The sequence below is a fragment of the Haemaphysalis longicornis genome, unplaced genomic scaffold (assembly GCF_048455015.1).
Source record: "Haemaphysalis longicornis isolate Haplotype H1 unplaced genomic scaffold, Haemaphysalis longicornis Haplotype H1 scaffold_5, whole genome shotgun sequence".
NCBI classification, from domain to species: Eukaryota; Metazoa; Arthropoda; class Arachnida; order Ixodida; family Ixodidae; genus Haemaphysalis; species Haemaphysalis longicornis.
This window is the reverse complement of record NW_027526385.1, coordinates 4,050,742-4,122,830: the sequence shown is the minus strand read 5'-3', so window position 1 is coordinate 4,122,830 and position 72,089 is coordinate 4,050,742. Positions and strand designations below refer to the sequence as shown.

At 47.6% G+C, this 72,089-nt stretch overlaps 1 protein-coding gene across 1 annotated transcript; it reads left to right on the top strand.

Annotated features, from left to right (window-relative positions):
- The first annotated feature begins 11,732 nt into the window (after nucleotides 1-11,732).
- Nucleotides 11,733-45,755, top strand: LOC144137825 (cytochrome P450 3A13-like). The gene is made up of 14 exons (XM_077669831.1): nucleotides 11,733-11,846; nucleotides 15,272-15,377; nucleotides 16,848-16,900; nucleotides 21,580-21,676; nucleotides 24,194-24,319; nucleotides 24,517-24,775; nucleotides 27,699-27,829; nucleotides 28,504-28,583; nucleotides 32,904-32,981; nucleotides 34,004-34,112; nucleotides 34,915-35,003; nucleotides 35,814-35,954; nucleotides 44,244-44,409; nucleotides 45,414-45,755. Exons 1-14 carry the CDS (start codon nucleotides 11,800-11,802, stop codon nucleotides 45,489-45,491), a joined length of 1,560 nt encoding a protein of 519 aa, XP_077525957.1. The 5' UTR covers nucleotides 11,733-11,799; the 3' UTR covers nucleotides 45,492-45,755.
- Nucleotides 45,756-72,089: the final 26,334 nt, after the last annotated feature.

Here is a 72,089-nt window from a genome sequence, read left to right as displayed (position 1 = left end):
GTGAGAGATATGATGGGGAGAGAGGAGGGACGTGGGAGATGCGAGTGAGGACATAAGGGTGAGGGAAGAGGCGCAGAGGGCCTCATCAGCGCAAAGGCAGAAGGTAGGAGTGAGAGATGTTTGGGGAAAGGAAAGGGACAGAGGGAAGGGTATGCGAGAGGAAAAGGTGTGTGGAGCGAGTGGGTAGGGGGAGGTTAGAAAAGAGTGAGGCAATGAGAAAGGAGTGGTGACAGGAGCATGGGAGATGGAAAGGGGGGAAGCGAATTGAAAGGAGAGGATTTATGCGGGCCGGAATGTATGATAAGGTAACTTCAAATTAAACACGTCAATGCAAGCCGTTTCTCTTCAAGATATGTTTCAAACAACGAACACCTTGTATCATGATATGCTTTAAACTACCACATAAAGTAAAGGGAACAGGCTGGGTTCAGAAAAGGATACTCTACAATGAATCACATTCATGTATCAGCCAAGTAATAGAAAAATGCGCGGAATATAATAAGCCGCTTACGTGACATTTATAGACTATGAAAAATCGTTTGATTCCCTTAACACAGCCGCAGTTATGGACGCCTTAATATACCAAGGAACACGAGAGGCCTACCTAAGACTCTTAGACGACATATACGAGGAATGCACGGGCATAATTACACTTCACAAGCAAAGTGATAAATTCCCATTCCGAAAGGGAGTGCGGCGAGGAGATACCATCTCACCAAAATTGTTCACAGCATTTCTGGACGGCGTATTCAGGAAACTGGACTGGGAAAACTGAGGCTTGCGGATAAACTGGGAATACTTGAGCCATTTGAGGTTTTCAGAAGACAGTCTTGCGCAGTTGATCTGCAGAACAGCTGATGATGATGATGATGATGATGATGTCCTCAAATTTTTTGGCAGTACCCACAAGGGGGGATTGGCCAGGGCTAAATCGGTTAAAAACGTGGGGACTTCAATATAATTATTTCCGGAAAGAGGCTGTAAAAGGAAACTTAGTTGTTAATGAAACCCGAATTACCCATTAATCAGCACCGCCTAGCAATTCAAACGATCTGAGGCAGAAAGAAAATTTTGAATGCAATTATATATATCCCTTCTTGCAAACCCCAGCTTTGATGCGCCAATAGATAATATAAGTGGTATCGATAAAGTCAACCCCAACCTCTCAATCGGCTCCTTCAAAAACAGTTGTCTAGCTGTTGAGAAACGGCGACAGTCGAGGAAAAAATGGTCGATTGTTTCGGGGACCTGGCACCGCACACATAGTTCTGTAGGTGAAAGTTCTGATCTGAACAGATAGAAATTAAGCCTCGGTACCCTGTAGCGCAGCTCGGTGAAGGTCACCTCGCATTGCCGAGAGCTACAAAAATGAACATTCCACCCGTACTTTAAATGTTGGAACTCTTCAAATGATAAGAGTGAATCGGAACGGGTGGCGTCTAAATGCCAATATCGTCTTAGTCTCGCAGATGCAAATAGAGCCAGATTAGGAATTCCGAATTGAATGGGAGCTGTGACGGCGAGATTAGCTAAATGGTCCGCTTGCTCGTTGCCCCTGATGTCCGTATGGCCAGGGACCCAAGACAAGCGTACCTCCTTCACGTGCCTGGGAACAAAAAATAATAGTGTGCGGTACAATGGAGAGTCCGAAGAGGAAGTTAACGCCGATACAACTGCCATCGAATCAGATAATATGATGATTTTTGAAACATGCTGCGGTACTTTGCATAGAGCTAGAGCTATTGCTAAAAATTCGGCCATAAAAATGGGTGTGTAATCCGGGATTCGCAGCGAATAACTCAAGTCTAAAGATTGTGAAAAAATACCAATTCCAGCTTTCTCGCCATTTTGAGATGCATCAGTATAAATCACAGAAGAAGCAGGATAATTGGATAAATATTCATTTAAAATAGCGGCTAATAGCGAGCGTGGTAGAAGTTTTGCAGCGGAAGGGAAGGGGTTTTGAAAGTAAAACTCAGTTTCTCGCTCGATTGTGGATACCGGAATGACCTCATATAGCTTAACAGAAATACAATCCAGGCATGATTGAACGAATAGCACTCGGGCGGAGATACGTTTAGGCCACGAAGATGTAAAAAATATACTCGGCTCACAAATAAATACAGGCTTGGCAGCCCCAGAGGGGGCTTCGTACATGCGGAGGTAAGTTTGCACCGTCAGCAAGAGAAAACGGACCCTAAGTTCAGGAACGCGTGCCTCTAAGTACATAACTCGGTTCGAAACGAACCGGGGAAGGCCAAGACAAAATCGAAGAATGCGCCTCTCCAACAGGTATAACGGACGCAGTTTGTAGATAGGACAACTGCAAAATAAGACGCACCCAAACTCCATGACTGGCCGGACGTACAACTGCAAAATAAGACGCACCCAAACTCCATGACTGGCCGGACGTAGGCTCGGCACAACAGCAAAAGTGTGTCCCGGCGCATTCCTGCTCGTTTCCCACATAGTCTTTTCATGCGACCAAATGCTCTCTCCGCTTTTGAGACCGATGTGTTAATATGTGCCTTCCAATCAAGAGCAGACGTGTATGTAACACCAAGATATTTCAGCGAATCCACCTGCGGAATGAGTTGATTTTTGTAAGCGAGAGAAATTGAGATTGTTCCTGCAACCGGGAAGACAAGTAAAGCACTCTTCGACACATTTAACGTTAAATAAATGCTGTCAAGCCATGTCTCCAAGACAGATAAATAGGCCTGCAAACGGTCATATAGCGAATGAATGTCGACTGCGGCCGCAAAAAACGCTATATCATCCGCATAAACGTAGGTTGTTACATCTGGGAATATAGGAATGTCACTCATAAGGATGTTAAAAAGTAAAGGCGATAAAACCGATCCTTGAGGCACTCCTCTAGTTTGAGGAAAACTTCCTGAAGATAGCCTTCCGTTTGTACAAAAGAATTCCCGATCAGCCAAAAACTCCCTAATCCAAGCAAAAAGATATGTAGGCAAGTTTATACGCGCTAGTTTGTCAAGTAAGATACCATGCTCGACACTGTCATAAGCTTTAGCTGCATCTAAGGTCACTAGTGCCGACACCAGTTTCCCTTTTTGTGCTAAGCGGATCCTCGCCTCTAAGTCCACATGAGCGTTCCAAATAGAACATCCCCGCCTAAAGCCAATCTGAGCAGGACTGAGTACTTGCCTGTCCTGCATGAAAGAAGTCATCCGTTTAAAAAGTATTCGCTCTATTAATTTTATCATGTTGGAGGTCAGAGCAATCGGCCTTAAGTTGTCTAAATCGAAACCCTGACCTGGCTTTTTTTGGATCAAAATTATCTTGGACACCTTCCAGTTGAGTGGAATCCAACAAAACCTGAGGGATGAATTTATCACATTCAATAGAACCGGTTGGAATTCCTCAGCCAAAAATTTAATAGCACCAACAGTCACGCCATCAAGCCCCGGCGCCGCAGAACGTGTGATGGACAAGGCCTCCGTCAGATCACAAGATGAGACTGGCATAAAATCATCCGTTTCTGGAGGACCGATAAGACGGAAGTTATTACAACGAGAAGAAAAGCGAACCGCAAGACCTCTAGCAGAGCGCTCAAGAATCCGGGCCTCTTCAGCAGAAGTCAAGACCTCTGATGACTGTAACTTCTTGATAGAAACCGCCCGATTGCTTGCCATGAACTTATAGAGCGCTGCTTTATTTTTCGGATTCGAAAGAGAGTCATTGAGATTTATAATGTAATCCATTTTAGCTTTCGCAACTGTACGTTTGAACACTGCTGCCATGTACTTATAGTTTATCCAATTTACAGGACAGTGATTGTGCAGAAGAGTCCTCAGAGCTGCTTTTCTACGGCGATAATCTCGGCTGCAATCAGAGTTCCACCAGTTAAAGACCTTTTGCTGTGCGGTACAATTGACTGTGAACTCAGCGTTTTTTGCTGCTGCCTGCAAAGACTCCATCGTTCGCTGAGCATCTACAATGGACTCAGTGGTCTGCATTGATGTAAAGCAATCCCGCAGTGCCCCTTGGTAAACTCGCGCGTTAATAAATTTTTGCTTTCTGACCTCAATTCTAATTAGAGGGACACCTACCGTAAACTCAATAGGGAAATGATCACTGCTTGAGCCGCAGGGTAATGTACCCCAGGACGCGACTTGTACATTGCCTGAGGAGAAGGTCAAGTCCAAGGCCGATCGAGATCCACCACACAAAAATGTAACAGCCCGGGAATTATGACAGGAAAGGTCATTCTCCTGAAGCCAGTGCCAGAGCTCTAGACCACGAGAGTCCGTTCTGTATCCCCAAGAAACGTGGTGAGCATTGAAGTCACCGGCAACAATAATTGTCGATTTACTGGCTATAAACCTGTCCAGTTTCTCTACTCCACGGAAGCCTACCGGAAAATAAACATTGACGATGGAGATCGGATTACTCCCAGGAAGAAGCAAATCTACCGCGAGAACTTCGCCACTGGGTGACATCAGTTCCAACGACGAAAATGCTCTATGACAAAGTTTTGAAGAAACTAAGGTTAGTAACCCGCCCCCTCTACTATTGCGGTCTAATCTAAAGGCCCGATAATTTCCCAAAGCAAAAAAATTGTCCTTAGAAAGCCATGACTCTTGAAGGAGGACAACATCAGGACAGTAATTTGCAACTAGACACTTGAGATCAACAAAAGAAGAATTCACGGAGCGGCAGTTCCACTGTACAATCTTCAGAGATGCTATACTGCCTCGTGTACTGTGGACGCAACAATGGCCCCCAGTATATCAGTGCCATTAGTTGAAGACGTAGGGGACGCCTTTTTGCTTGCTGGTTTTCCACGTGCAGCCTTAGCTTCATCTATAGGGGAGATACGCCTCTTCTGTTTTGTGGGGAGAATTTTATTTGTGGAAACGTCATTCACTTCCATGACGTAGGAGTCGTCGATGTCTACAGCCGGGGCGGCTTTTCCTACCTCGTCATTACTAACATCCTGAACTCCCTTTGGACCGACTGTCTTATCGCTACCCCAGTCTGGAACTGATTCTGCTGTATGCCGTGAGGAGCAGCCTGCAATAGCCTGGGCATCATCTGTTTCAGAGTGTGTTACAAGCTGAGGTTCAGAAGTAGAACATGTGGCCTGGTGGTTAGTGGGAACATCCGGTATTGAGCAACCTAACTTTGCCGCCAAAAGGTTTGTGACATGTGTCAGCGTGACAAGAGTCTCAGTAAGCGGAGCGATCACTTGCTGCATTACCTGCGTGATGGACTTTTCAATTACTGGAGTAATGGTCGCTAGAAACGCGGCATCAGCAGCGGAACTTGTTTTGTGAATTGCTGCCGCATAACCCTGGGTACGACTTTTCAACAGAGCCGAAGCCTCAAATCTAGAGCAGCGGTTTTTTCCCATTATCTCTAAGAGGGAACATTCATGAGACCTGGCCGGGCAGTTGGAATACGTCGCTTCGTAGGCTCCCTTGCAGAGACAGCAGAGTTCGATGTCTGATCGACAGGATTGCGCATCATGACTGTCTCCACACTTTTTGCACCTAAGATTGGACTTGCATCCCCGAAATGTGTGGCCAAATCTCCAACACTTCCGGCACTGCAGTGGCCTAGGCTCCAAAGGGTCTACCCTATGCACCAGCGGCCATGCCATCACCTCAGAGGGACATTTTAGTCCTGCAAAAGTCACGATAACAGACGCGGTTGGGATCCGCCGTCCATTCTCCACTCTGCTACAACGGTAGACTGCCGTCACACCTGCCATTTTGAACTCATCTAGTACTTCTTCGGGAGACTGGGTGGGATCAACGTCCCGAACAATGCCTTTCACACAAGCGAGGTGCGCCGGAATGAAGGCGTTCACGGGAACCGAGGCAAACGATGTGCACCGCAGCAGGTCCGCGACACAATCTAGGTCTTTAGATCGGCACAAAAGGCCTGCCCTGCCGAATTGCCTTACTTCCGAGATGGCCATGTAATGTTGGCTCACTAGTTTCAACTGCTCTTGAAGGAGTTTTGAATTTTTTGCTCGAATCACCCCGTCCCCGGCGGGGACAAGTGCTACCGGAATGCTCTCTACGCCGTGCCGCTTGAATGCCTCTAAGGGTACGCTGCTTGCAGCCAAGCTGGCGGACCACGACGCCATGCTGGTCCCCGGGGACCCTAGGGCCATAGCCCTAATATCCCCCACCGCTACAGGTTTGCAACAATTTGGCCCAACTTTAAGAACTTTAGCCCTGGCCAAAACACCCACTCACGGTACCGATGTGCAGACGTAACAGCCTCAGAAGACACAGCGAGGAGTCGAAGCAGAACGGAACAGGCTTGCGTGTCACTGCCACGCGTCGTTAGTTCACGCAGCGCTTACAGCTGGTGTAAAAGAAGTATCTCTATCTCCCTCTTGCCCCGCAGTCATCATCACGAGTTCACAGGATAAAGAGATCATCGAGAGGGGTCCCGGCGGTTCGGCCCTTTCTCAACATATTTTCGGTGCCGAAGCACGGGACAAAACACCTCGAGAGGTGAGCCACACTGAGGAGATTTTGCTTGTCTTCGGCCGCCCTCTGACCTCTTGGGAACAAGAATGAAGCCGCAAAAAGAAGCCGAATCAAGCAACATTGGATCAGGTTAAGAAGAAGATGGAACAATCTGAGCTCATGGAGACATCTGCCCGATACAGTACATGATGATTCCATGCGGAGCCGATACTGCTGGTGAGGAGACGACGCCAACTTCTGCCCTCATTGCGCGGGCGTCAGCCCTTACGAGATTTGCGACACTGCACCGGACTACCCTTGGCGAATTGGAAGCCGTTATTAACAGCTACATCGAAAACAACCCCGAAGAAGGAGTACCGCTTACGCCCTCCCACTTCTTGATAGGCAAGCGCGCGCTTTCCATGCCGCAAGAGTTGACGGTTACCAAGACGTCTACAACTGCAGCCGGACGAGCACGCTACCATCAAAGGCTGACGGCAGAGTTGTGAAGAAGGGGGAGAAAGGCGTACTTGCTGCTCCTACGTTCAGCTCACGGTCGTCCCCCTGCTGCTGTACCGCAACTGAAGGTGGACGACTTCGTGATCGTGCATGCCGGCAAAGCTCCGCCAATGAAGTGGAAACTGAGACGAGTTACGGCGTTGCACCACGGCGCTGACGGCATCGCTAGAGCTTCCGCGGAGCGACTAGCAACAGGTCACGTGAAAAATCGTCCAATCCAAAAACTGTACCTGCTGAAATCAGCCACCTGATTTTGGGGGCGCGGGAAGCTGTAGGAAGGAAGAAGAGGAGTCGTTGGCCGGAATCACGCGGTGCGAGGGCGTGGGCATTAATGGTTCGATTCCTGGCCAATCCCCCGCGTGGGTATAAGACGTGGAACAACAACAACAACAATTCGATCACATCGAATTAAGAAGCACGGATCACTCCGTCTAGGGCTCTGGGTCTTGACTCGCGGTAGCTTCCGCGACAACAGCTCCAAAAATGATTGAAGAACTGCAATCAGAGGGCTTCACTGTGGGACTAAAGATAAATATGAATAAAACGAAAGTAACGCTAAATAAACATGCTGAACGCGTCCTTTTTAATATACGCGACGAAGCACTGGAACAAGTAGAAGAATATAACTACCTTGGTCAGATGGTCAGTGCTGACCCCAACCACGAGAAAGAAATCCGACGCAGAATAGGATTTGGTTGGGGTGCATTCCGCAAGCACTCGAGACTAATGAAAAGTAGGATACCTCTATCTCTGAAAAGAAAGGTATTCGACCAATGCGTCCTGTCGGTGATGACATACGGAGCGGAAACTTGGAGCCTTACTAAACACTTAGAAAGAAAACTCAGGTCCGCCCAACGTGCCTTAGAGCGAATAATGTTAGGAGTAACGCTTAAGGACCGAAAACGAGCAGCTTGTTAAAGGGAGCAAACTTGGATAGAGGATATTGCCGCGAATCATAAACTGGGTTTGGTTTTTTTTATGTTTTCTTTTTTCCGACCGGCTGCGCCGGCCTCTGTTATCTGTCTTAAAGGGACCCTGCAGCACTTGCCATCGACTACTAGTAATGTATTTTGGGATAAAGTCTATTGCCCCAGAAATCTCCTCCCGCAAGAATTATGAAAATCCGTTCACAATTAACGAAACTACGCGCGATGAGAAATCGCGCATAATCGTTCCCTCTCAACTCGACCGCGCACAACGCGACGAAAGCTGCGCGCTCTCTCCCGGAGAGGGGGGCGGCTCGCGGCGTTCTCTTCGGCGGCCTTCGATATATCACATGCCGGGTAGTTTTCTCCTTTCCTCCGCAACACGGAGGGGCCTATTTCCGGTCTGGTGTCATAAAAAAGCAGGCATGGGTGCCTGCTCGCAAGTACGCGCTCGGGCTGGTGGGGCGTTTTTGAAGCAATAAACGTTTGTAGTCGAGTGGTCCCGTTGAAAGGGAAGTATTGAGCTCATAACTCAAACTCCGCGCGCACTCAAAACACAAAAGAAACGGCAAAACTGTGCCTACAGGTTCAGACATAGAAGAGGTTCGTACACAGCGATGACGACGACGGAAATGGGAGAATCTAGCCGCGAAGTTGACCAGTGACAGCCGATCGGGCAGCCATGGCCTATGTGACGTCCCTTAGGCCATGCCAGGGGTTGCATAATGAGGACAACTGAAGAGAGAGCGGTTGGTTTTTCCGCGTATTTCACAGCGATTTGCGCGCTCACCGCTTCACGTGCACGTTTCATATCTGGCTCGGGTATTTCTGGCAGTGTAATATAAACGTCGCGGAGGTTTACTTGCACTGCTCAAAGAGTGTTGCAGGGTCCCTTTAACTGTGTGCCAAGAAAAGCGCGTGTTCCATTCTTTATTTCTATGCCACACGTGTTATCTCTTTTGATAGGGAGAGCGTTTAGAACTAACGTCAACAGCCTAGAATAATTATCTTTGATCTACAGTTGTTCGACGGTTCGAGAAACACTCGCGCCCAGAGATAAATGCCCGCGGAGTAGATGCCGCGGCATTCGACTCACCGACGCTCGCCTGCACATATCACTTTCTTGACAGCTGTTTCGCCGCCTGTGTATTCTTTGAGTTGTTAGGGGAGCACAAATTCGCTCCAATAACCTTGTTTTCCTTGAAGACAACTGCGTCGTCTTTGGCTTCGTGACAATATCATAGTTCAAGTAAAGAAAAAGAAATGGACTTGGGCCGGCCATGTAGTGAGACAAAATGACAACCGGCGGACAATTAGGGTAACAGAGTGGACACCGAGAGACGGGACTAGGAGAAGGGGAAGACCATTACCCCGATGGAGAGATGAAATAAGAAAATTCGGAGGCAAAGAATGGACCCTGGTGGCACAGGACAGAAGCAGGTGGAGGTCAATGGGGGGCCTTCGCCCTGCAGTGGACCTAAATAGGCTGTTGATGATGATGATAATAACCATGGTGAAAGTAAATGAAAGACACGGAAAAGGCCGAGATGTTGTTGCACGCAGCCTATTGTTCCAGACGGACATCACATGTCAAAGAAACTTAAATTTCATGTGAATTACCGCTGAAAACTGGTTATTACCGTTTGAATCAGCTGTTACACACATTAGGCGCTCCATACAATGTGCGGCATTAGCTAGAACGCCAATGTGTTTGCAGAGACCCACCGCGGTGTCTCAGTGGCTAAGGCGTTGTGCTTCTGAGCACGAGGACGCGGGTTCGATTCCCGGCAGCAGCGGCCGCTTTTCTGATAGAGGCGAAAGGCAAAAATACCCGTGTGTACGAGATTTCCGAGCACGTTAAAGATCCCCAAGTGGTCAAAATAAATCCGGAGCAGTCCACTACGGCGGGCCTCATTGCCTCCGTTGCGTCGGGGCGTTAAACCCCACGATCAATCAATCAATGTGTTTGCAGAGAAATGTTTGTAACTCCAAGCAAGGTGCGGTAGTTTCATTTACTACGTGCCTTCGTTTTCGTAACATCAACATGGGTTTAATGCCAATACCTGATAACTTCATGTATGCATCTCGGATAATTGTCTATAAGGTGCGTACCCTCGCACGAACAATCCCTTCTAATTGGAGTTGAGCGCAGCCACCTAAATTTCGGCTAAGAGAGCTTACGGGCCATCATCTAAGGGAATCCCTCATATGCCAATCTGCTTTCCTCGGCTTCACAATTGTTTTTGTTTCCTTAGTATAGTTCAACGTTGCTTCCTTGACCGCGCCGATTTTCTATCGCACAATTTTTTCAGGAATACACGGCATCAAGTCGTTCTAACAGCCCACAACGTGTTTTACAACATGCTTGTAAAAGTCGTAAAACACAACAAGGCGTGTAAAGAGCTCACAAGGCACTTAGCAACATGCCTTGTTTTAACACTTATTTAGAACAAGACTGATGAACGATCATTTATGGTAAATACTGCTTCAGCGCGCCAGCGTATGCCTCACGTTACTTTGTCAGCCGTGAAAAGATTCACTTCCCTTTTTCACCTCCTTGCGTAGAATCAAATGCCCTCCACGAATCTCCAGATCACAGGGAAAGAAAGAGAGAAATAGAGAAGTATGTATTTATTGTAGAGGTGAGCTCGAAACAAGAGAAAAGCTGGCTACTCCGAACTTTGGAGTAAGGGAAAGGTACAGTGGCTTTAAGTATGCACAGGGTAATAAAATTGACATTAGACAGAATCACCAGAAGGACATCCGTGCGCTCAGCGAACAACATGCTATATACAGTACGTATATACACTAACATACAACAATAGTATATCATCAGAATGCATGCACCTGCATGCAGTGGGAATATGCACGCTCTCTTACAACATCAGAATGCAACGTGGAGAGAGAGAGAGAGAGAGAACTCTTTTATATGGGCTGGAGAGGTCATCTCTGCTAGCGGCAGTGCGTGCTTCGCCAGATGGGGATGATCACAATGCAGTGAGGTGAATGTGAGAGATTGTGAAGCCAACGTTTACAGAGAAAACAAATAAAAAAGTGACACGCAATGAAATTCAGGACAGAAAGCTCTAAATAAAGGTGAGTAAAAACGTTCAGCGAATGGCGCCGAGGAAGCACAAAGCGCCTAGTAACAAAAAGAAAGAAAGTACATGACGCCGCAAACGCATACAGATGTAGCCGCGCGCACATTGCAAGAATTACAAAATGTTCTCTAGTCCAGAATCCAGTAAAAAACGCAGCAGAATTTTTGTTCCTAAATATGAGTCATTGTTGTTGGCCCAGGGTTCAAGAAAGTGACACAACTGAAGCCTTGCTTCCCGTCGTACATGAGACAGGCAGCTAGCCGCTGTTGCTCGCGCAGCGCCATATCGCGGGCAGATACACAAGTTCTGGGTGGTCTCGCGCACAGCGCACGTGCGGCAATGTGGAAGTCCTGTATACATCTATATGCGAATAATACAAAATGACATAATTCAACACACATACGATGACGTATATGAAGTGCAAGGCATAACTCACAAAAAATTGCTTGTGCGCCAATTCTCATAAGCCCGCCAATGGGGAAGTCGGACTTAAGAATTCCGAGTTTCAGGGGTGAAAAATTCTAGTACGCAGCAAACAGGCACTGCCCGGTCATTGCTGCGCGTGCTGTGGGTTATCATCGCTTCCGGCAGGAAACGGAGCAGGTGCGGGACCTCGAATTGGGGCCCTTCACACGATTAGTGTATCGGGCCCCGAGGTAACGTAACCGGATGCTTTCGGGTCGCCAACATCAGTTCACGACCATCTGGGCGCTGCATGTTCGCATCGGGGAGTATAATAACCGCACTGCCAGCAACTGAGCTTTACTTCGCACAGTGGGCCTCAGCTCCCGCTTGGAAGAAATGTTCGCCGCTGCTTGCTTGGCGCTGTGCGCTGCTGCTTTGTACAGGTATTTCTTCTTCTGCCTTTTTCTGGCCCTACTTCATCGAGTTGCGAAAAGTACAGGTGAAGTCTAGGTAAGCGTCGTAAAATTAGTACAGGGAATTTTAAATGTAAACCTTTTAAAGCCAAGAAACAAGTTGGCGTCAGTTTTCTGCGGACAACACTAGTTGTAAAATAAAGAACTGGCTGTTGTCATTGCTACCCAATTTCAATTCAAGAGAGGGAATTTCTGGGCAACTTGGTTCGTAATGTATCAAAAACTTTCAGTGTACGTATACTATTCTTACTATCAATGCACATGTTTTAGAATGTATCCTTCGGCTGTGATCTTTAAGAAGGTTTTATTAGGGAAACTAGATGAAGCTTTATTCATTCGCCTCCTTAGCCTGGTTAGTGTAATAACCCGCCAATGGAGTGCCTGTCTCAAAATGACCTGTGGCCCCACTGCACTCCGTCAGCCCGCCTCTCCAAAAAGTATGCCGGGGCACGCCAGCGGGCCAATACTATGCTCTATGCTCGTCTGCGCGATCCCGCATGGACACTTCGTCTGCGGTTACCCGATTTTCTACTTACGCCATTTCACACGAAACCTTCTTCACACAATCAGTGTTCTCACCAAAGTACCCGTTGTCGACAGCCTTCTGCAACATGTACCGCTCTCTCCTCCCGAGGCATTTTCCGAAAAGGCAATGTTGCCATTTGCACATCATCTGCCCATACAAACCATAACCACAGTGCCGCCCGGTGTTACAACAAAGGAGCACATTCCAGCCACCGCCCTAAAGCTCTTCGAACCTTGACAATATTGCGCAAAAATGCAGAACGGACACTTCCACATCACTGACTGCTGTGTTGTGGCTACCTTCATCACGCACAACCTTTAGGGCCATGCTAAGCCGCGCACCATCATCCATGGCTACAGAATTTGCGACTCTGCGGGTGGCTTTCGCTTACATCATCGAGAAGCCCACCGAGAGTGGCCTATCTTCACGGAGGGAGAGAGAGAGAGAAAGAGAATAAACTTTGTTAAGAGCATCGTAATGTGGTGTGGGTTCCTCAGTCCAGGACTCCATGGGAGACCCCTGCCGGCATGGCCCTTTCCACCAGCGTAAGCTGGGAATCGAGATCGGAGCTGGACAGCTCCTTCCCCACTGCTCACGGGAAGAGTGCGCGATTCTTTGAATTTTGGGGTTTGCCGAACACTCTCATACCATGTGGTTCAGGGTATCCGGGGCAGCGCAAAACTTGCACACCGGGAAGTACTGCGTTGGATAAAGCAAGTGGAGGTTGGTTGGCTGAGGAAAGGAGGAGGAGGAGGAGGAGGTAGCCTTTATTGTGGCAGGAAGACTCTACGTCAAGTGAAGGAAGGGGAAGTAGAAGGGGGGGGGGTTGAAACTTGGGACATTTTAATGCGTATAGTTCGACCCAAAACAGGTGGGCTCCTTAAGAATGCTGAAGAGGCCGCGTGGGGTGAGGAGAGCAGGCTCACGACTCTAGACTGCTCGCACTAGACCGCTTTTTAGGGAAAAGTGTGCAATTAAAGCCATCATGGAGGGTCCCAGTGTACGAGGGTCGATGGAAAGGTATTTGTTTGGAACTTCACGGACTCTGCGGCTGCACTCCGCTGTTTAGCGTTTTTACCGAAAAAGCAGATTGTGCTTGATATAGATGCTCGGCATCTCCAAGCTCTGCAGGCGCACCGTAATGTAGCACTCCCGCGAATCGTGCCCGTTGCGGAATAGCAGATAGCGTGAAGGCGCTCATTGCAGCATCAATCCCGCATGACCAACGTGCACCAAAGATAGGGACACCATCCTCCAGGAAAGATACTTAATTTTTTTGCATTTAGTGTCGCATGGAGGCTGCAGCGATCAACCTGGGCTGACGATCCCGTCATTGCGTGCCCCTGCATTCTATGGAGCCATAATGCAAATCGAAGATGCCATCTGGACTATACAAGCTACAAAAAGGATCTTATTGCTAAGCACGCATATTTGATTTGAACATGTCCTCTGCTGTGAACACCTCTGTTGTGAACTCCAGAGGGTCAGGAGCCCTCGTCAGGCACTCAATGCCTTTAGCTCCTGCCCCTTCAGCAGGAATTGTAACAACGACTGCTGAAAAATAAAGTCTTCTTCTTCTTCTACATCTTGCGCGGCTGAATGTCGCCGATTTACTGCGCAAAGAGTGTGCCTCGCAGCACATTTTAATCGGCCACTTTTGGTGATTATTCAACTGATCTTCTGCAATAGACAAATGAAACGCGAACTCGAAAATATGAAGCAGAACGCACACACATCGCGATTTCTTTTCATGCAAGTTAACTGTACGCTTGGCTTAATTACGAAAACAAAGTTGAGAAATGTGGCTTCCAAATATACCAATAGCGCGCTATTATTACACTTCCACGAACAGGATTTTCAAATTTTGTGTGTTCTGGTTTATATTTTCGTGTTTTCTTTCTTTATCTTCATTCAGAGATTACCCAGCATTTCATTTCATTTCGCATCTCATTTGTCTGTGAATGTACATGGTCATGTCCCGAACGTTACCTCCTGCACGACAAAATTTCTGTGTGCCTGCGAAACACAGGTCTGACGATACTCTGTACATAACTGACGTATATGTGGGCATCAACATCGTCAACATCATCATAATTTTCATCATCGTCGTCCCCACACTCATCTGTCGCAGCAAGCTTAGCATTTTTACTCGGCTGACATCACCAGACAGGTTAAGAATTGTTCGTTCTCTCCGAACAACCTCCCCGACACTTCTACACAGGAAAATGTGGTATACGCCCGCTTCCTACGCACCGTACTCACTGCGGTGTTTTCGCTAAAAGTACTGATCCCATGGGGTGTATTCGGTTTCAAAATACCGGCTGCGAAAATCCCTGCCCATAACGCGGCCGGAACTAGCCCAGATACGTTGCGCGTATAACAATAAATTATGCTAACTAACGCACATATGTAAGCTGTACAGTCAGCAATAGCAAAAACCTACAGGTTGCAAGCATTGCCGTCGTAACGTTCGCCGACGAAGGACCGGTGATGACCCTGCTCAACGCTGTAACAGCTGTTCGATACCTTTAAATACGACAATTGATTGATTGAAATTTGCAATTGATTGCAATTTATTAAAACCTTAATTTCGACAATAATAACTTGATATGTCGGCACATGAGATTTCTCGTTTTCAATGTAACTAAAAGAACAAAGCGGATGGGTAAACGGAAATGACACACCTTTGCAGCACGACAGGCTGAAACGGATGTAGCCAGCAGTACGGTTGTGCCGGCAATAAAATATCTCCGGGCATTCTGTTTTCTTTTTGCAATGTTCAGTTGAGTTCTCTTCTTCTATATTTGATGTTCTACGTCACACCCGACGTGACCATAAACACTAATAAGCACTTTCCGGTGACGTTCAGCCTTTACAGATGGCGCAAGCGAACGTTCTCCCATTTCAAGGACCTCGGCATACCTGGTCCCGAACCAAGCCTTCTATTTGGCAACCTGCTGGAAATCTGGCAAAAGGTAACGCTAATCCTTTTTTTTTTCAGTAAAAACCCGCTTTGCGGAGTGGGTTTGTTTCATCACACTAGCTTTGCAAAGAATTTACACACGCACTGAATACTTACTATACCCAATGGGCCGCAAGACGTACCAGCTCCTGCCCGAAAAACGCTCTCACCTTTTTCCCCACCCATTGTTTCCAGCGTTGGTTTTTTACAGCGGAGCTGTCATGGGCTAAAATCCTTCTTTTTGCGTCCGTAGGGCGAAAAAAAAATTGAACGAAGCTTACACTAACGCCTAAGACGAAGGTAGCGAAGCTGCACGCAACCTTGACGACCATCACGATGGTTTAACTCCACGTTTGCAGCCAAATTGCTTTTTCTTGGTGGCCGCGACGACCTTTACTCCATCTTTGTTGCTATAACGGCGAAAAAGAAGGAAATCGAAGAAGCAGAATGAGCGAACGGAACGCGCACACTTAAACTAGGTGCCCGCAGGAGCAACGTGTACCCTTCACGTGTTCTGTGTGGAGTAGGGGGCGTGATCCCTGTCCCCACAGCCACAGCCGACTGAGCAAGCCGTTTGACTCTCGGGTACTGACTCGCGTTCGTAGCCGAGAGGGTAAGACGGTTGACTGCAACTCCGTTGATCTCCGTTGACCAGACACAAGTTCGAATCCCGCCGGTGCCGGTTATTTCTTTATACTGTTATGGTGAGTTTTATGAGACGCCGGATTTGACGAATTGCTGAACAGATTCACTGTTAAAAGGCACTCCTTGTGCACTTGGGGACAACCTCTAGCTTCGGCTACACGTTCGCGTACACTGCCCCGAAAAATCTCTTTCCAGCAATGAGTCTGTGTTTAAAGTGAAGCCTACTTGTAAGATTGTTGTAAGCTTGGTCTTTGTAAGTTGGCTTTTCCTACAAGAGGTTGCCACACAGTGAAGCCTACTCACTCATCTTTTCACCCTCTTTGTACGACTACCTGTTCTTCTCCGGCGCTACATATTTCGATATAAGATGGCATTTACCGCCCCTGAAAGATGTTATTTTTCAGCAATGCATTTGTGTTTCGAACTGAAGCCGTCTTTACAGAAATCCGGGTATGTTTGGTCTTTGTGAGCTGGCATTACCACATTGTGTGTTCCTCAGTGAAGCCCACGACCGTCTATACAGCAGGTCGTGGTGAAGCCTAGTCAAAATCCGCGCGGGTTGAGCGGGACTTTTCGGTCACCCCATAACGCACAAACAGCTCCGCTGGTTATCCGCCTTCCCAGAAAGGAATGAAACCTAACATGTTGTTTAATGGCTAATCAGATGACCAAAGATATCGATAACTCGATGGTTTCCGGTTCTCCTATCGCATCCTCATTTTTTCTGCCACCCTTTAATGCCTGTTAGCGTCGGGCTTGCGTCGTGTGTATGTTTCCAAATGTAAAGAATGTTACAAGCGAGCCTGTGAGGCGGCCCTGATCGCATCGCTCATTGCAGGGCATGGCTCGTGCATCGAGCGAGTGGGTGAAGCAGTACGGAGACATCGTCGGGTAAGCCGCACGTACTTTGTAAAGACTTCTGCAAAAAAAGAATGCATGTTGATAATTAACAGGAAATTATTCCTGTGAAGGCTATACATGCGCCGAAACAACGTTTGCTTGGATAGAGTACGGTTTCATTTTTTCTGTTTCTTGCAGTCGGCGTGCGCTTTTGCAATTGTGCGCAGGTACAATAAGAATTTGCGATTAACATGTATAACCGCCACTAGCCTAAATTCATGCAAATATTCGATTTATCTGTTGCTTACGCGCTATACCCTAAATTTAGGCAATAAAAATACCATAAACGTTACCGCCGCTGCTGTATAAATACTAATTTCTTTGCGTTGATACATTTGCTAATGTGGGATAATTAGAGCCGCCATTTCTTCTTCCCCTCAATAAAATCGTGGTTGACCTAATTCGAAACCACCTTAAGACCCTAAACTAGCATCTAAAGATAAGTTCGTGGGGGGAGGGGGGTGAGCATGCTGAAAAAATGTGTGCGTGTGAACCAAGCACACCAGCCAGAAAGTACAAGATGTAGAAGCGAAGCTCTAAATTTTCACGTGAATTCTGCATTTCATGAAGGCTGGCTACTTTGTATGTATGTATGTATGTATGTATGTATGTATGTATGTATGTATGTAAGTTTGTATGTATGCATGTATGTGCGTATGCATGTATGTATGTATGTATGTATGTGCGTGCGTGCGTGCGTGTGCGTTTGTGCATCCACCCTCTTTTGCGCTTGTCTGCGCACGGTTGTAAAGTCGAAGCGTTGTCGTGAATTGATTTTCCCACTCAGCTGAATCACCTATTCATTTTAACTGCGGAGCTGTTCTAGCGCAGGCTTGACGACAGCCTCTGCTTGTATCGTGTCACACTGTCTGTCGAGAAGGTTTCCCCGCCGCGCAAAAACCGGTTCCCAGTATAAAAATATCATTAAAAAAGCGCCGTATGGTCTTCAATTTTGATCCAGAATTGCTTATAATGCCCCCAAAAAATGTCTTCCTAGCAATGCATTTGTGCTAACAGGCAAAACTGACTTTAATCTTTGTAGGCTTGTAATAGTAAACACGTAAAGCAAGTGTGGCGGACAAATGACGTGGGAAAGCGGTAACAGACAGTCCAGCATAGACTATAGTTTAGTATCCGAGACAGCATACGAAGGGTTGCGGGAAATAAGGATAGATGAAAATGGAACAGACAGCTTAGGAAGCGACCACAAGCGGCTTAGCTTTCACTTTGGAGGTGCAACCCGGACAAATTTAGAAATAGGTAAAATAGGAGGAACTAATTTGTACAATGAGCAGTTACAGATCATCGCTGATAGATAGGAAAATAAAATCAATAAATACCCAGATCAAAATTGGTATTACTACGAAATGATTGCGTTCATAAAGGGTAAGATGAATGAAGCAAAGCAATGAAACCGATGGAAAGGGAATAAAAAGCCGAGAAGCTGGTGGAATAAGGAAATAAAAGAGGCTATTTACCAGCGAAGAAAGGCGTCGAGAGAACACAGAGAAGCAAAAAGAACTGGTATGGAACCGGAGGTAGTGAAGGAAAAATGGGATATCTACCGTGGGAAAAAACTAGAAGTGCAGAAAATGGTGCAAGCAAAGATCAAGCAGAAAAGCGAACAATGGATGACAGAAATACGGATAAAGAGCAAAAGCGCATCCAAGAATTTTTAGGACCATGTAAAATTATTAAGCTCAAAAAACGATATCCATCAAAAATTACTGATTGATGGTGAGGAGAAACATTTATAAGGAAGCACGCGTTGGCGCATGTTCATCGAGTGATTTGTGAGAAGTTTAGGGCAATAGTGGTAGGGAAGCCTGAACCGAAAACATCAGCGCCACAGAAGACTGCGGAAAGGGAAATAAGTTGGAACAACCTTGACTGGAAAAAAGGAGAACAAAAGGTTTCCCCCCAGGACGGAATACCAATGCAACTGATAAACCTGCTTGGACCTAAAAGTAAGGAATCGTTTATGAGGGAAATAGATAAGGTGATACAAACCAAGCAAATATTAGAGGACTGGCTAGAAAGTAGGATGAATTTAAATACAAAGGCAGAGGCGACAAAGCCAGTATTGATTCATACAGACCACTCACAGTAACGTCAGTGGTGTATAGATTCGTTGATTGATTCAAGGGTTTAACGCGCCGACGCAACGCAGGCGATGAGGCGCGCCGTAGTGAAGGGCTGCGGATTAATTTTGACCACCTGGGGATCTTTAACGTGCGCCGAAATCTCGTACACACGGGCGTTTTTGCTTTTCGCCTCCATCAGAAAAGCGGCCGCCGCGGCCGGGAATCGAACCCGCGACCTCGTGCTCAGCAGCGCAACGCCTTAGCCACTGAGCCACCGCGGCGGGTTGTATAGATTCGTAATTCAGGCGATAAAATCAGAAATTCAAGCATGGATGGAAGAAAATGGAATACTTGGGGAACTGCAGAATGGATTTAAACAAGACAGGCGATTGGATGATAATTTTTTCGTGATAACGCAATGCATTGAAATTGCGAAAGCGCAGAATAGACCATTATGGATTGCGTTCTTGGACCTTAAAGGGGTAAATGACAACATAAACAGAGAACTGCTGTGGAGAATGTTGAAACTCCAGGGATTAGATGATGAATTAATACAGTTCCCTATAACAATCTATAAAGACAATAGAGTGCACCTTACATGGGAAGGACAGAAATGCTCCCAGCAGGTCAATATCCATCGGAGACTGAAACAGGGATGCCGTTTGAGCCCAATACTGTTCATGCTTTACATGGCAGGGTTAGAAAAGAAACTGGAAGAAAGTCAAGTAGGGTTTAGCCTAACCCATATGCTGCAAGGCGAAGTGGTACAACAGAGTACTCCGGGAATGTTATACCCAGACAACGTTGTTCTTTTAGTTGATAACAAGACCTATATGCAACGGATAATAAATATCAGCGGCCAGGAAGCCACCGACCCCGGGTTAAATTTTAGTGCAGAAAAATCAGGAATAATGGCATTCAATGACGCTACCACTGACTCAGTGTCTATGCAGCAAGGCGAATTACCCCGAGTGAAGGAATACAAATATTTGGGAGTGTGGATAAACGAAGGGGATAACTAATTAAGGACTAACAAGGAGCAACTTAAGGGTAAGGGAAAGCGAAACACAGCTATAATGAAGTATAGAGCTCTGTGAGGGTATAACAAATATGAAGTAGTGAGAGGAATGTGGAAAGGAATAATGGTTCCGGGTCTCACATTTGCGAATGCTGTACTCTGCTTAAAATCAGACGTTCTATCAGGCCTTGGAGTGAACCAGAGAATGGTAGGAGGTTTGGCCTTAGGCGCGCATGGAAAAACAACTAACGAAGCAGTACAGGGAGATATGGGCTGGGCGTCGTTTGAAGTTCGAGAAGCACAGAGTAAAATATGTTTTGAGATGAGGTTGAGAGCAATGGATCAACGAAGGTGGGCAGCTAAGGTTTTTAGGTACCTATACTTGAAAATCGCGGGCACGCAATGATTAAGGAAGACTAGAAGGCTAACAATGAAATACGGAAAGAACAGTGGAGAATCCAAAACAGCCAAGTTAGCCAAAAAAGAGGCAAGGCAGATTGAAATGAATAAATGGAGAGAAAAAATGGAAGCTAAAACGTCGTTAGAGATGTACAGGGCTAAGAAATTGAACATCAGAAAGGAACATTTCTGCGATAATTCCCAGGGCACTGATTTGCTTTTTGAGTCAGAGCAGGGGTCTTGAGAACTAAGAGCTTTGTGGGGAAGTATTCACAAAATGATCGGGTATGCGTAGTCTGTGGCAAAGGAACAGAAACTATGCGGTACATAGTGTTAGAATGTGAAGGTATCCATCAAAATCTGCATGAGGGAAATATTCGGCTTCCAGAAGACCTAGGATTTAAGGGTAGCACAGAGGAAGTTAACTTCAAGGCTGTCGAGGGGACGAAAAGAAGATTAGAATGCTGGTGAAAGAAAAGCAGAAAGGGGAATATTGCCTAGTACAGTTACCACCTGTAACAGAAAAAAAAAAGTATTTTGTGCCTAATAAGCTTTTTGTGCCTGCCCAAAGCAGCGTTAGTGTTAAACCAAGAGTATAAAACATAGATATATTAGTCCTTTTTGGTAAGATGACATGTCGTCACCCGCTACAAAGCGGAAACCAATAGCAATCGTCATCATCGCCGTCAAGCTGGCTTTTCCATTTTGCCCGTTGCGCTGTGAACCATCTACGGAGGGAGCATTATTATAGAAAACGGCTCTAACTGTTGTGTTATCAGAAGTACCCCGAAAAAAATTGTAGGACAATTCGCCGCTAAAGAAACTCTAACATTGCGCCGAGATTAATTTACGTGCCTTAATTGTTATTTCACAGTGAAATCTTAAACGTTACTTTCTGCTGTCGATACATGGCTATTTACGGAGGGAGCAGGGTTAAAACAAACTGCCGTATCACCGGACGTATGCAGAAACAAACTACAAGAGAATTTTCCGCTAAAACGACTTTAACCTTACGCACCACCGCTTCGCTGGTCAAGCTTCTTCACGGAGTGGAAGGGCGCTGAATCTGGTTTACCTCATAATTCCCGAAAAGTACTTCCAGCAATTGTTGCACCACGTTTCTTAGTACGGCAGCCATTAATTTCATGTTATCATTGTTGATTCTTCAGTTACTACAATGGCATCATGCCAGGCATTGTACTTCGGGACCCTGAACTGATCAAACGCATCTTCATTAACGACTTCCACTACTTCACTGGAAGACAGGTAAAGTGTCGTCAACAGTCATAATTACGAGATCAGTTTAGCGTTAAATCAGTACTATTTATGCTGTGTTGTAATAGACGTTACTCGACGTTTAAATTCAGAGTACAGGAAGTATTATCATGAAACAAAAACTACCAACATCGGACGACGCTGCATTCGAGTCCACCCTGTTTAGGTGAAAAGAAAGGCATACACCGCGCGCTTGGTTGCAGCTGAGTGGCCGCTTGGCAGGGCGTGATGGTCGGTGCTGTCTTTTTATACTAGGATATCATATCATTCTTGATACTTGAAACTTGAAACTTGAAACTTGCAGATTGCATTCCCGGCCGATAGTGCCGACATGCTTGTGAACCGCCTGCCGCAAAAGCGTTTGTTAGAGCAGCTTACACGTGTTTGCACTATTGTAAAGTACAGTGTGGAGCTTTCTTTCGTTCCCTTGCGTATGGAAGTGCTCTTCAAGCTTTGTCGTCACCAGCTATGCACCGTACTCCATAACTGACTCAGCACCGAGCGCAATTCGCCCAGATATCTTTCAAATGCCTTCTCAGCTTCTAACGCACTCTGTTTAAAAGCAGGTATTAATGTTTTGTATATCACGGCAATGAAATAGCCAGGGTGGACGCCCAGAACCACGAAGAATTCCCAGACACAGCCGCTTGGTAAACATGCGAGTGTTGGTCTTCTTTCGGAGGAATTAGTTAAAACACACAATGTGGTGGAACACACGCACACACGCAAGCACGCACGAACGCGAAGAGGTGAGGAGGTCCTATTCTCTTCTGCTTTACACTCATCCCTCACTGATTGTCATTGGGAGCGGGATCCGGCATGTGCCGTAGTTTCTTCCATACGCTAGACGGGAACTTGGCAAGCGAGCTGAATAAGAAATGATCTAGCTTAACGCTTCAACAGTCTTTAATGCGTTTATCCCGTAGTGGCACGAACCCATGGATTTTGTAAGCATAAAGATAGCGTTGGCGTGGACACACTTCGTTGTGAACGTGCGTGCGCATGGAACGTTTTTTGCCCTCGAGCGAGCACTCTTAAGAAAAGTGCGTGGCACTTACTAAGAGAACACTAACCAGTTACTTGTCACAATATACACAAGGTACTTAGTTCTTTACTAAGTGGTCATGCGTAACCTGGTGAAAAAACTACGTGTGACAATATGGATCGGCTGAGTGCGCAGCACGACATACACACATTCAACACGCACATATCTGACTTAGACAACAAATAAAGTGAGCAAGAAAACCAACGGGTTGCAAGAGGAAAGCGAGTATACCTTTTTTACCTTAGAAATACATCTGTTCTTCATGCTTTTATAGCCAGCGGCGGAAAGTCCTCTGATAGACCCAGTGGGCTTGTCGCGAAAATTAGATATTTTAGCGAATACTTTTAGAATTTGGCATTTTAATGGGAGAATATACAAGTCAGCATGTGGATTTTCAAAAACTTTGTCATCGTGATTTGGGGTGAGAAAACCGCTGTGGTTATAATGTTGAATAATTCAAAGAATTTTGTTACTATTAGTGACTGTCAGTATCAAACAAGCAGCTGTTACTAAGTGCATGGTCTGGAGTGGTAACGATAGCATTTAGATTCCATACTTAGTGGCAGGACCTACGTACCGTTCTCGGGGAAGTAAAGTTCGTAAGGAGTTAGTAAATACAGCCCGTTACTACATTTTCCCTAGAATTTTTGTTTAGAGTGAGGAGCATATGGCATAATGTGATGAAGGCACGCCGCGTCCTGCCGCATCGCGCATCATCCCATGAACGGCGGTGATAAGGTGAAATTTGCCTTCCTCCATTTTGACACCCGTTTCCAGGTACAGTTCACCGACAAGCACGCCGCTGGCATGCTGACAAGCACCACTTGTAGAGCCAAAATATTCAGCACCGATCTTTCGTTATCACCTCACTCAAGCGCGTTTAGACACTACTCTGTATGAAAAGAGTTCTAGTGAATTTTCTGTGGAAGCATGAGGCGAGGCGGAGCTGCCCCACTTAAGATTTCCGCACCGACTTTAAGCAAGGCACGTGGAGACCCTGCCGCCCCGTGGTGCCACATTTCATCCAAGAGTGCGCCCGATACAGCTTGAGTCATACCTCAACGTGACTGTTCACTGTGTTCATGCCCTGTGTACTTCTTCCGTTATATTCTCTCGTGTGTTTCTAAGCTGTAAAAACCTAGCACACATCGGCGCTACTCTAAAATCACTCTAAGATGAAATCGCTGCATCCACAAAAAAACTGTTTTTGTTGCTTTTTCTTCTCTCGCAACTAAACGCAAAGCTACTGTCTGTCTTGTCTTGTGCTGTGAGCCCCACAAGAAGGTATGCATGCCCTTCACAAATTGTTGGAAAATTTTGGTGAGAAAATTGTGGGCTCTACGCAGTAAATACGTAACGCGGGTGCTTCTTATAACTGCTCGTGCAATTTCCATCAGGTGCACCAGTTTACACCAACTATATTTTTTTCAAACCGCCCAATGTGTAATCTCCCGTGAAACCAGATTATGACCATCGTGTCCAAGAACCTTCCCATCAACGAAGTAAAGCTGACCAGGTTGGCTGGCGACGACTGGCGTTATCTCAAGAACATCGTCCTTCCCGCCTTCAAAACAAGCAACATTAAGAAGGCAAGACCACCTTTCTTTGCAACGACTTCAAGCGATAGAGGTGCAAGAGGATTTAAACTGATGTTCACTTTAAGTAAACATTTTTTTCCATCTTCAAAAGTACTCTGGTTATTTTGAGAACGTAAATGTAATGTGTTGCGCGAATACGGAAGTCAACCCTGCTTCTCCTTCTTATCCTTTTCTTGGGGGGAACGCAGGCTTTCCCGCTCATGAAGGAGTGCATTGAAGAGTGCTTCAGCGTGATCGATTCCAAGCTACCCACCTCAACCAGCGAACTCGGCGACGGCTGCGTGGAGCTGTTCGAGCTCTTCTGCAAGATGGCGATAGACGTCGGCTTGCAGATGTTCGCCGGCGCCCGCACGCAAATACAGCGCAAGAACGGCGCCGCAATGGCCATTGTCCACGCGTCACGCCAGAGCGTCGGACAGTTCGGCGGCGTAGCACTTTTCCTGCTCAGTGAGTGAACGCGCCTTCCCACCCACAGGCTTGAGGAATACTTCGCAGAGAGAGAGAGAGAGAGAGAGAGAGAGAGCGAGAGAGAGAGAGAGCGAGAGAGAGAGAGAGAGAGAGAGAGAGAGAGAGAGAGAGAGAGAGAGAGAGAGAGAGAGAGAGAGAGAGAGAGAGAGAGAGAGAGAACAACATATATATCTGCATTTGTGAGACAACTAGGGCTTCGCACACACCATGCTCCGTTCGGGCCGCAAAGAGAAAAAAAATTAAACCGCGAGAATTCCCAACAGAGGTCGACGACACACCTCCAATCGTCATGGCCAGCCACTCAGTTCCAAAAAAAATACACGGAGATCGTATGCCATCATCGCAGACAACGCCTCATTTACCCTCCTCCTCACCCATCACTCAATACACAAGACTCACGAATCTGGCGCCGAATCCAAACACAGACTTACTACAACATAACAATTTTACATACATTTCACCAACTGTTTTTCCTACAACTGCACAACATGCAATACACCAAAAAACTCCCCCCACCTCCCCGAAGGGGATCGTGCGGAAATGCAAATGCATTGGGTGCACCGATGACTGCGCTGCGGCAAGCAGTCACGGAGAGAGGCGCGCGCTCCACTGCATTTATATATATTTTTCCGAGCGCAGCGAGCGGAGAGAGGGTACGCGGAGAGGAGAGAGAGAGACCCGCGCAACACGCCCGCCCCGCGCGCGAGCTCTCTCCGCCGAGCTCCGCGATGCGAGCGCCCTCACACGCCCGAGCGCGCTCCTCCTCTCCACTCACTCTCCGCTACTCCGCCCGAGCTCCGCGATGCGAGCGCCGTCACACGCCGAGCGCGCTCCTCCTCTCCCATTGCCCTCCGCTACTCCCGCCCGAGTTACCACGTGCTCCGGTTGCTAGGCGCGCCACAGCTGTTGCTAGGTGCACGCCGGGCAACGCACGACAACCCCCGACTAAGAAATGCATTCGCATTTAAAACCTCCTATCGCCTCGTGTGGGAGTATGTCAAACAACCCAACCCAATGCCACCCCCTAATCTGGAGCCGTGAGAGCATAGGCTGGCCAGCTTCCAGCTCGAGGATCAGGAGTAGCTGATCTTCCGGGCGCGGGCTGCTGCAGGGCCTGAAGGCGGCCTGAACTAAGGCCACCACCCACTCACCTTCCCCCTCCCCTTTCCCTCGAAAAAAAAAAACTTTATTCCTCCACCTACTCCCGTAAAAATCGTTTCACTGCAAGAAGGTGAGCAATGAACGAAAGCCAACTTCATGAATAATATGCTACGGCTTAAAAGCAAGTTAGTTTTGTTCTTAAGCTACTCCTATGCACGTACCCTCCCAGTCGATTTTGCAGGGAGCCTGATAACTGCGGCCAAAAAGCAAATCTGGTTTGAAAATTTTCAAATTCAACCGCTTGTATGTGCCAAGACGTTGACGCTGAGAGGCTGCGGTCTGTGCATATCTTGACCGGTTATAGGGTTACGTTCCTTCCTCTGTTAAAACTTAGGTGTGGTTCACGAAGTGACAGTGAATAGGGATACCACGGCGTCGCTTTGCGATAATTCGTCTGATTATCCATGGTAAACAATTCGCTTTTTGTCAAATTGACGCCGTTCGGTGCCTCCATATTGACGCTGTATTGACGCTATTGCCTTCAAATGCATGTTCATCAACGAATTTATGTATCCTTTGTTCGTCCGATATATTACCAAGGTTTAACTGAAACTTCCTGTCCGCTGTTTTTTTTTCGGCGCTTCAACTAGGCATCCGAACCAGCTGACGAAAATCTCAATTTAGTTAGTTCGATATTACGAGCATGTTACTGCGTGGGGGTTGAAGGCAGATCGCCTGGTGACATTGAAGCTGTCCTAATACTCATGTTGCCGTGACAACTTCTGTTTTCTGAGCGGGATGAATGCTCGGCCTTAGCCCAGCCCCTATGGGCTCGCCGTTTCTCCGAGTGCAGTGGCAATGACAACACCAACAGGTAGGCTGTTTCTCACAGCCCACCTGTGAGAAACAGAAAACCATTGCTGCACTCGCAGAAACAAAAGTGCTGCGAGAAGTTTCTCTTTATCAGTCGCAGAATATAATATTACATTCGCTATGTTTAACCACATACTTGAGAATGTGCTCTCGTCGAATGAAAACGGCTTGGGCTGGTTAGATAGCAGCATTTGATGCCATGTCGAGTGCCATAATCAGATCGCTGTGCGTAGGTGCCCGTCATGTTTCCGAACATAGTGGGTTCTAAACGATTGGCAATGAGCGTAGTAATTTGTTTTTCTGTCCGCAGCAAATTTCACGGAGATTTGACACAAATGTACTATGCGTTGGGTGACCCATATGCGTTGGGTGACATTTCGACGCAAGAATAGATGCAAAGATATGTTTTCTTTTTTTCTTTCGCTTTATCTCAAAGCCTACTCACAAGCACAACTAAACTTTTGCGTACATCTGCATGTATTTTTGCGTTTTTCTGTCAAAGACTTGAGTATATTGTTACGTGCCTGCGTTCACACGACTGTAGTGCGTCAAAGGGGCTTGAAATTCAGCTGTATCATGTTGGTAATTCTCTGAGCTTACCTCATTTGTTTCATTTGTCATATCATCAAAAAAGTGGATTTTATGCGCATTATTATCATCAGTTTAAATTCACTTTGTCGCCTTGCTTCCTCTGGGCGCTTGCCGAAAAATACTGGTGCTTTCGAACCCGAAAATTGTCACAGCTCTACCAATGAAGCACCATCTTTTGTTGCGTGGAGTGACCTATGAATATTTGCTAACATTCTTGTACTGTTGTTCGGAAGTGACGGTAACACGCCTACTCTTCGCCAGCGTTTTCTAGAAATGTAATTTCGAGTGCAAACGCGGGCTGCGTAATGCATTGCACGAATGGCTGTTCCCGTTCCAGATCTTCTTCCCAACATTCCCCTGCTGCACAGGGTCTTGCTTGGCCTGCGATCGCTATTTATTACACTCCCTTCGGACGAAATGTTGGAGAGGATGCTGCCCATCATCAACCACCGCCGCGCACATCCTGATGTAAGCGTCTGATGCTCTATTCCCCCAACCCCTCGCCGCCCCTTTTTGTGCGTATGTGCTTGCATTTAGAAATTCGTGGTTGATCCCTAAACCCAGTTGTTATCTGTTTTTCAGTCAGCTTGATAACTCACTTCAGTCCCCATTTTGCGGCAAGAAGTAGCCACCTTGCTTAGCAAGTGACACCCCAAGTGTGGAAAATAAGTCGATTGATTGTTGGGTTTAACGAGCCGAAGCTACAGTTGTGCTATGAGGCCCGCCGTTGTGGAGGAGGGCTACGGATTATTAACCTAGACCCAGTTGGCGGGGGTGGGGTTGGGGTGGGGGGCATCTTTAACGTTAACAGAAGTCTCGACACGCGGGCGTTCGCGCTTTTAGCCTCCATTTGAAAAGCGGCCACTGTGGCAGTAATCGATACTGCGTCCTTGGAAATCAGGGCGAACTAACCTGTCACGACCGCTGTGTCGTTATCGCTCAAAAATTTCTTTACCCGGATTCTGTGCTAATTTGTCTATACTTTCTGAATAAACAGGTATTACTCGGACACTAAGAATAAGTATTTAGGTGTATTTACTGTAGGTGTACTGGTTGATTTAATTCGTTTTGTTTAATTATGGTTAAAATTCTTCATCCGTTCTTTTTTCATCGAAATATATCCATATAATGGTTTCCAACAGCCAAGCAAAGAGGACGTCCTGCAGCTTCTGATCAACGCGGAGGTAGAAGATGCAAACGCAGCAATCAAAGCCGAAGGCAAGTACTCAACACGCATGCGCAACTTAGTTTTCTCCGATATAGTGGCTCACGGACTGGTAAGTTAAACGGGTGTACTAATTGCCGACAGCAGTAAGGTCAAAAATTCATTCCTGAGAATTGTGCTTCGTTTTCCCCCTTATTCCCTGATGTAATTTCAACTTCGTCAAATTGTTATGCGCCTCTTTTCCCACTGCAAGAACTGTAAACTTGCGCATTTAATCACAACCAAAAAGCAAGCCGCAAAACAAGAAGCAAAATCCTTCCTTTTTTATGTATTTTGGTGCCGATGCAATAAAGCGCTCATCTTCGCCTGGGATAATCCTGATTGCGAAAAGCTTGGCGGTCCTTTTCTCCAATTTTGGGGGGCCATGATTCAGATTGTAAAACATTGTTAAAAGCTGAAAAGATGAGCGCAGTCCACTATGGTAGAAAATGTGCATAAACGTCAACTGTTCTCAGTGCGTGGGCTTTGATAAAACATTACAGAGGCTTAAATCATGTACTTCCCAGTACTCATGAGTGTAGACGTGATTTTAGGCGAATGCCTATTTTCTTCGTTGCGCTCCTATCGCCCCACTTTGATATATGAGCATAAATTTCAGGTTAAGAAGGATGCTGTTTTATAGTGTTTATAAATGCCCATTTTGCCGTCTGTGCTTAGGCAGTGTTTATACTGTGGACCAGACCACAGGATAATTAATTCTGTGGACATTTACAGGGTATAGTTGAGCCTTATTCATCTAAAGCGACCTTAAAAGATACCAATCCACACTTATTAGCATAATAACGTGTAGAATTAACTCAAGATAACGTTACAGCTAAAAGATTTACTTAAAAAAAGAGCCTCACAAATCCTGGCACTCGAACCCAGGCTGTTAGCGTGAAAACCGAGGGCTGTACCACTGCGCCACAGAAAGAGACGAGCGGGGCCCCTTCAGCAGTGTCTCAACACTGAACATAACCCTGTAGTCTGGTCCACGGAATAAAGCTGAACATTATTCTGTGGTATCGTCCACAGAATAGGCAGTGCGTTAGGGCTTAAATGCCTACTTTAAGAATCGGTGTCTATGTGACACTATTTAGCCTCAAGTTCCTCTTTCAGGTGCAGTTTGAAAAATTATACATGTAAGATGGCAACACTGACGGCTCGGAATTCTACGGGGTTAAACCTAGTCCTCTAGGTCAACAACCTCTCGCAAAACAACCGCTAGCACCAGGAGAATGGGACGCTCATTCTCAGTGACAAGAGCAACAATTTCGAATCCAAGTATATGAAGATGGTGGTAGTTCGCTTTTGTTTCCACAAATACATCCTTAGACTACGTTCCCTGTGCTGTCCAAACAGATTTCTTCAAATACATGCAGTCGCATCCTCGTTTCCACAAGTATACTCAAATGCAACTCTATTGTCGACGCAAGGCTTAAGCATCGAACACGTCTATGTTAGCAGATCAATGCTATATAGGTTGAAGAGCCAACTGTGAAATATCACTGCTCACCTGCATTTCCTTGCGCCTTAAAATCAACAAGCCGATGGGCTCTAAAGCACGCTTTTCCGTCAAAAATCTGTTCGGCTGGTGAACACCTTTGAAAAACGCTCTTCAAATGTGTGGTAGTGTATTTAGCAGTGTTGAGATGTCTTCCCTGAACAAATGGATAATATAATTGTACACGTGAAAACTGCTAGAGCTGTACCTAACAGTCCTCGTAAGAGAATTGTCGTCTCTCTTGCGTTTATTATTTCTTTTGTTTTTGTTGTGTCGTATTTAAATTGCATAAGATAGACATAAAGTAGCCTTTTTAATCAGTATTACAGCTGTCAAGTATTATTTTTTTTTTACTGTGGCTGAGAAAGGCACAGTCGCTATTGAACATGAGCAGTGCCCTTGCTGAATCTCCAGTTTTATGGGCCAATTGAACGGCTATGTTCAACTTTCGGCGCCTTTGTGCCATCATAAGCCATAACATATCTTTTTCCTGTCGTAGATACAGGTCGCTCACGTCTTCGTTCGGAATAATTTGCATGTATGCAAAAATTTGTTGTGCCTATATTTGCCACGTTGGAGACCTGAAACGTCGTTTTGATAGCCTATTTTTGGCGCCTACGACCGGCCTAAAATAATGCCTAAATATCCGGCCTATGCTAATCAATATAAATTTCCTAGTTTCAAAGCCCACGACTGCCTCTTTTACCCTTTTACTTTTTCATGTGTTTTAGAACAAGAATTCTGATTTTAAAATCAACGCCTGCTTTTCTTCCCTGGGCATCTATTACTGTCTGCTTTTTTTATGAGCTTGTATTGTTCCCCGTTTTTAAATGGTCAGATGGCACCAACAACTATTCGAAGCACTGATGTAGCCGGTGGTAGCTCACGCATCTTTCAATTCTGTGGTTTCGAAAGGCCGTACCAAAAAACAAATTCAAGTAAAGCAGAGACTAGGCAGCTTTAAAACACTGCCGCCTCTCAAAGCTACGTTTGCCATGCAATAGACTCGATGACTGAACAACAAAACAAAGTTTTTTTGAAGTGATGTCTTTCTCAAAAACCGCAAGGTATGTTTTTTTTTCCAAACGATAGCATAAAAGCCCAAGTTGTTTCAGACATTATATAAGAAAAAATCGTGGATAACACAGGCAGCTAGTAAATTGTTGGCGACCCTATTTTCACACCTTATAGTAGTGTTAAATGGGTTAGAAGTACTTGAAGGTAGCGAAGTCTTTCTATCAGCTTTATCTATCCCTGGATTATACAAGTAAAGAATGCTATTGGAGTTCCACACGAAACTCATAACCTACAGCCTCTGTAGGCCACCCAAAAGTCGGCACGCTGTATACGCGCTGCCTTTCGTTTGTACAACTCTAATTAAATTTTATAGAGAAACCCGCGAGGGTTTTCTAAGCATCGCTTGCTGTTGCATGTATCTGGGAAATAAAATGGAACTCTGGCTAAATTTTAAGTCTCGTGAGGTATAAAGATTTCAAAATTGACGTGCGCGGTCGGCAAAAAAAAATTTTTTTTAAATTAGTAGTGGCTTAGCTCTGCTATGCCAGGATATACGTAGTGTGAGCTAAGGTTCAGCAATCCAGTCCAATCCAGTCTTATCCAGTCCAGTCCAGTCCAGTCCAATTCAGTCTAATCCAGTCCAGTCCAGTCCAGTCCAGTCACGGCTCCTCGGGCATGCTCAGAGCCACGCGAAACGGCTATCAAGCGGCTCCGGTGCAGCGTCAGACTTGGCTACTGCGCAATTAAGGCGTACACCTGGGCACGCGCCGGCGCCAGTGCGTCTGCCGCGGCTATGACGCAGCACAATTCAATACAATCCACTTTAATCTAATCCAATCCAAATCCAAGCCAAGCCAAGCCAGTTCAATCCAATGTCCCTCGCGCTTGCGCAGAACGGCCCTTCACTGCACACGCGAAACTCCTCAACCTCGGTCAGTGTAGCTTACGCTACAAAATGGCGCAGCTTGCAGTAGGGGTGCAAGGCTGGAGAAACAGCGGAGAGTTTCGACCTAGCCTCTTCCGGTTTTGCTGGGTTTTGCTAAATTTTGCTACGCTTTGCTAACTTTTGTTAAGTTTTGGGTTGCTAAGCCAAGCTAAGTGTGGAGGGGTGAGGCCAAGTTTAGCCGGATTTCACAGGGCCGTTCCGGTTGGTCCCCAACACTGACAGCGGATCCCAGGGGTGAAGAAGCCGGCTCGGCCCCCAGCCCCGCTGTTTCTCAAGCCTTGCACCACTAGTGTAAGCTGGAACAATTTATTTATTTATTTATTTTGAGCGCACGGCAGGCCGCCGTTGAGCCCCGCTATCTCCCTTCTTGCGCCAGCGGACCTTCTTTTATGCCGCACGTTCCCCAAGTAGAGTTGAGCCCGGCTGCGAGGCGAGCTCTTGACGCTGCTGGAAGCTGGGCCCGACTATAGTTGAGCCCTACTGGGAGGCTAGGCCGGGAGGCTATCCGGTCTTTGCTGACGCAAGTTGCTTTCGCGCTCTCACTCTGCGCCAGAAGTCACCGCGTGTATCTTTTTTCTGCGTATTTTTTTTTCTGGCACCACCGAACCAAGCTCAAGCTTAAACAGCTCCGCTGTTAAACTTCATAGCCTGTGTGATAGAGTGACGGAGGCATTCAGCTGCACGACAAAAGTTTTGAGTTTTACAGCGGACTAAAAGCTTTTTTCGACTGAGACCGGGGAATGGTGCAGCTGTTCATAACTCGCAATTGCGATATATAAAGGAATGTTGGATGACCCTTTTTTTGTGCACAGACATACCTTGGCTGGATATTTATTGAGTAGCCTCCCTGAATCCTTTCTACATTAGGGAGGAAGCTCTCCGACGTGTTTATGGCTCGCCCAGCCACTCTGCGAACAGAATCTAACACTTGCCTTTTCATCAATGCGAGGTAAGTCAGCAAAATAACCATTATTTTTTTTCGAAGCACCATTTAAAAAGCTTTGATATAAAAGCAATTTGATTTTGAAAAGCAATTTAAACAAGCTTTGATTAAACAATTTAACAGCTCTGATTAGAGACGCACCACGGATACGCTATTTGTGATGACGGCAGCACGTAAAATGCTAAATTAAAAGCGCGAAACCGGTATTTTTATTAGACAAGGCCAGAAGAACTAGGCGTTTTACCTATAAACTGGGAAACATTTTGCACATACCTTATTCGCATGTAGGTGCGAAGGTTATGTGTAGTCATAGTTTTAACCGCTCCTATAAATTATGTGTAAAGAATCACCGCAATGCTGATAACTTACTGGGGCCTTGACTGCTGCTTTGCTGCTACTGCTTTGACTGAAAACGAAGTTCTTTACCAAAATCTTGATTGTAGGTAACGCGAAGCACGTGCATGAGCCCAGTGGCTATGGACACCACGTATTGACGAACAGGTTATCAACACTGTTAAGCATTCGCACAGGGAAGTCTGTCATTCTGACATAAGCCCTCTTTTATGCGCCATTTTGCCACAGGACATGAACAGTACTACTTTCACACTGCGCTTTTTTTGGTCACCGAGTGTATACACCCGCGCTGCCCCAGAGTTACCCTGCATTTGTTATCTCTTTCTCTCTCCCCCCTCCCTCCCTCCTTTCCTCCTTCTGCCCCCCCCCTCTCTCTCCCCTTCCCTTTCTTATTTTTCCCGTTTGTGTTATACTCTGTGTTGCAATCAATCACCTGCATAGCAAAACCAGTAGTGTTGTGCAGCAACGTTTGCCGCTAACAATAACGTTTCGTGAAACAGCGCCTATTCACGCCGGCATACAGTTTTTTTCCTGCTTTAGTTCGTGAGAGAGCAATGGAGAGACTTTATTCAGCGACTCATGCCCAAACCGCGACATGGGAAGTGCGTGCATTGAGAGAAAAAGTATTCTACGTTTAAATTCAAGGTGAAGCTACCCGCGTTTCCTCATTTCAGTGTTGATGCCATCGCGTCCCCACTGGCATTCGGCTGCTACCTCCTCTCAGAGCACCCCGAAGTGCAGGACCGGGTTCGAGCAGAGGTGCTGGGCCTTGTGGAAAAGGAGGTGAGCGACGTGGCATGGACGTGGTTTCGAGTTTATTGCGCCATGATGTGCTCTTAGAAGTCTACAATATCCTCCACCATCAAATATTAGCGCAAGAAAACACGGAACACAAGAACGAGAAACGAACAGGACAGGGCTGCACTCTCAACTATTTTGGAAAGAACACAGCTTATATACATACACACTTTTGACAACACCGTGGTATCCTTAGGACCTGGTCACAGACTTTTATTTTTCAAAGTTCCGAGCATGAATTAGATGCGCGTTTCTTTTTCCCTGTTGTTATTTGCCACTTAGCGCTCACTGCAGTTGTTATGTGGATTTTTTTTATCTTGAATGCATTACTTAGCTATCTGTCAAACAATTTACTGCAACAAAACCCCAGTGCATCAAATTATGTTAATGAAAGAAAATTTCGATAAAGTAACTAAGCGTTCTTATTTCACGCTGGGCGTACTCAACACCAAGCATTGGAATTCGCAACCCGCCGCGGTGGCTCAGTGGCTAAGGCGTTGCGCTGCTGAGCACGAGGTCGCGGGTTCGATTCCCGGCCGCGGCGGCCGCTTTTCTGATGGAGGCGAAAAGCAAAAACGCCCGTGTGTACGAGATTTCGGCGCACGATAAAGATCCCCAGGTGGTCAAAATTAATCCGGAGCCCTCCACTATCGCCTGCGTTGCGTCGGCGCGTTAAGCCCCACAATCAATCAATCAATTGGAATTCGCATTTCTTGGAAGTGGAACAGCAACCTTTAGATGAACGCAGGCACACGTGCAGAAATACTATGCTATATTTTTTTTCTAGGGGGCACTGACGTACGACAACATCGGAACGCTGACGTACCTGCGACAAGTCTTGTCCGAAGTCGTGAGACTCTACCCTGCACTGCCAGGGTGATTCGCCTTTCTGTTTTCCTCACTTACCCCTGCTTTTTGCAAACCTGTCACCGGAATTCACTTCTCTAAAATGGTTTTAGAAGTCGATAAGGACCGCTTCTACTTTAGACGGGCAGAAGGGTGATCTCTTAAAACGATGCTTTTAGCCTTTCACTGTTGTCGTCTGTAGTCCACACAAAACGCACTGAAGGAAAGCCAACTTTCTCTGACGATGATGATGACGATGATCAATCCTGGGCGAAGTGAAGAAAAAAACGCTTCCCGTGGTCGGAATCGAGCCTGGTTCCCTCGCAGTGTGAAGCCGACGTCTATCCAGCTGCATCGTTCCGGAACGGTCGAAGCAGTTTGGATTTGAAGAGGGGTGCATGGACGCGCGAAATTCGAAAGAAAAATCATGCACCCCTCCGTCTAACGACGACGACGGTTGAACGCGAAGCTTTCTTGGTGCGAAATCAAATGGCGAAGAGTCAAGATCAAAGCCGCTGCGATAAAAAGTCCAGACATCGTGGTTGTCAAACTCGAAGGTCAACGAGTCAGAGTCCATACTCAGACACAGCCAAGGAATCCTTCACGAAAAAACTTCGCGTACAACCATCGTCGTCGTTGGATGGAGGGGTTCATAGCTCTTTTCCTTGTCGATATTTTGCAGAGAAGTACTGTAGAAGTAGGCAGAAACATCCTGCATTCATTGTGCTAACCACCAACACGACGGATCATGTCCGCTTCGATGAAATAGCTTCAATTTGTAACCTTTTGTCATTTTTTTAGCGTAAAGAAGCTACAAGTGCTACTGTGATGTTCTTGCAGCTCAGTTCGCAGGATATGCGACGAAGACTACGAACACAACGGAGTGCGCATCCTCAAGGGCGTGAACGTGTCCGTACCGACCCTCGACTTCCACTACGACCTGGAGCTGTGGCCGGAACCGAAAAAGTTTGACCCTGAACGGTTGGCAGACGCGTTTCTTTTAAATGCGGGACTTTCCAGTGTGAAATCAGCAAGCAAATATGTCTGTTCTTCTGTAACATTGGATGTGTCGCACCTTCGCCGCATACGAAAATGCTGTTAAAAAAGTGCGCTAGGGCCTCGATCTTTTCGTTGGGACAGCTTATGTTGCCCCCACCTCCAAAAATGTCTGCCTACGAAATCACCTGTGTATAGAAATTAGGCAGACCTTTAAAGGGGTCGGTTGTGTAGCGTGCTTTGAGGATAAACTAAAATTGCCAGCAATGTTTATATACCCGCTGACAGGGCTACGGTCAAAACTCGATCTAACAAAACCCGATCTTGCGAATTACCCAAACTATATCGAACAAATTTGGATTCCCCCGCAGGTGCCTATACGGCTCGATGCTTTTGTCAACTCGAACTAACGAAATAGATTCGGTGCCATTCCCCATTTAATTAAGTATTTGTAGAAACAAGACACATTTAAAAGAAGCAACTGCAATGCGTTTCGTCAGATTTTCATGAAGATTATTGCGTCACGTGAGGGAAAAAAACGAGGCATCTTGTTTAGTTGTTTCGTAGCTCTACGAGGGAAACTGAGCAGGCCCAGATATCGCACGGTTAGTTTCCGGCATACAGGAGGTGTCAGAGGGCGCTGATGAAGCAGAAACTGCTGAAGCTCCTGTGCTCGCAGCAGGCCAGGTGATGGACGCTACTGACTTCCCCAGGCGCTCTGCTGGGGCTTGCTAAGGAACAGAGGACGTGTTGAACGTGCTTGCGTACTACAAGGGTCCGCCCAATGCTAACGAAGCGCACAGACAGACAGACAGACAAACAGACAGACAGACAGACAGACAGACAGACAGACAGACAGACAGACAGACAGATAGATAGATAGATAGATAGATAGATAGATAGATAGATAGATAGATAGATAGATAGATAGATAGATAGATAGATAGATAGATAGATAGATAGATAGATAGATAGATAGATAGATAGATAGATAGATAGATGGATGGATCGATAGATAGATAGATAGATAGATAGATAGATAGATAGATAGATAGATAGATAGATAGATAGATAGATAGATAGATAGATAGATAGATAGATAGATAGATAGATAGATAGATAGATAGATAGATAGATAGATAGATAGATAGATAGATAGATAGATAGATAGATAGATAGATAGATAGATAGATAGATAGATAGATAGACAGACAGACAGACAGACAGACGGACGGACGGACGGACGGACGGACGGATGGATGGAAACTTTATTATTCATGGGATGGTGGGGCGAATCAGCCGCCTCGGTCCAGACAGCGGCTGAGGGCCCTGATGATGTGGGCCGCCAGTTCCCGTTGCTGTTGGAGACTCGCCGCAACAGCCAGCCACTCTCCGGTGTAATTGTGTGGTTGGGTAGGGTTGTAGGGGCACTCCCACAGAATGTGGTCCTGGGTAGGGGGAATGAGGCAATGGGGACAGAGTGGGACAGGGGTGTCTAGCGTGCGTTGGAACAGATGGAGCTGAGTGGGTGTGTGAAGTGTGTATGTTTGCGCCTGCCGAATGACTACTTGCTCGCGACGGGTAAGCCCGGAATGGAGGGGAGGGAACGTGCGGCACTTAGAATGTCTGCTAAGGTAGGGAGCGGAGGGGGAGGACAAGGATTTGTGTCGCGAGCGTCGACAGGGGCCCGGAGGAGAGCTTCGTGGGCAAGCTGATGAGCGCGTTCGTTCCCTGCAACGCCTGCGTGACCAGGGACCCAGTGCACGGGAAAAGGCCCTTTAACGTTCTTTAAGAGGGACAGTGAGGAGGGGAAGGCAAGACCCTCAGCCAGGTGGTAGCATGCTGAATTTGAATCGGTGTAGATATTGGTCGTGTGGACGGGGGATGTGTTGTCAGCAGCGGCTAAAGCGATAGCGAGAAGTTCGGCTTCTTCTGGGGAGGTGCACCGTCGAGTGATGGAGTAGTGAGTACCCCCTGAAGTGATGAAGGCGACCGCACCGAAGTTATCTTCAAATGCCGCATCTGTGGATACGTGGCGGCTGTCAGTATCACGGTTTACTTTCTTGGCGTAGTTTGCGGCACGAATAAGACGGCGTTTGGGATTGCGTTCCTTGTCCATGTGGCGGGGAATAGGTGCTACGGTAATATGGTTGAGTATTTTGCTGTCCAGAGGAGTTGTTTGAGGTCTGAGAGGACGGTACGGGTATCCTAACGTGCGTAAGATATGAAGACCGGTTGCAGTTTCGGAGAGGCGTTGACGTTGGTGGCTGCGATGGATGTCAATTATATCAGTAACCGTAGGGAGAACACCAAGTTCCGCAAGTCGGGTGGTGCTAGTGATAATATGAAGACCCAGATTGGATTGGATTGGAAAAACTTTATTGATGCCTGCAATGCGCGCCTTCGCGCGTAGACTGGGCCTACGTCGTCCTCGTGGTGGGCGTGTGGCGTGGATCCCCGCTAGCCGTTGTCGGCTCCCCGGGTTCCTGCCTGGCCAGTGCCTCGACGGACTGCTGGACGGCTTATAGTTGTTCTTCTTGGTTGTTGCTCATCGTCGCGGCCTCTAGTCGCGGCGGTATGCGTCCTTATTTAGCCCCGTTTGGATTCTTGATACAATCCCACAACATGTGTGCAAAGGTGGCCGTCTCTCTGCGGCATGTCTTGCACTTGTCGATCGGGTGTGACTCAGGACACATTCTGTGGAGCAGAGCCGGGCTCGGCAGCGTGCCTATCTGTAGTTGCCTGAATACAACGGCCTGCGACCTGCTTATCCCCGTGCAAGGTGGCGGGAGAAGTCTGCGGGTCAGACGGAAGGCCTTGGTTATCTCGTTATAGTTTGTCATCCTGTCTCGTGTACTTAACCATAGCGCACGGTCGCCGTGGGCGCGGTCGGTTAGTGCTCGCGCCTTAGCGTGTGCCGTTTCGTTGCGGTTTGCGTTTCTTTCCGACGCCTCGCCGGGAACCACTTGATGCGTACCTGCTTGTTTCTATTCACTTCTTGTACGCGGACCGCCGTCGGTGCGATTCTGCCCTTGGAAAAGTTCCTTACAGCCTGCCTGGAGTCACTCAGCACGGTCTGGCAATCCCGGTATGCGATGGCCAGAGCGATTGCCATCTCCTCGGCCTCTTCGAATTGAGTGCACAACGTGCTGGCTGCCGTGCGGGTGTTTCCGTCGGCGTCGACCACGGCGACAGTGAAACCGTTGCGGCCGGCATACTCTGCCGCGTTCACGTATCTGGCCTTGGTGTCGCTGGCATGTATGTCTGTTAGCGCTTTGGCTCTCGCTATTCTGCCTTTGTTGAACTCCGGAGATATTTTTGTCGCTTTGCGGATTAGATCGTCAAGCTTCCCTTCCAATGTGCGCGTTAGGACGACGGACGGCGCTTGATAGCGAATGCGGGAGAGGATAAGAGCATCGCGGAGTTGAAGAAGGTCCTGTTCTTTGAGTCCCCTGAAGCGTGTAGTGACACGGCGCATCATGTTAAGGATGGGTTCGGCCTGACGGAGAATGTGCTGCACGGCCAAACCTCCTGCTCCATCAGATTGCATGTGAAGGCCAAGAACTTTCAAAGTTTTTTTGTGGGTAGATGGTGTTGTCATGATGATGAAGAACAACTTGAGGTAATTTCCAATTACGGGAGTGCACAAGCAGCAAGGAAGTTTTCTCAGCCGAGCAAGCTAGACCGATAGTGTGAGCTGCTTGATCAACAGCTCTTAGGGCGTCTTGAAGGGTGTCTTGAATGAATCCCAGACTGCCGCGATTGATCCAGATAGTAATGTCGTCGGCATACAGAGAGTCCTGAATTTCGGGGAAGGATTGTAGAGAACGGTGGATACGGCGCTTGACGAGGTTAAATAATGTAGGAGAGAGGACCACGCCCTGAATAAATGCCTCTCTGAGGGTGCTAGGTACCCCGTCAAGCTTGTGGTCGCCAATTTGTATGGTCAGGGTACAAGATTGAAGAAAGTCCCGGACGTAACTGTGCATGTTCGAGCCGAAATTTGTATCTGCTAGTTCTGAGAGCATAGCGTCGTGATCCACATAGTCAAATGCCTACATTATGTCTATAGCAAGGATGGTTTTTAGCTGGGCTGAGCAGGGAGACTGAAGGATGTCCTCGTATATGCGAAGCAGTGTGTCTTGAGTAGATAGCTGTGAGCGATATCCTATCATAGAGTGAAGGAGTGCTTGGGTATCCTCTAGATGTTGCTGAAGGCGATTTAGGGTCATATGCTCCATAACTTTGTCAACGTGAGAGGTCAGTGTTATTGGACGGATGTTAGGGAGATCTAGAGGTTTGCCGGGCTTCGGGGTGAAGATCATGTGGCCCTTCTTCCATAAGTTGCAGAGTGGTATTTGTCCTGTCCAAACGCGGTTGATGGCATGTAAGAGATGGTGTTGGTCAACATATGACATATTCTGAAATAGGGTCATAGGTACAGAGTCGGGACCAGGAGATTTGCTGCCTCTACACATACAGAGGGCGATGCGAAGCTCAGCCAAAATGAATTCCTCATCAAGTTCGGGGTTTGGAGAGCCATTATATTCAGAATACCGAGGTTGACACAAAGAAGTGATATAAAGTTTCTTGATGGTGTCCATCAGAGTGGCTGGGCCTTTATGTTGAGTGGAGAGGCGATTGATCTTCTGGGTGGTCATAATCTTTGTGGAGTCGGGATTTATTAAAGCTTTGAGTATACGCCACGTCTTGGTAGTGCTCAGGGTGTTCTGAAGTTCATCACACATGGTATTCCAGTGTTCCTGCGGAGGTCGTTAGAGTATTCCTGAATGTGCTCGTTAAGTCGATTGATTCGGGCGCGGAGTCTACGGTTTGTTTTGCACCGATTCCACCCTTCATGAGAGAAGCGCGGGCAGGTGTGACAGGTGTGCATCTATGTGAGGAGTGGCCTCGTTCGTGGCAAGAACCTTGGTATTCTTATCAAGAGCATGCATAAGTTGCTGTGTCCAGGTAGGTACGTCTGTGAAAGGGGGGTTGCAGCGCTGTTGTCGATATTTATGCCAATCGGTGATGCGACAGATTTCCACTTGATTCGTTTTGGAGATGCGGAGACCGTGAGGCATAAGATGGCATGGTCACTGCTCATATATTCTTGAGTCTGTTTCCACCGTAGAAGGAGAGCTCGAGTAGTGAAAGTGAGGTCGGGGTTGGTATTGCGTTCCACGGAGTTGCCCATACGTGTGTATTCTTGTACGTCATTATGTAGTGTGTACCCAGCTTCTTGTACAGCTCAATGCACCTGGCGGACTTCCTGCATTCCCTGATATAGCCCCAGGCAGGATGTCGGGCGTTGAAGTCGCCGGCCAGGATATGCTGAAGACGGGTTTTGGTTCGACAAGGATGGAACAGTTCTTCATGCGCGGGTAGAGTATTGCGCGGGGGACTGTAAACGTTGGTAAAGAGCAGAGGGCCGCGCTTAAGAGGAATTGAAACAGTGAGGTTATTGGCGGGGTCATGTTCAAGAGTAGCCGTGAGGGTGGAGTGGACCAGCGTGGCAAGGCAGGGACTTTGCTGAAACGTGACATACCCAGGTAGCGTAGGATTTAGTCCTGTCTCTTGGACGAGGAGGATGTCTGGTAGCTGAGGTTATGACTGAAGCCAAATGAGGAAGGCATTACGCTTGTTCTTGAAACCATGACAGTTCCATTGAATTATGAGTACGTGATCTGCTATGCTTATTCCGCGAGAGGTGACAGTGCTGGAGGGAGGGGATAAGTGGACTGGAGTTGAGTGATAAAGCCGGAGAAGAGAGATTGAAAGTGTTTACTCTGCTCTTCAAAGCGCACATTGAGCTGAGTGGAAAAGTGGGCGACGTGGTCAGTGTATTCTTGATGTTTCTGCTGGAAAAGGGCTTGCTGCTCGTGTTTGAGGGAAAGTTGGTGAGTCAACTTCCGTGAGTCATATTGCCGTATCAAACTTCTGGGCGTATTCTTCAATACGATGGAAGAGAGAGGCGTAGAGGTCGTCTGGTGGAAGGGTCACTGGGGCGGACGGTGAGCCCTCCGAAGAGCGGCTGCGTTTGGTTGCCGGAGTCGAAGCCGGGGGGAGGGAAGCGTTAGGCGGAGGGAGAGGAGGAGACTGTGGGGACAGGGGAGCATTGGTCATGTCAGAAATTATTGAAGGACTCTGGTCATGTCTACGTTGAGTGGGGGAGGGGGACGAGGCTCGGTGGCTTGTGGGGCAGGAAGTTGTTTGTGGAGGATATCTCTGTAGGTCAGTGCAGGAGATTTTCGAGCGTGTTCAGGTGTGTGGGAGAGTAGCTGGCTTACCTGGGCAGCTTGATTACGGCTGTGGTGGGCCACAGGGCCGTCGTTCGAAGGGTTTGCAGGAAGACGTGCAGACGAGCTAGCGGAGCGGCGAGAGGGCATGGTGAACCGGGTGCGACTGCGGCTGCGTCACTTGCGCGGTATAGGTAGTGGCTGCTGAATCAGCTGCCACTGCAGCTGCGCGCTGAGCGACACGTTTGTTGTACGCTGTCTGGCGAACGGCTGCATCCGCGGTTTTCCTGTCAGAAATGTGGCGTCGTCAGCGCGATGGGGACCACCGCAGCGGAGGCAGACCGGATCTGCTGAGCAGGTGTGGCTAGCGTCTTCGGGCAGTACTTGGCCGCAGGTCGGACAGCGGGGTTTGTAAGTGCAGACGTCAGCACGATGGCTAATTTGCTGGCAACGGTGGCAGTATTGGGCTTTAGACGATGAGGGCGGCAGCGAAAGATGCCACCGGCTTAGCAGATCTCACGGGGGATGTGTGTACCTTCGAAGGTGATTATGGCCGTGGCCGTGCGGCCCATCATTCGTGCAGCCAAGATCTTGGTTCCTTGAAGAAGCGTCGACATGTGGCGCATGAGATGGCCGGGGCTTGTGCCCGCTGGAATGTCGTGCACAACGCTTTTACAGGTGTTCGAAGGAGTGGTGGGGTAAATGGTGACGTGACAAGGACGGTCTTCGAGGTCAATGCTGGATATTTGCTGAAGTTGTTTGCTGATGTCAGAGTCTAAGCAGAGCAGAAACGCAAGGTTTTTGACATTGTTGACACGAACCATGCACTTGGCAGCTTCAGCGGGAGTAAGGGACGCCTTGTTCCGGAGCACTGCATGGAGGGTGCATGGGTCGTTCTTGGAGAGGTTGAGATAGTCACCAGGGTGTAAGACAAGAGTGGTTTGCAACTGAGGGGCGGGGCTCGCAGAGTGTCGAAGGACAGGGTGGTTCCAGCCGTCTTTGTCTTGAACGTATTTGGGAGCCATGTCGGAGGAAGCAAGTGGCTGGCCGGTAGTCGGTCGAAGGGCGCGCCGCTGGAGGCGAGCTGTAGTAGGCTTAGCGGACGCGCCTGAGTTGAGTGCGGGCATAAAAGTCCATCAGATGGTTTCTTCGCGAAACGGGAGTTAACGTATACTTGTACCATAGTATTTATGCCAACGGGATTACTGTCGTAAAAAAAGATGGTCGAAAGCTCACTAAAATTGTTCAGGGCATTCCGGATATGTTCCTGGAGCACGAAACAACCTTGGGCTGGTGTAGAGGAAAATTAACTGGGTTAAACTCGCCGAGAATGACGGAACCGATGCGGTGGCTCGCTGTCCGAGAGAACGTCCGAAACGCACAGAGGCGAAAATCACAGGCTGTTTTGCCAGGAAATAAATTAATTCCGTCAGAACCTCCAGAGTGTCATTGATATTGTTTTCACTGGGAACGTATAGCGCATTGCTCAATTATCGGCAGGCGAGAGTCGTGGCCGCCGCCATTACGAAGCCACGGCAGGCGCTGGAATGCGCCTTCACTTAGACATCGAATTTATGCAATCAACTGCTTGTAAAACAACAGTCCCGATTTTACGAAGTTCTCGATTTAATAAAACAGTTTGCAGTAACGGTAAATTACATAGTGGGTGTGGCTGGACGTCAGAGTAAAATGGTAAAAGTTAGACAGGCGGCTAACTGCTGAAAGGGCGCAATGACAAGGTGTACGTCTCGTCCACAGGTTCTTTCAGAAGACGTGGAGTTGGACAGAGACGGTAAAATGAGAGCTACGGATGCAGAGCGCAAACCGGCACTGGCGGGGGAAAAATGAATGCTTCATTCGAGAACCGTTTCCTTTAAACTTTAAATATCTTTGAAGTCAGCGAGTATGATCCATGCGTCTAAAGTAAGGCTGGATTGCCCATAATGCTAATGACGTTTCAGCCACAATAGAAGCATGTCAAATGGTCCATGCGCTTTTTTTTTCATGCTCTCTCTCTTTCACCGCCGTGACGCAGCTTCAGCAAGGCCAACCAGGACAGCATCCGGCCCATGTCCTACTTCCCGTATGGCTTCGGACCACGCAAGTGCATCGCTTCCGCGCTGGCGCAGATGGAGCTGACGCTAGCTCTGGCCATGCTGGTGACCAGGTACAGGCTGCTGCCCAGCCCCAAGTACCGGCACGTAAGTGGGCACATCTACAGCCTCGTGACCTGTGCGATCGATGTTCGCGTTCAAAGTTAGGATAACGTATACACAAGGGTTGTGACGCCACTGTGTGAGTTTCCCTTTCTCGTTTGCATAATTTCCTCCAGAATATTGGATGCAGCACTTCTAGGTGGGTTTGCGGGATTCGCAAATTCTGTTTCTTTTTCTCTCTTTTTGAAGGAAAAAAACGGCTGCGAGTACGACGGTTTTCCGCACATTAAACACGCTTAGATCGTCTACATTAGTCCGCAACCATTCCGCACAGGGTGCCCCATGACACAAATGTAGCTCCACAGCGTGAAAGCTCCATTCGAATCTGAGATTTGATATCAGGCAAAAGACAAGAGCCTGTAGACACCTTCAACCCCTCATCCACTGTGACACCCCTTTTGACCACCGGGCAACAGAATCATTTACGTCGGTTTAATCAGTAAGCGGATGTAGGAAATATCCAGTGTTCACAAATAATTTTCGAAAGGGTGCTCATACTGCTCCATACAAGCAGCAGTACGAAAGGAGACATGCTGTCCGTTACGGTTTCATTACTCGTTCACTGCAGCTAACAGCTACCTCACGCGTAATAAAGCTTTCATATTTCCCGCATAATTGTTCAGTGCAAACGTGTTCGCTTGTTTTAGTTTGGTGCGTTACCGTTTCAAGTCAATTTTTTTTTAATATTTCTAGCAAATTACAATGTACTTTAAAAAATGTAAACAGTTATTTAACGCATTTTCCAACTTCGATTGAGATCAAACACTGCAGCTACACAATGTGATTAGCCTGCAATCGTGTCTGTCTGTCTGTGTCTGTCTGTCTGTCCGTCCGTCCGTCCGTCCGTCCGTCCGCCCATCTGTCTGCCTGCCTGCATGCCTGCCTGCCTGCATGCCTGCCTGCCTGCTTGTCGGCCCGTCCGTCCTGTCCGTCCATCCGTCCGTCCGTCTGTCACCGTCACTGAAATGCTTGCTTGTTTCCTTTTCCAGGAACCTCCAAAGTATGCCGCTTCGTCGCTCCTAGGTTTTCCGAGTGAGGGAGTCACGGTGCGACTGGAAAAACTCTGATTCAAACCGCTCAGAGTTCATACAGGGTCCGCAAAACAGCCTCGTAACTTCACCCGAGGCAGTGCGGAATTTTTGTTGTTAGCCCTAACATTTGTCGGGGCTGGGAGCACTTTTTCTTTTTCATTCGTTTCACGTGAAGGTAGGAAGGTATTGCACAATTTTTATTGTATCATGGTTGTAACACGGTGTTCTGTTTGTGTTCCTAGCACACTTTTGTTGTTTCCTGAATAACCACAGATTCATTAAATGATTTGCTAACAAGCAGCTCCCGTTTACAGTGTATGTATTTTTGAGTATACATAAAAACTAGTCGCCAAAACTAGTGGCCAATCATATTTAGCACATTACCGCTCACCAACGACGCTTATTAGCCGTGAGTACTATGTAGACATGCATTCACAAAAAGGAGCGTTTTCGTGGCAATGTCCTCTTGGCTTTGCGTGTTGACCTGAGCCTAGGCCATTTTTTTTCTGCGCACGGTGTAATCGCCCATCTTTCAATACTATACACTGCAGTGGTTACTTGGTTAGCAGTTCCGTTTTTGCATTCCTAGTTCAACTGCCTTTTGGGTTCCCTTTGTGTGAGCGCGTGCGTGTGTAGGTTTGCTTTTGTGGCAGCGGGTAGAATTATGCAACAAGAAAAACCTTTAAACACAGCCAGAAGGCAATTTTCGCACTGAGAAAATCAGAGTCTGGTCAGCTTTATTCTCAGGCCATCTCTGGGCAGTCCTAGGAGCGCCGTTGCTGTATACACACCCTCGTCCTGCGAAGAGAGGGACGTGCATGGGAAGAGGGGAAAGGAAACAATCTGAAGTTAGCGTGAATGCACCATATTATGGTTGCTAGGCCAACAATTCTTCAAAGCTGTCTTTGCACTACTCGGTCGTCACACATAACACGCAGTCCAAGTATGTGCGGTATAGTTATTGACAAGGTTTGAAATCAATAAAAAAATTCCTGCCCTCATTTTGCATGAAATCAATGAAAAAAATTCCCACCCTCCATTTGCAAGGAACCTTACCTTGAAAATGAATATGGTTCGGGTACGTGTTGTGCGTTATTATGGGAGGATTTCGTTAGAAAACGTTTACCCCTCTTCTCCCCTGCCTTATTGTACAACTTCTCCTTTTTTGCCGTCCCCTACGGCTGGCTTATGTCGACGCAGGGGAGTCGCTATTGCTTCTAATATAATTTGTTATTTCTGGTAGTACAGCGAACTTGCGAAATCTATATAATACCAAGCGCTCGGACTCCGTGGATGTTTTCCTATTAAGTGAAGCCCAACATGATAAGCGCCCATGGGGAATAAGCTGAAATGACGACAAAAAAGGGTGACATTGAATAGAAAGAGAAGACGCCATTACTCATCGATATCAGATAAATTGCTAAAAAACGTAAAATATACAAGGGAATAAAACTTTTCCAAAGGCTGAAGTTACGTTTGAAGCACAAATTAAACCAGAGTTTTACAAGTCAGGCAATCCGAATTGTGTGATAATAGAGAGTTTTAGCTGGCCGTTTTCGATGGCCCGCTCCGGTGCTGGCGGCCCGCTCAGCGAAACGGGAGCCAATGCCGTTCGCGGCCAGGCGCGCCACGCATGCGCGATGCCACTCCCGCTTGCTATCGGAGCGGAGCGGACCGTGAAAAACGGTCAGCTAAAACTCGTAATGTTTTAGGCAGCTTTACGCTCACGCAAGTGGTAGAAAACTGCTGATAAAGAATAGAGAACTGGCATGCAAAAACAGGGATAGCGGACGTCACGATAGGTAAAAGTAGTCATGGATGCGTTGCCTTAAGCTGAGTTAGTAGCTGCCACTAATGCGGTGTGTAGCTGGCCTGCAGTTAGGTACTTGAGGCAAAAGGGACTCCCCGAACCCTAACATGTTTGGCCTCCTAAGCAAAACAAGCTCTTTTTTTATTTTGTGTGTGATACTGTAAGTTAGTAAGCTGTGCACCAATTCGGGACTCACACTGGCGAGTTCTTCAGGCGGCAGCTCCAGCCGGTACGTCCGCAGCAGCATGGCGATGATGAGCGCGATCTCTGTCTGCGCGAGCACCGTTGCCACGCACATGCGCGGTCCCAGCCCGAAAGGCAGGTACGACGTGGCCTCGATGGAAGGCATGTTCTCTTAGCTGAAGCTGCTTGGACGGGCACACGAAACGGGCATGCCTCAGAACGTGTCGCACAAGGATAATAATCTAGGCAACAAAGTCGTACTTACGCTGCTGCTGCAACAGAAATGAATACTGCCACATCAGACAGCGGGACAAGATAGCAGCCTTGGAGGTTAATTTTAAAGGGCAAGAATTCTCTACCTAATAACATAAACTGGTGAAAAACTGGACTGCACCATAGGTATGTTTACAGACTTTCGTCGCCTGCCGTACATTATGCGTTTTAATTAATACGCGGTAGATTTCATCACGGTATGACAGGGTGACACCCTAATTGCACTTGGCAGGGTAACACCAATGGGCTTCACGTGAAGCGTTATATGAAGAGCGTTGCAGCCATTCGCCAAATCCCGATCAGTCCTACACTGCATGGATAGACGACATTCTTCAGACAGTTCACTCTCATACGCGAGCTGTAACCACGACTTACCAGACCCCTTGTGTGGATGCGAGGTTGCTTCACCTTTGGGAAGCACGCCATAGCCTTGCCCGTAGATGGAAACGCCAGCGCCACAATCGGAAGCTCCGTAGGAGGATATCTCTTCTCAGTCAACAGGCGGCGGAGTATGCACAGTCGTTGAGCAAAGAAAATTGGCTGCAGCTTTGCGACAGCCTCCAAGGCACTCTGACCTCCCGCAAAACCTGGAACCTACTTAGGTACCTTATTGACCCCCTAAACAGCAAGGGGGAATCAAATCGAAACATGGCCCGCACTCTTCACGCTTACCCCGGCACTCCAGAACACCTCATTCAAGACTTAACGGCTAAATACCTCCAAACAGAGATACTATCCCCGCCGCCACCGTACTCTGGTGCTCCCAACGCAGATTTGGACCGAGATATCCAACTTTTTGAACTGGAAGCAGCCCTGGCGGAATGCAAGAAAAGGAGTGCCCCGGGTCCTGACCAAGTAACCTATAAGCTCCTGGCCAATTTAGGTGATAATGAACTTGCCATCCTGCTTAAACACCTGAATGAATTTTGGACATCTGGCCGCCTACCTATTCAATGGAAAACCGCTGAAGTCCGCTTCATTCCTAAAGCGGGCAAATCCCCACACATAGACAATCTCCGGCCTATTTCACTTACCTCTTGCGTGGGGAAGCTATTGGAACGCATTATACTCAAAAGGCTGCAGCCATACCTTGAAGACACCAACCAAATGCCCAAAACAATGTTCGGCTTTCGACAACATTTAAGCACCCAGGATATTATGTTGCGACTTAAAGAAGAGGTCATTGCACCTGCCACTCGCCACTCACCTCGAGCCATTTTGGCCCTCGACCTAAAAGGGGCCTTCGATAACGTTGCGCACGCAGCGATTCTCTCACGTCTTAATAATACTGGCTGTGGCAACCGAATTTATTCCTACATTTCGGACTTCCTCACAGGCCGGCAGGCTGTGCTCAAAATTGGAGATGTAAAATCCAAACCAATCTCTCTTGGCAGTCGGGGTACACCGCAAGGCTCGGTATTGTCTCCACTCCTCTTCAATATCGCTTTTCTGGGTCTACCAAAACAGCTAGAGCAGATTCCGAATCTTCACCACGCATTGTATGCAGACGACATCACCCTCTGGACTGACACAGACTCTCTCGGTGGGCTGCAGGACACATTGCAGCGTGCAGCCGAAGAAGTCAATAATTACGCCCAAGCTTGTGGCTTACATTGTTCACCGCAAAAATCAGAACTTGTCATCATCCGGAAACACCCCCCACGACACCACGTCGAGCCCATCCAAATATCGCTTGACGGCCATTCGATCAAACCTAGCCCCTCACTCAAGATATTAGGCCTTACCATCCAAGCCAATACCCGAAACGACTTTGCCTTGTCAAAACTGCGTAATATGTCAGCTCAAGTCGTGCATATGATTAGGCGGGTCACTAACCGGCATCGAGGAATGAAAGAAAAGGACACAATGAGACTAATTCAAGCTTTCGTCATTTCTCGCCTCACCTATGTCGCTCCATACATGGCCCTAACCAAATCCGACATTGAAGCACTAAACAGGATCATTCGGAAGGCATTTAAACAAGCACTCGGGCTCCCTATGAGTACATCGACAACCAAGCTTCTTGAAATGGGCCTTCACAACACTATTGAGGAACTCATTGAAGGTCATCTCGCAAGCCAGCGCCTCCGTCTGACACACACTCCAGCAGGCCGCTTTGTTCTTTAATCCATCAACTGGCCCTGTACAGAACAAACCCACCTGGCCCCTTTGTCAGACGAGTGGCGTAAACATATCTCTGTACGACCCCTACCAAAGAATATGAACCCCGACCTCCATCCCGAGCGCAGGACCGCCCGCAGCCAAGCCCACGAACGCTTATATGGCAATCGCTCTGACGTGTCCTACACCGATGCGGCGAGCTACGCTGACAACCAAACCATGGTTGCAGTGACAACAACCAGAAGCCATTTAACTTCATGCGCATCCATCCGTACGACATCCCCACGAGACGCCGAAGAACTCGCCATTGCCTTAGCCCTCATCCAATGCTCCAGCAGAGTCATCATCACTGACTCTCAAGCAGCCTGCCGCAGTTTCCTTTCAGGGAGGGTTGCACCAACGACCCTGCGGTTACTTCAGCGATACCGTCCATCTCACCGAGTGGCGATCGTTTGGACACCTGCCCATGCCTCTGTAACGGGCAACAACTTCGCCCACCAACAGGCTCGCGAACTGGCCCACCGAGCCCCAGAGGTCACCGCAACTCCGACGCCACTTCTCACCTATCAGGAAATTACTCAATTTTACCGGACCACCAGACAAAAATTCCCGTGCCCTCACCCATCCCTCAGCAAAACTCAGGAAATAACACTCCGACAATTACAAGCAGGCACGTACGTTCACCCGGTTCGAATGAATTTATTGTTTCCCACACAGTACACCGCGCTATGCAAGTTTTGTCCACAGCTAGGTACCCTCCAGCATATAATTGTGGAATGCGCTCACAACCCAGCCCTACCACCCCTCTCCACCTGTTCCTTTCCCGAGCTGTGGGAGACACTGTTGACCAGCTGTCAACCGGAGGACCAGACTCTCCTGGTGACACGGGCCAAGACGGCGAGGGCAACGCATGGATTCCCGGACTAGGGTTCCACTCTCACATTTGAGCTCAATAAAATGTTTTCTCTCTCTCTCTCAAGTAGGTGAGTGTCGCTTTACGCGACATGTAGTCCATCAAATGAAATAGACACCCAAATGCGTGCGGCACGAATTTCCGCGGTAACCTTGATGAAAATAAAATACACTCATAACTTGGTACATTTCTGGCAAGCACAGACGTTCATAATTCTCCAGAAAATGGTGATGTAATTCCTTCAGCCGACAATTTTTTTTTAAGTTTCACTGTTGGCGCTCACATTTATTCAGTTCCCATTCAGTTCGTTCCTTCGCGCAGGTTGGTTTCAGTATGAATTGTTCACGATATACGCTAAAACTAGCACATATATCTTGGCCCGACAAGTGACAAAATGACAATGTGGGTTCGCTTCATATGCAATTGGAGTAAAATTTCTGGTTATTGGAATGAGAGATTGCGGCCCGCTCCCAGGCATGTTGACATAAGCACATTATAGCATTATTGCTATTCTTTGCTAGAGTGGAAGCACCACCAACTGAACATGCAGACACTTTCATTGCTAGTATTTCCTCTTCCATGCAAGGGCAAACGGAGACATAAAGGCCGCGCTGTGCCGCCGCTAAAACCGCGCCCTCCTCACCGATTAGGGTCAAACTTATCTGGCTCGGGCCACAGACTCGCGCCGTAGTGGATATGCAGCGCCGGCACGAACACGTCCGTCCCTTTGGGCACGCTGAAATCGCCGTGGAAATAGTCTTCAACCGCTACCCGTCGAACTGACCTGAAATAACATCACTGATCTGTAAGTGGTACGCTAGCGCCTCTTGTGTGTGTAAGGGAATCGTATACATACAAAGAAGGCGAACAATTTCCTTAACTTTTATTGCATCACCGCGTGAACAACCACTCAGAAAGAATTGTAGTTGCTAAAACTGTAAACAGCAGGGAGGCTACAAAAGATTCAAAGCTTTAAAATGGGCAAGTGCACCTACCTATGGAACGGTGCTCCGCTAGGGGGCCGACATAGCCCCACAGGCTTGCCTTCACTCCCGCATCTTGCTCCGCCGCCCGCGGACCAGCAGTGCCTGACCCCTGCTTTCCACACGAATCGATCCGGCATGATTTAAGGACTCTCCTGGCACCACTGTCGTCAAGATCGACCCAACAGGCGAGTCAAACTGCCCTCTTCGGAAGCTAACCCTAACGCCACAGCGAGGAACAGCATCGGCCTCGCCTCGCGCCGTAGCCGGCGGCCACGGCTACGCATTCCACAGCACGTGCCGTCACCTTTGACTCCGCTGCTCGAGCGCGCCGGCCGACCCGCGGATCAGCGCCTCGGCAACACCATGATTGAAGCTACTGTCGAAGGAGATGACATCGTCCCAGATGACCTCAACCACCCCTCGTGGGTGACCACTCGTCGCCGCCAACAAGCCCTTCGCGGACAATCGCTCCAGGGAAATTCCGCATCGCACCTAATTCCTCTTCAAGCCGACGCCGCTGTCGGGTGGCGCGACCGATTCCCCCGGTCCTCCCTTTACCGGAGGACGACATCAAAATCATTCTTCGACCTGGTGGCGGCCTGGCCCTCACACAGGTTTCCCTGGCTGCCCTCGCTGACACCGTGCAAGAGCAAGCGGGACTATGACGACGATCAAATTCGCATTCACGCAAGGGCGAATTTTTCATTGCCAGCACCCCCGACGAAAGGGGAGCTCACAATTATGCAAAGCTGGAGGCGCTAGCCTTGAATGGCAAGCAATTCCCGTTATCCGCGCACGGACCCGCTCCATCTAATACAGCGACGGGCGTCATTTGTAATATCCCAGCTGACGAAACACCAGACCAAATCCTCCACAGCATCTCCCACTTCAACCCTGCACTCGAGGCCAAGCAGCTGAATGATTCTAACACTGTCCAAATTCTGTTCGATGGGACTACCGTCCCTTACTGGGTTCGGTATCGCGCCGCAACGTACCGCTGCAAGCCTTTTCGCAAGAAATCTGAAGCGTGCACTTTATGCTGGCGGCCAGGACACCGACGCGATGTCTGCCCAACCGGACAAGCTCCCTCTCCGTGCCAACCTGCGGACTGATAAACGCCACAGAAAATCATTCGTGTACTCCGAAATGCATCGTTTGTGAAGGCCCTCATGCTACTGGGACGGCAGCGTGTCCCAAGCGCTACCAACCACGCCGACCTGCAGTTTCGTACGCAAAGGCTGCAGCTTCTGCGAGGACTCTTCGTGCCACGGACTTTCCTCCGCTGCAACCTGGCAAGGCTCGGAAACTGTTCCCAATGGACGACCAGATCCCCTATGTCACCCCGATGCCTCACAGGTCCCACCGTCGGGCACCGTGAAAACAAGGGTGAGCTGCCAGCGCTCGCCTCCCAGTGCTCCATCATCATCATTGCTCTCGCGTGTCTCATCTTCCCCTGATATGCAAACCGAAATTCTTAAAGAATTGCAAGCTATCAGGGCAGAAATCCTCACTTTGAACAAGAAAATGCAGCCTTAAAGCGCAAAAATAGTCTCTTAAGACAACAACTACACGCTCGTCCTGATATTTCCCCATTCAATCGGAGCAGCCAACTCTGGCCTCGAAGGATATTTCCACACCACCCCCTGTGAAGCGATAAGCCACGACTAACCCCATTTTCTCCGACACATCCTCCACATCAGATGATCGTCTCGCTGGGATCGAGGCTGCTGCCAAGCAGCTCTCGCGCAGCAGAAGGAGGAATATTTACCACTCCACCAAATCCTCTTGGCCAGCTAGGCAGCCATGCAGGCAACCATTGAATCGCTTCGGGCCGATATACATAATTGCATTCGGGGAATTGTCGCCCCTGCCAGCGGCCGAAATGTGCGGCAAAATACCCCCCTCCCACCTAGTGAATTTAACAATGAATAAGCCGGAAGCCACGTTTTCTGTTTGGCAGTGGAATTGCAGAGCCTTTACCCGCAAGCGCTCTAACCTGCAGTTACTTCTTTCCACAGAACCAAAAGCTCCTCTTGCGATAGCATTACAAGAACCCGGACCGAACGTCAAGTTGACGGGCTGTCAGGTCTTGCAATCCAAGGATAACCCATACACTGCGGTATTGGTCCAACGTAACATTCCCGGGGAACGTTTGCAATTTGACAGTATTGATATCTCACATGATATGGTTGTCGTTTACCCCACCAAAAGGAAAGCCTCCCGATTGTATATACTCAACGTATATAGTAGCTTCCATGCGTACTCGCACATATTCAAGCAACTGTTCCATCTTGCTATTCAGGCTTCACAACCTCATCCTTTACTCAAATTGGCGATTTCAATACCCCACGCACGGCCTGGGGTTACAGACACACACCATCGCAAGGGTCGTCCCCTATGAGAGCTCAGAGTCTAATCCCTCTATCCCTACAAGAATAGGCAACAGCGTGCAAAAAGATACCTCCCCGAATCTTTCCTTCTCGCGCGGAATCAATAACGCTAAGTGGCTCTGCACACCACATACCCTCGGAAGCGTCCATTTCTTAGTGCAGCTCGATCTACGGCTCCAATCTGAAATTGCCCGCCGTCCCCGCCAACGATTCCTTACAGATTGCGACGCCTTTAGGAAAACCTGTGCGTTACAGATATCGGAGCCAAACTAGGTTACTTCTGACACGTATAAGTCATGGGTCAATCAAATTATCGATTACAAACGCGCTCACGGCCGTCCCGTGGAGCCTGAAATACCTGCGGAAACAGTCGCCTCCCACCTGCATCATCTTTGGGAGGCATATCGCAGCATACAGCGTAGATGGCGCAAGCAGAAACACAATAAACGCCTTAAAGTAAGGTTAGCCATACAATGACAGAATCTTATACTTCTGAGCTCGACCGAGCACAGTGGGGCAAAGCCTGTGAAGATACGAAAGGAAACCTCAGTATGAGGCGTACTTGGGCCCTCCTTAAACACATGCTGGATCCCAGTCACTCGCGCACAGCTGCTAGTAAAACGGCTGATGAAAATCATTCAACAATTCCCCGGTGATGATACACAACTCCTCGAACGGCTAAGTACACTTTACATAGCCCAAGGAAACACCATAGAGCTCCCGGCATACGCAGGCAATAGTAATCCGGATTTGGACAGGGAAATCTCAGAAACGGAAGTTAGAGCAGCACTCATGAAGATCCGGCCTGGCTCGGCGCCTGGGCAAGATGGTATCACCAATAAACTCCTCCGAAACTTGGACGACAACTCCATCTCCATCCTTACACAGTTTTACAATCACTTTTGGACTACACGCACTCTGCCACCTTTATGGAAGCACGCTAAAATAACCTTGATACCGAAACCTGGAAACCATTGAAACTGGAATATCTCAGGCCCATATCTCCAACTTCCAGCGTAGGGAAAGCTCTTGAACACGTAATTCATACCCGCCTAGTTCAACATCTCACCCAGGCCGATGCACTTCCCCACACAATGCTAAGCTTCAGGCAGGGTCTCTCGACCCAGGATCTCCTCCTCCAACTCCACCATGAGATCATCATCCCTCCATCTAAGGTAAATACGGCTGCTATTCTAGCCTTAGACCTCACTAAAGCCTTCGATAGAGAGATTCTCACTGATCGTACTGCTGTAATACACGTCGGTGACCTAGCATCCGACACTATTCACATGCCCTCAGTTGGTACCCCTCAAGGAGCAGTCCTCTCTCCCCTCCTTTTTAATCTGGCTCTTCTTAATCTCCCTAAACGCTTAGCTCAAATCCCACACCTTAAACATAGTTTGTACGCCGATGACATCACTCTCTGGTGCGCCGGAGGTAGTGATGCACAAATTGAGGAGGCGTTTCAGGCAGGCACAGACGTCGTAGTCGCGGAAACGGCACTCGCCGGTCTTGAGTGCTCCTCTACTAAGTCGGAGTTCATGAGTCATCCCTCCTTGCTTTTCGCTGGTCACGCTACACTCCGGACATAGCGATAAAATACAGAATAATTCCGTGCCAAGTGTCTCTATACTTAAAGTACTGGGCTTGATCATACAACGCAACAGAGCCAACACCCGATACATCTCCTAGCTCACCTCTCATGTAAATCAAACTATGGGCCTCATCCATCGCATAACAGCACGATACAAGGGAATGATCGAATTTGAGCGTCTCTGACTAATTCATGCCTTCGTAATAAGTCGCATCACATACTCTCTCCCATACATAAATCCAACTAAAACAGAACTGTATAAAGTAAATTGCCTCATCCGAAAAATCTACAAAACGGTGTTTCTAATCCATCAAAGCACTTGCTCTGCCAAACTGGAAGGCCTAGAAATGTATAACACAGCTGAAGAGCTCACGGAAGCCCACTCTGTGATTCAACTTTCCCGCCTTTCTACCACCCCTGCAGGCAGATCCATCTTAGATTCGCTCGGGCTTCATGCACCGACCTTTACGCATTCCTCCCGACTTACACAATCTCCTACTTGTTCGGCCAATTCCCCGTAATATGACCCGGAGCACAATGCTAAACGCCGTGAACATCGTGCATGCGTGCTCGCCCGTAAATACCCCATGGGCTCGACCACCGCATATGTGGACGCCGCTAGTTACCGCCACCACAATGCTTATGCAGTCACCGCACTCTTCGACCCTAAAGCACCCCCTTACCAACGACTAACTATCGTAGCGCGCTCCCCTGCCACTGCTGAAGAGGCGGCCATTGCTGTTGCGCTCACTCACCGGCCTACCCCAACAATTGTTATCTCCGATTCGAAAACGGCGAAACTTTGCCCGGGCTAACATTCCCCCGCAGGCTCTCAAAATGATTCTTCGAAATCCTCCCACCTCCCACGCGGAGCTGATTTGGACTCCAGCCCATGCGGGGCTGGAAGGAAATGAAGCGGCTAACCTTGCAGCTCAAGAGCTAACCGTCCGAGCTGGGTCAAGTCGCACCCCTTCCCATGGAGCCCAATCAGCCCGTGACAGCCTGTTAACTTTCCAAGAAATTACCTGCCACTACCACCTCTCTCGCCGGCGCTTCCCCCTACCCCACTGGCCACTTTCTGTCGCAGAGGAACGATACTGGCGCCTTATCCAAACCAATGCCCTCCCTTGTCGCGCCAGACTACATGCAATTTATCCCTCAATATTTCCTTCTCCCCAATGCCCCTACTGCGGAGCCCCCGAAACAATCTCTCATATCATTTGACAATGCCCCCTCCATGATCACCAGCGACCACCTGGACGTCCAGCAACTACTGGCATCTAGGGCGTCGGTCGCCCGCTCGTCACTTGGATTCCCGGACTAGGGAACCACTCCTACTTTATAAGGCTCATTAAAGTTTCATACTACTACTACTTGACAATGCCCCCACAACTCATTCCCTCTCATCTCTTCTGAGGAGCACAGGACGCAGCTCGGACCCTGAAGTCCAGCAAGGACTTGCTGAACGAGCAGCTCAGGTCACCGGCGCCCTCCAAGCGCTGGTCACCACTCGTCGTTAGTCCAACTAGTGCTCACATAAAGTTTTTTCTCTCTCTCCGCTTGGCCGCACCAACAGTGGTCACAGTAATTGTTGAGACGTGCACCGGCTCAGAGCTGACCTTCTGAACAACTGCGTTTTGCACACATTTGAACCCGGTACTGCTATTTTACCACACAATTTTGCTTGCCAAAAACATGTATAGATTTGACTAAAATTTTCCTCCTGCTTTTCTTTTCATACAAGCTGAACACCGCATCCTTTAGTAAGTATGTTGCGGAACACCACAGAATTTTTTTAAAGAAAGCTGCTTGACCTTGGCTCGGTATATAATACACGTAGACGGGAATAAATCAATTTTGAAGCTTCCAACCTGAGTAACGCTCGTAAGCAACAAACAATGATTGATATTTTAAAGTTTTAAAACAAGAAGATAAATTTTCTCCTAGTAAATATAGACAAGTTTTAGTTAGTTTCACCCACATACAGTTTCACCGACATACTAACACCCGTCACAAAATTCTATGCATGAATTCTTACTACTGCCTACAGCCTTACTGCGACAGTTACTTCCTCGACGACCTCTACTCCGTCCTCCTAGACCTTCAGACTCGTTTTCCGCATGCTAAATATATCACATGCAGCAACTTTAACTTCCTTGATATTGTCACGAAGCCAGAGACGACGCAGTTGTGTTCAAGAAAAACAAGTTTATTGGAGCGAACTTGTGCTCCCCTAACAACTCAAATAATACACAGGCGGCGAAGCAGCAATCAACAAAGTGATGTGTGAAGGCGAGCGTCAACGATTCGAATGCCGCAGCGTCTGCTCTGCAGGCTTTTATCCTTATGCGCTAGTGTTTCTGGAACCGTCGATTCACATCCACAACATTGTAGTATTCTGGGCTAGTTACGTTAGGGCAGAACAGTCTGCTTATCTGATAGCCCATGCGGCTAATAATAAAGAAAGGAAGACACGCTTCGCTTGGGACACAGATAACAGAGCCGGGCGTTTCCGGGCAGTAAAAACAAACAATAAATAAACAAACCCATACATGGTTCGCGGCATTACCCCCCCTCTCTAAGAGTGCATCTACCCGATGCTAAAACAAAGGACAATCTGAGCAAACAACAACAATGTCCGTCATCTTGCATAGTAAGGTTTCAAGCGAACCATGTGGACTACTTCGGGCCGCGTGCGTCGTCGTGATGTTCCGGAATCACCATCGGGGATCACCTGGAAGTTGGCCAACACGTCGTAGAATCCGGTAGGCTCCGAAATACCGTCGCAGAAGCTTCTCAGTCAGTCCGCGTCGTCGGATGGAGGAGGAGGAGGAAAAACTTTATTGGTGGCAAAAAATATATCTTCGTCTTCCCAAGTGAGAGGAGCTCTCATTCCATAGCCCCTGTAGCTTTGGCTGTCGCCCGGGCCCTCTCGACCAGTCTGCGCTGATCTTCCAGGGTCGAGCTGGACAGCTCCGCTTCCCACTGTTCAGTCGTTGGATTGTCATTCACGGGCACTATGTCACTTCCGGGACAGGCCCATGTGTCTTGGTAAAGAGTAGCTTTTTCACGCTCGCATAGTGGGCATTGATTTGACGGATGGACTGCAGGGTGCATCGAGTGGAGGAGGCTGAGATGTGGGTACGTATTCGTCTGCAGCAGGCGCCATTCTACTGTCTCCTCTTTGGTTAGCTGTTTGTGCGGCGGAGGAAGAGAGCGGCGACTTAAACGCTGATGTTGCAGAATATCATGATATGTCAAAGGGATTGGCGCTGGAACTGTGGACTGGTCGCCCTGAGGTGGCAGGGACCGGATAATCATAACTCGGGCCGATGCATGCGCTAGTTCATTTCCGTCCAGGGCGCTGTGTCCTGGTGTCCAGATTACTGAAGTGGTGGGGAGTTGACTGGGAAAATGTTTGGTCAGTATTTGGTGGGCGATTTTAGATATTTGGCCTTTGCTAAAGCTGCGACAGGCTGCTTGTGAGTCGGATACTACTGTTAAGTGTTTGGTTCGCAGGGCTGACGTGATGGGTACTTTTATTGCCGTTTCCTCTGCTTCTAAAGGGCGTGGTGTACTCACTGTGGCGGTCCTTCGTTCTCGAATGTCCTCATCAATAACCCTGATGACCATAGCGGGCCTCCCTGGGTAGCTGGCTGCGTCGGTGTACCGAACGTCTTTGGATTTTTGAAATTTGATTTGGAGAGCACGGGCGCGGGCTTCGCATCTCCCCTGGTTGTATTCAGGATGCGTCTTTTAAATGCAGAGCATTTCTTTAACTCACGATGTCACCCGGCGTTGTCGGCGTTGGCGTGCCTCGGCGTCCGCAACAGCTGTTCCAGGTGCGCCCTCTCCCCCCTCTCCTACTCTCCCGCATCACGCTACCCTCCTCACTCTCAACAACAGGTCCGCACCCCTCCCCCTACACTATATAAAAAAATAATACTTACCGGCGCCTGGTTTCGATCCCACGACCCTCCGGGCGGAACGCAAGGTACATGGTGCTCTACCCACTGCGCCACAAAGCCGACACTGAATGGAAGGCTACGAACGCGCCTTATATCCTTGACTCATTCAAACTACGTCAAGAAGCTGCTGATACAACGCATTCACTACCTGTGGGCGTAACGCGAGGTACATGGTGCTCTTCCCACTGCGCCACAAAACCGACACAGAATGAAAGGCTACGAACGCGCCTTATATCCTTGACTCATTCAAACTACGTCAAGAAGCTGCTGATACAACGCATTCACTACCACCAACTCCCCAAACACTAAACGTTAACGCAATACACCGACCCCCTATGCGACGCATTTACTCGAGTCCCCCTCGCGGGGAGATGGGCCCTTTTTTAAGTGCGAATGCACTTTATAAGCGACCCTGAATTCCGTTGACCACCGTCCGTCCACATAGCAACAGCTGCGGGTGCGCGCGCTCCTCGTCTTCCTTGGCAACGGGGGGAGATGGGCGCGCGCTGCCTGGCCGCTGACATGGCACATACCCACGTGGGGGATTGGCCAGGAATCTCCTCATCTTCCTTGGCAACGGGGGGAGATGGGCGCGCGCTGCCTGGCCGCTGACATGGCACATACCCACTTGGGGGATTGGCCAGGAATCGGGCGTGAGAAGGGCTAATGCACCCGCTTAAAGGAGTACTGACACGAAATTTCAAAGCTGAGATCCGCTCTAGCAATCAAGTACAACGACAACACAAATAGGTGTCTGTGCATGGAACATACCCACGTGGGGGATTGGCCAGGAATCGGGCGTGAGAAGGGCTAATGCACCCGCCTAAAGGAGTACTGACACGAAATTTCAAAGCTGAGATCCGCTCTAGCAATCAAGTACAACGACAACACAAATAGGTGTCTGTGAATAAATGCATCTTTCTTTCTTTGTAGTTGTGTGCGTGTGTGTGATCTCTCTTTCGCGAACATTACCGAACCGCGCAAATTCAACTCCTGCATTCGCACTTTCACATTCTTCCCCTCGGGGAAATGCGGGGAAATTTTTTTTAGGTATAGGACCTGCATGAATTTTGTCGCGATACATGTATGGGAGTGTCATCGTGTGGTTATGGCCTGTATTTTGTGCTGGATACCCTAAGCGTTCGAGAACCTGCCTTCCCTTCGCGGTCAGCTGGAGTCTTTCTCGTTGGCTGACGAGGTGTGCAGCAACGTGTTCTTCTGCCGTGTTGTGAACGCCGAGAGCCAATAGCTTCTTCGTCGAGGTGGTGGGTGGAAGATTTAGGGCTCTCTTGTAGGCTTGCCGGACGAGGTATTCTAATTGCTCCTGTGGACGCCTGTTGATTGTGATGTAGGGTACGGTGTAAGTTACCCGGCTGATGACGAGTGCTTCTACTAGATGGGTGGTATCTTCTTCTTTAAGGCCATGGCGCCTGTTTGCGATTCGGCTGATGATGCGGATGACTTGATTTGTGGTGTGCTTGAGTCGTTGAAGTGCGTGCAATCCACCGCCATCTTGTTGAATATAGAGTCCGAGGATTCTAATAGTGTGTACTTGTGGAATATCTTGATTGTCCAATGTGAGGGAGATTTGAGGTGGGTCGTATGGACTTTTTCCGCATTTTTTCTTCATCAAGAGTAGCTCCGACTTTTCCGGCGCGCATTCAAGACCACTTTTGCGCGCGCACTGTCGGATAATGTCGGCCGCACACTGCAGGGCTCCCTGTATCTCGCCGTCCGAGCCGGTGTTTGCCCATATGGTGACGTCGTCGGCGTAGAAAGCATGGTGCACGCCGTCTATCACCGCGAGTTGAGCGGGAAGTTTCATCATCGCTATGTTAAAGAGTGTTGGGGACAATACAGCTCCTTGCGGGGTTCCTTTGTTTGGAATAGGAAGAGGGGGGTTCTGAGGTCCCCTATGCCGACCGTGGCGGTACGGTTGCGGAGGAAGGCGCTGATGTACGCGAAAGTACGTTGCCCGCAGTTTATATCGCTGAGATTTCTGAGTATGGTTTTGTGGCTGACGTTATCAAATGCAGCCTTGAGGTCTAATGCCAGGATGGCTTTGGTGCTGTAGGGAGACATCTGCTGCGTAATTTCTTCGTGGAGTTGGAGGAGAATGGGAGCTAAGGTGAGGACGAAAACCAAACATTGTTGGTGTCAAAAAGTTATTTTTTTCTATGTAAGGCTGAAGTCTGTTTAGGACAACGTGCTCGAACTGTTTGCCTATGCAAGAGGTTAGGGAAATAGGCCGCGGGTTTTCCAGCTTGGGTGGCTTGCCTCGCTTGGGAATCAGGACGATATCAGCGTGAGTCCATTCTCTTGGCAGTGTGCCTTCTTCCCAGTGGTGGTTGAAATAAGTTGTAAGGGCCTGTATGGAGATCGTCTAAGTTTCGGAGCATGCGGTTCGTGACCTTATCTGCTCCCGGTGTGGTGTTACTCGTGAGGGCCTGAACCACCTGCTTGACTTCAGAGAGGGTGATTGGTCTGTCCAGGTCTTCGTTGGGGTCGCCTCTGTATTCCACTGGCTTGTCCGGCGGTTGCTGTTGCCCTATATATTTGTCCCGTAGCATCAAGGATGTCTTGGTTGGTTCTTGGGTGTTGGTGCATGATTTTCTTGATGGTGTGTTGCGTAGCTGATTGGCTTTTTGTATGGTCCAGGAAATTTCGCAATAGAGCCCAGGTTTTTGCACTACCTAACGCGCCTTGGAGTTTGTTGCAGAGTTCGTTCCAGTTTGGTCGCATGAGTTCCGCTGCGTACTTGGCGGCTCCTTCCGTAATTTTTGCTATTCGAATTTTCAGTCTCCCATTCATTTTGTGTCGGCGCCGTCTCCTGAGCATACTTCTTCGGGCTTGACAGGGGTGAAGTAAATGAGGGTCGAAGGCTGCTTTTTCTTCCGATAAAGTCGGCTCCTTGGATTTGCTGGATACGTTTTCGTGCAGATCCCGAATCCACTCTTCTATGTTGGTAATCTCTGAAGAGGCGTTGTTTCTCTCTGCTTTCGAAATGCATCCCAGTTGACGAGGCGTGTTTTCTTTACGGGATGGTCCTTGCACGTGAGAGGGACTGTGGTGTGGTGACAAGAATACAATGATCGCTCCCAAGTGTCTCTTCAGAGTTGTGCCATTCTGCTCTTGAGAGGTTTTTCGTCATCGTCAGGTCGGGACAGGTGTCTCGTGTTATGCCGTTACCAATTCTTGTTGGGTGGTTAGGATCCGTGTGAAGTGTCACGCCTTGTTGGTGGATGAGTTCCCATAGCTTGTTTCCTTTTGCGGTTGCTTTGCCGTATCCCCAGACCGGTTGTGGCGCATTAAAATCTCCCAGGATGACCACTCCGTTTCTCTTGGCGGGTGTCAGGTTTGTAGCGAATAGGTAATCGAAGTCCTCTTTTTTGCGGCTTAGAGGGCTATATAAGTTCAGTACAAAAAGACTCGTATCCTTGAAAACCCCTGGGCTGGAACTGCTCCGTGTTGATGGTCCCAGTGGCTTTGTCACAAGTTTTTTTGCGTGGCACAGGGACATGGCTGCACATAACAGCAGCCTCAAACACGGAACATTTGCCTGGAGTGTGCAGTTGAGAGCAATACAGGATGCATCTGCACTGCAGACACCTGCATCAGTCTGAGTTGAAGCCTGGGAAAAAAATTAAAAAGAACGAAACCACTGTTATCGTGTGTAATTTTGTGTGTGGAGCAGTTTTTATGACATTTCTAATACTGTCAATTCAATTCCGCCTCAGCAGAATGAAATTCATTGTTTACTCGACCAAACCTAAAGCTCTCATCAGGGTCTAAAAGCTGCAGTTTTAATCTTGGTAATTTAGTTTTGGGGGTACATTTAACGAAATCTAAGAGGTCTAATGCAGTGATTAATGTGTGTTACCTGTAATGCACCAAGAAGTGTCACAGAAAAAAAACCTTGTCAGCATTTAAATTAAACGATGCATCAAACTAAAACTGAAGTTTAATGCTTTCCAAAAAATAGGTGGTCACCATGTTTGTATTGTGAAAACTATCATGATGTAATATACTGTTTCCCATACACACTTCTGTTGATTACCTTTTTCTCCTTTATGGTAATTATATTGTGCGTCCACGTGTGCCAGTTGGGGCACTTCCCTATGAAGACGCAAATATTTAACCAAATCATGTTGCAATCTCTGGGTAAAAAAGCCAACATGCTGTCAACCTGGATATTTTTTGTGGTTGCACTTATGCAAGCTAAAGTGTCACCTGACAAAGTATTTCAGTACTTTCATGCGACAAAAAAACTAAAATAATCCACACCTGCATAGTTTCTCTCAGTTGCATTTCATTGTGATTTAATGTGTCACAAAACTTAAAATTGGTGAACACAGCTACCATGCGTGCTACATACGTTGTGGTCAATATCCGAGTCAAACTGGTCTGAATATGACATTAATTGTGCTTTAAGTAGGGATAGTTGAAACAAATATATGCGTATCAATGAGGAAATTCTTACCTCCTGAACTTCTACAGCATGCGTGTCATCCTCAGATAATTCCTCCTGTGAGTTGGACTCGTCTTCAGGAGGTGACGATTCCGGCTGGGGTTGTGACTCCTCTTCGTCAACTTGACTGCTCCTACTCTCTTCGAAAAAAGCTGCACCATGCGGGCATTTTCTCCACCTTGGTTAAAAAAGAAAAACTTCGTTACCACACCATCTTTTCGCCAGTGCATCGCAATGCCAGGTCGAAACAATGGATTTTATGGGCCTCAGCAAATGAAACTGCTCAGAAATGGCAGGTTGTATCTACGTTTTCTTCACATCACTCAGAATTCCTCAGCAACTCACCACGGCATATATGTAGCGTTTTGTTTCTCATCATGGTTGGGTCATGGTGTGTGAAATGGAAACATTGGCACAAAACAAAATAAGAGAAACATATTAGACCAAAGCCACAGTCTTCTGTTGTTGTGCTTGGTTTGAGTGTTAAAAAGTAGCATTAATGAGGGAGCTGCAAAAAAAAAACAGCATGTGCACAACCCCGGGTGTTGAAGACGGTAATATGGGTTGCGGATAGCGAAATTTCCATTCATTGGTATGTCTGTCGCGTGCGCAGTGAACTAAGAAACGATCCGCCGTGGTGGCTTAGTGGCTAAGGCGTTGTGCTGCGTAGCTCTTTTGAAATGAAGGCGAAAAACGGGAACGAATGTGTGTCGAAATTTCGGCGCACATTAAAAGCCCGTGGTCAAAATTAGCCCGGAGCCCTCCACTACGGAAGCCTCATAACCGAGATGTAACAGCTCACCGCGGGCGAAAAAAAAAACTAGAAAGCGAACGCAACATTTGTTTCTGCCGTTCGTGTCATTGTTCAGGTGTGTGCAGTAGGGCTGTGCTTGTTCTTCGTGCAGCGCACTGCACAAGAACGAAACAAACAGGGATCACAAAACGCACAACAGCTGACGAATACTCGGACGCTCATTTTTCTTTTACATAAATCATTGACAGCGGTGACTTGATTTGGAGTGCGCCGTCGCTAGTAAACGTCGGTCGGTACACGTACCTAATCAGTGAATACGGTGGTTTGCAGCGAGTGATAAAAACCGTGACGATTCGAGGGGGGAAAGCCTCCCCGAGTACTGATTTACCGACACGCAAAAGGAGCCGACATTGACGCTTGCAGTTGTCAACCAAATGCACGCTTTTCTATCAACTAGGAATCGCTCACGAGATTCCCAGACACCAAAATTATCAGCCGATAAGAAGTAATAGAGGAAACAGACTGACTTTTCATAACGGGAGCCACTGTCTCCAGCTATCGTAGTCCTTTTGCGGTAGGTCTGCGGGAAGATCGTGGGAACATATGCTGGCGATCCTGTATATATCGATGGTTTACCGCCAACGAAGTGGGCACTGCATATTCTTGCCCTTTTTGACGGCTGCCATTCGGACCCATCGGTACTATGTAAAAAAAAGCAATTTACCGTCGTGTTCAGCACACGGACATATCAGGACGAAAATGTCAACAACCACTTACTTCACACGGCGCACGCAGCGTATCCATTGCGTTCGCTGGTCCTCAAGGCATGCGGCCGTGTCGAAAACCGAAAAAACTTCGTTCCCGGCGGGCAATTAGGGTAAGAATTAGCACAGTTCACGACGCAACAGTTCGTATGCGACATCACGAAGTCACCGCGCCTGCGTAGCAACCTCAGGGCTGTCTGCTCGGTATCCCACCGTATAGTATCGGAAGGTCGCACGGTCCCTATCGCACGGTCCCTATAGCCAGCGACCGCTCTCCTTAAGTAACCAGCAGTTTTAACCTAAACTTAATTCGATAGCAGTTGGGTAATTCAAAAGAAAGAGATAGTGAATAACGGTACGTGTTTCGAAGAAGTCGCACATTCAATTCCTTGGTGAGTTTTGCGCCTGTACATAAATGTATGAATAAGACGATGATAGAACTTGTGTAAGTCTGGGTCCCGCAGATATGAAGAAATAGACCGGTTAACAGTATCATCATAATCATCATAATCATCATCATTTATTAAACCCTTAAAGACCCCAGAGGGTTATTACATAAGAGGGGGGGCTAGTCGTCGTAGTGCATATGTGGCACAAGAAAAATACGCTTCGATACATGGTTCATTAGAAAATTTCTGCACCAAAATTAATTAATTCGAAAATTTATACAACAAAATTAATAATAAAATAGAAAAGGCAGCAGGGGCAAGACGTGGGGATTGTATGAAATTAAAGGCTAAGGTGAGATAACAATAATTCTTTGAATTTGGCCGGATTGCGTTCACGGACAACAGAGTCTGGCAGCTTGTTCTATTCTTCGATGTCACGTGGTAGGAATGACCTATTGAATGGGTTAGATGAACCATGCAATCGTTGGATGCTCATGGAATTGAACAGATGGCGTGAGTAACGGGATAGTGTGAGCAGGAGGGAAGTGCGGAGATGGTGAAAGCGATAATACAGTTTGTGTAAGAGGCATATCTGTCCAATTTCACGTCTCGTTGTCAGGGAGGGGATGGAGAGGGATGCTTTTATGTCGTTGAGATGCCAATCATATTTAGAAGTGATGAAGCGAGCCGCGCGGTTCTGGACTGATTCAATGGCATTGATTAGGTACGACTGATGAGGGTTCCAAATTGATTGATCGTAGTGTTTAACGCGCCGACGCAACGCAGGCGATGAGGCGCGCCGTAGTGGAGGGCTCCGGTTTAGTTCTGACCACCTGGGGATCTTTAACTTGCGCCGAAATCTTGTGCACACACGGGCGTTTTTGCTTTTCGCCTCCATCGAGGGTTCCAAATAGCGGATGCGTATTCTAGCTTTGTTCGGATGAAGGTCTCGTATGCCATTTTGCGTATGGTTGGGGGTGATAATGAAAGGTTTCTTCTAATGTACTAAGCGCTTTAGATGCTTCCGCAGCGAGTTTTAGTATGTGTTCGGACCAGGTTAGGTTTGCGGTTAACAGAATTCCCAGGTATCGGTATGATTCTACTAGTGAAAGGCAAGTTGACATTACCGTGCATGCGTAATTAACTTCGGAACGTTTATGTGTTATGTACATGAATTCACACTTGGGTAAGTTGAGTGTCGTTAGCCGAAGAATGCACCAGTTTTCTATCATTTTAAATCTGTTTATAGTAGAATTTAGTCTAGGTTGTTACTTATTCGGCGATAAAAAACGCAATCATCGGCGATGAGGCGGATATTTCAAGAAATGCCAGATGAAATGTCGTTGCTATAGATTGAAAATAGTAGCGGACCAAGAACTGAGCCTTGTGGGACGCCAGACAACACTTGAGCAGGGGATGAAGGATGGCCAGCATTGTAGGAGGACGGAGTAGAGATCGTCTTTGAAGAAGTTGTCGCAGTCATGCGCACGGTAGCAAGCAACTGGAATGTTCGTTGAAGTAGAAAGTAGTAAGAATTCACGTATAGAATTTCGTGACGGGGGTTAGTATCTGGGTTAAACAAACCAAAACTTGTGCATATTTATTAGGAGAAAATTTCTTTTTTTGTTTTAAAACCTTTAAATATCAATCATCGTTTGTTGCTTCCGAGCGTTGCTCAGGTTGGAAGCTTTAAAATTGATTTATTCCCGTCTACGTGTATTATATACCGAGCGAAGCTCAAGCAGCTTTCTTCAAAAAATGCTGTGGTGTTCAGCAACATACTTACTAAAGGATGCGGGGCTGAGTTCAGCTTGTATGAAAAGAAAAGCAGGAGCAAAATTTTAGTCAAATCGATACATATTTTTGGCAACACAAATTTCATGGTAAAAAAGCAGTACCCGGTTTAAATGTGTGCTAAACGCAGTGGTTCAGGAGGTCAGCTCCTGCATCCGGTACAAGTCTCACCATTACTGTGACCGCTGTTGGTGTAAACGTCGATTCTTACTGCATTGTACTTCATGGCAGAGAAAGTGGTCAGGGATAACATAATTGAACAAATAAGGCCATTCCTGTAAAGGATGCCACCACCCAACCTTCTTCAATAATACAGACTACCAAAGTGGACTGTATCATTAATCCTTCTTTATACAAGCTTCAAATCTTATTTTTTCGGTGCACTCAATTTTAGCTGCAAGTTTAACTTAAAAATTATTTTTGCATGTGGAGAACGTGAACATTCGCAGAATGAAGCAAATACGCAGGCTTTCGTAGAAACTATCCATACGCAATTTCCCTAAAGCGTTCTGCGTGCACAATGCGCATAGATATTGACCTAATATGTTTCATGATTTGTGACGGTTACAAACTTCCAATATACTCTATCAAAAAGCTTCGTGTCCTTACATTTCACCTCGACTTCCCTGACTTAGGGGTAGACCCTTGTGCAGGAACTTTTTAAACGATGAAAGGTGACATGCGCGCAGTTTTTCTCCCTCGAGCTAGAGCAGCTGTGAGCAAGGCATCGACACTTCAACCTGAAATGTTTGTAGCACACACTCAGAAAACACGGGAACCGAGATGGCAAGTCACAATATACGATTAGGGCGCGGTGTTGTGTTAAGGATAAGGAGCGCAAGAGACATTAGCCAGAGGGAGAACATTGAACGAAGAAGGAGGCACGATAAGCCATGGCGCGGTATTTGGCCTAGCAGCATTTGGATCCTTCTACTACCCGTTCCGCTCGAGAAGCGGGAAAATGAATGCTAGAGTTGCGGGAATAGTGAATACCGATGCCGTTTATTTAGAGTCTAAAATCCACGAGAAGCAATGGCGGGACGGCATCCACTTACCCATTTCTTAGAAGACGCGGAAAGGCGCTTCTTCTTTCTTGCCCTCTCAGTGGCACATACCTTACATCGAAACTTCTGCCATTTCCTCAGTCGACCTCGGGTCGTTTAGATTTTTGCGTCGCCAATTGCTTGTCACTTATCGCAGCATTTCATGGATGCCTTGGGAACTGTGTAATTTGCTAACGAAAAAGTGTTGCGAGTCTTATAGTGTATCGCCTTGGCACAGGTTAAATAGTTCCGATATTCCTAGCGCTCTCCCTCAACTTACTACAGGTCACTTATGTGAAACACAACACTTCCTACTGAAAGTAATTCGCCTTGTAGGCTATACAAGGATACATTTACCTGTGGATCTACGGTACCACGACGTCAGGTTTTTATTGCGTACCACTCTTCGGCTAGTTACACAGTTTTTCGAGGCTTTGGCATCCGCGCTTTTCTTGGTCGAGTAGTTTTCTCCTGTTCGCAACACCACCCGCACCACCCGCGAACGGGGCATAATAGCAAAAGACAAGAAAAAAGACTCTGCCACACGCCAGTACACAAAAACCAAATACGAAGTAAAACATCTTGTTGGAGTTAAAAAAACAGATTAGACGAAATGCGAAGTAAAAGCTGAACAAAACAGAAGAAAAAGAAATAGATGCCACTTTGCGCTACGGCGAGCGGTGCCAAGCACATACAAAAACGCGAAGAAACTCTTCTGAGTGTTATGAAAATGATGCATAAGCGTTTGCTCACGTCAGTGGAAAAAGAGGTTGGCAAACTGCATGCGCGATTTCTTTCTCTGTCCTTCAACTACGGGCTAATAAACAAACGCTGTTTGATGAGGACGACGGGCTCCGGACTAGTGGCTTCTCGCAGTACCCCGGGAATGTAAGAAACCATGGCTCTACAAGGGGATAAAGAGAATTTATTATAACCCACATGTCAAGACGCAGCGACTAGTGATGACAGCGCTGCCCTAAGTACAGAAAATTATCCAATCAGTTTTCATGTAACGTGGTCATTCTACACACTGCGCAAAAATGTTTGGCGTGGGCAACAAGCTACTGCAAATGATGTCACACAAAGTCCATCAGCGTTCAAAGAAAGAGTTCATAAACTATGCTGAACTCAGTACGGCACTAGGGAAACGCTCAGGATGTTGCTCCTGACCACTATATAGTTGTCAGGAGCAAAAGGAAAGCTTCTTCCCCTAGAACTGCCAACTCATGCTCCAAATTACTCATGAGAATCGACCGGATACCCTAAACAGCGCTTAACAAAACAACGACGAGAAGAAGGGACACAAGACGGCGCTGCCTTGTGTCCCTTCTCGTCGTTGTTTTGTTACGCGCTGTTTAGGATGGACTGATACCAACTAGCCCAGCTGTCGATTCTGTCAACCGGACATGCCACAGCAGAGGGTACATTGCCCGTTGCGGCCGGGCTCGAAGACATGCAGAACCACGATTTCTCCACAAAACGAAAGCACCAGCGCACATCAGAAAATTCACCAACACATCATTTGAACGAGTCTTCATTCGAAGTGTGAGTCCGAACAACCTGCTTAATACAGTCCAAAACGTTGCCGCTACACGACAGTGAAACAAGGCATGTTCTAACGTTTCAGTGTGGCCGCACTGTGGACACAGTGCGGAAAGCACAACGCCGAATCTCGCCAGACGGTCACACGTCGGGAGAACTTCCCATCCACGTAACCTCCCGAAATCCCGAACATCAGTCGGAAGTGCCGCCGAAGTCAGCTGATTCCAACGGACACCGGGTGACCTTCCTATCTGTTGGTTGTCTAATTGGGTTATTGCCATTTTTTCGCACACTTCACTTGCCGTACTTTCCCTAAAACTTAGGCTTGGCAAGGAAGACTGGAGATTTCGCAAATTTTTTATAACATACGCGTAAAATGGTGGCGGCTGCTCAGCAGAAGGACCAGCGATGTGCACGTCATAAAATAATGCCCGGAAAGTTCCCAGAAAGTACTGTAGCAGCGCCTTCCCTGGATACTCGTCTGAGTCTACTAGGTCGATCACTGCACGTACCGCCAGCACGCTGCACATGGTTTCCAAACAGAGCAGTCTAAAACCACCCATTGACTTGGGCAGCCTCAGCAGCGCTCCTGACACTGTTTCTGTTTTGCCCGCCCAGAAGAACGATCCAAACTTTGTGGCGAACTGTCGGGTGAAATGGCGTGGCGGTTTTGCTACGCGTGCTACATAAAAAAGCGCCACCGCGACGGACGACTTGCAAGACGCTGCTCCGCAGTCTCAAGGAGGCGCTTCCACGTACTACGCGCCACCTCACCCGAGGAATGGAAAACCACGGCAAGTACTCGAACACCCGTCACCCATTCTACGTCGCCCGCCAAGCCAGACGCAAATCCCTCATAAAAATCTTTACCAAGATTTAATGAACTTGTTATAGATATTGCTCAAAAGAATCCTATAAAAATTTTGTCAACATTCTATAGAATATTTCTATTGAGTTTCCATTACAAATTGGCCACCCCGTTTCCATTAAAGTCTATAGAGCCAAGTCAGTAGGCCTTATCGGTTCTAAATGTAGTTTCTTATGAGTTTCTTATGGGGTTTTTGTAAAATATATTCAATAGGTTTTCTATGCAATTCTTACTGAGTACAGTCGCAACAGCCTGTTGCGTGGAAATCAGCTTTGAATACAGTTTCTGACAGATTTGTATTAAATTTATGGCAATTAATTTTTTATAAAATTCTTATTGAGTATAGTCGTAACATCGTGTTGCATGTAAATAAAGTTTAAATAGAATTTTTGATGAGTTTTTATTAAATTTGCCTGAATTACCTTTCTCAAAATTTTTATTGAGTATGGTCGTATCAACCTGTTGCGTTTGAGTCAGCCTTGAATACAGTTTCTGACGGGTTTCTATTAAATTTATCTCAATTGGATTTCTATAAAATCCTTATTGTGCCCAGTCATCACAACCTGTTGCATATGAGCTAGGAATGAACAGAATGTCTGATGAGTTTTTATTAAATTTATCTCTATTACCTTTCTATAAAACTCTTATTGAGTATGTCGTAATATCATGTTGCCTGTGACTCAGGTTTTCTGGGAAGTTTTAACAGAGGAGCTTTGCTGGGGCTCGAACTCTCCGGCGGTGATGTCCGCCATCCCAGGCGCCACCGCTCCCAAG

Coding starts and splice junctions, on each gene's coding strand:
- LOC144137825 (XM_077669831.1), top strand. CDS start 11,800: ATGTTCGCCGCTGCTTGCTTGGCGCTGTGCGCTGCTGCTTTGTACAG. Junction 11,847..15,271: donor TGCGCTGCTGCTTTGTACAG/GTATTTCTTCTT, acceptor GGTGACGTTCAG/CCTTTACAGATGGCGCAAGC. Junction 32,982..34,003: donor TGCCTTTTCATCAATGCGAG/GTAAGTCAGCAA, acceptor TCCTCATTTCAG/TGTTGATGCCATCGCGTCCC.